The following is a 72,089-nucleotide window of genomic DNA, read 5'->3' on the forward strand; positions in this document are numbered from 1 at the left end:
TATAGGTAGACATTTAAAGGGACACTAAACCCCAAAATTTTCTTTCATGAATCAGGTAGAGAATACAATTTTAAATAACATTCCAATTTACTTCTATTATCTAATTTGTAACATTCTTTAGATATACTTTGTTTAAGAAATAGCAATGCACATGGGTGAGACAATCACACGAGACATCTATGTGCAGCCACCAATCAGCATCTACTGAGCATATCTAGATATGCTTTTCAGCAAATAATATAAAGAAAATGAAGCAAATTAGATAATAGAAGTAAATGAGAAAGTTGTTTAAAATCGTATGCTCTTTCTAAATCATGAAAGAAAAATTTTGGGTTTCATGTACCTTTAAGGGACAATAAACACTAAATAAATGATAGAATGATGCGTTCAAAGAAAAAAATAGTATGAGAATAACATGTAGATGTATTTTATAAAGTTTCATTAGCTGTTTATTGACAAAATAAGTGTAAAGTTTTAGTGTCTATAAAACAATGGGTGCTGCCATGTTGTAACTTAGGTTACCGTCTCTGCTGTGACCAATTAGGGACAGTTATAAATAGGTCACTAGAGCGTGCAGCCAATGGCTGTGTAGAATATAACAGTGTTCTGGACTTTCATTTCTAACAGGAAATGAAAAGCTCACAATTTCAGAATAGAATTACAAGAAAAAGGGGCAAAATAAATAATTAAAGTATATTACAGACTTGTTTTTATATATATGATCTATCATTTTATATTACCATCTCAAAGTGTTTGTCCCTTTAAACATAACAATATGAACATTGTGGAGCTGCTACAAGAAGTAATAATTGTAGTTTTAAGGACAGTTTATAAAGAAGAAAGAATCCAGTGAGGTGATATTGAACACTTTGGGATTTGTGAGATGGAAGTAGAGTTATAGGGAAAGATTATAAAAGTAATGAGATTTTATAGTCAGAAATGAATGCAACATGAAAGTAAAATTAAAAGGATATGAAACCAAATTTATTTATTTTGTGATTCAGATAGAGAATCTAATAATAAAAAAAAAAACTTTCCAATTTACTTCTATTATCAAATTTCCTTTCTTCCCATGATATTCTGTGTTGAAGAGATGACTAGATAGATGTCTGTAGCACTACATGACAGGGAATGGTGCTGCCCTCTAGTGCTCTTGTTAATGTATAACATTAGCACTACATGACAGGAAATAGTGCTGCCATCTAGTGCTCTTGTTAATGTATAACATTAGCACCACATGACAGGAAATAGTGCTGCCATCTAGTGCTCTTGTTAATGTATAACATTAGTACTACATGACAAGAAATAGTGCTGCCATCTAGTGCTCTTGCTAACGTATAACATTAGTACTACATGACAGGAAATAGTGCTGCCATCTAGTGCTCTTGCTAATGTATAACATTAGTACTACATGACAGGAATTAGTGCTGCCATCTAGTGCTCTTGTTAATGTATAACATTAGTACTACATGACAGGAAATAGTACTGCAATCTAGTGCTCCTGCTAATGTATAACATTAGTACTACATGACAGGGAATGGTGCTGCCCTTTAGTGCTCTTGTTAATGTATAACATTAGCACTACATGACAGGAAATAGTGCTGCCATCTAGTGCTCTTGCTAATGTATAACATTAGTACTACATGACAGGGAATGGTGCTGCCCTTTAGTGCTCTTGTTAATGTATAACATTAGCACTACATGACAGGAAATAGTGCTGCCATCTAGTGCTCTTGTTAATGTATAACATTAGTACTACATGACAGGAAATAGTGCTGTGATCTAGTGCTCTTGCTAATGTATAACATTAGCATTACATGACAGGAAATAGTGCTGCCCTCTAGTGCTCTTGCTAATGTATAACATTATTATTACATAACAGTAAATAGTGCTGCCATCTAGTGCTCTTGTTAATGTATAACATTAGTACTACATGACAGGAAAGTTTTGCCATCTAGTGCTCTTGTTACATGACAGGATATAGTGCTGCCATCTAGTGCTCTTGCTAAAGTATAACATTAGTACTACATGACAGGAAATAGTGCACTACATGACAGGAAATAGTGCTGCCATCTAGTGCTCTTGGTAATGTATAACATTAGTACTACATGACAGGAAATAGTGCTGCCATCTAGTGCTCTTGCTAATGTATAACATTAGCACTACATTACAGGAAATAGTGCTGCCCTCTAGTGCTCTTGCTAATGTATAACATTAGTACTACATGACAGGAAATAGTGCTGCCATCTAGTGCTCTTGCTAATGTATAACATTAGTACTACATGACAGGAAATAGTGCTGCTATTTAGTGCTCTTGATAATGTATAACATTAGCACTACATGACAGGAAATAGCGCTGCCATCTAGTGCTCTTGCTAATGTATAACATTAGTACTACATGACAGGAAATAGTGCTGCCCTCTAGTGCTCTTGCTAATGTATAACATTAGTACTACATGACAAGAAATAGTGCTGCCATCTAGTGCTCTTGCTAATGTATAACATTAGTACTACATGACAGGAAATAGTGCTGCCATCTAGTGCTCTCTCTTGCTAATGTATAACATTAGTACTATATGACAGGAAATAGTGCTGCCATATAGTGCTCTTGCTAATGTATAACATTAGCACTACATGACAGGAAATAGTTCTGCCATCTAGTGCTCTTGCTAATGTATAACATTAGTACTGCATGACAGGAAATAGTGCTGCTATCTAGTGCTCTTGCTAATGTATAACATTAGTACTACATGACAGGAAATAGTTCTGCCATCTAGTGCTCCTGCTAATGTATAACATTAGTACTACATGACAGGAAGTAGTGCTGCCCTCTAGTGCTCTTGCTAATGTATAACATTAGTACTACATGACAGTAAATAATGCTGCCATCTAGTGCTCTTGCTAATGTATAACATTAGTACTACATGACAGTACATAATGCTGCCATCTAGTGCTCTTGCTAATGTATAACATTAGTACTACATGACAGTAAATAATGCTGCCATCTAGTGCTCTTGCTAATGTATAACATTAGTACTACATGACAGGAAATAGTGCTGCCATCTAGTGATCTTGCTAATGTATAACATTAGTACTACATGACAAAAAATAGTGCTGCCATCTAGTGCTCTTGCTAATGTATAACATTAGTACTACATGACAGGAAATAGTGCTGCCATCTAGTGTTCTTGCTAATGGATAACATTAGTACTACATGACAGGAAATAGTGCTGCCCTCTAGTGCTCTTGCTAATGTATAACATTAGTACTACATGACAGGAAATAGTGCTGCCATCTAGTGCTCTTGCTAATGTATAACATTAGTACTACATGACAGGAAATAGTGCTGCCACCTAGTGCTCTTGCTAATGTATAACATTAGTACTACATGACAGGAAATAGTGCTGCCATCTAGTGCTCTTGCAAATGTATAACATTAGTACTACATGACAGGAAATAGTGCTGCCCTCTAGTGCTCTTGCTAATGTATAACATTAGTACTACATGACAGGAAATAGTGCTGCCCTCTAGTGATCTTGCTAATGTATAACATTAGTACTACATGACAGGAAATAGTGCTGCCATCTAGTGCTCTTTCTAATGTATAACATTAGCACTACATGACAGGAAATAGTGCTGCCCTATAGTGCTCTTGCTAATGTATAACATTAGTACTACATGACAGGAAATAGTGATGCCATCTAGTGCTCTTGCTAATGTATAACATAAGTACTACATGACAGGAAATAGTGCTGCCATCTAGTGCTCTTGCTAATGTATAACATTAGTACTACATGACAGGAAATAGTGCTGCCATCTAGTGCTCTTGCTAATGTATAACATTAGCACTACATGACACTAAATAATGCTGCCATCTAGTGCTCTTTCAAATGGATAACATTCTAGCAAAACTGCTGTTATATAGTGCTCCAGACACATGCACGCTCCTGACGTTACATCCCTGCTTTTCAACAAAAAGTACCAAGATAATGAAGAAAATTTGATAACAGAAGTAAATTAGAAAGTTGTTTAAAATTGTATTCTCTATCTGAATCATAAAAGAAAAAAATTGGGTTTCATGTCCCTTTAAACTTTCCTGATTCAGATAGAGCACACAATTTTAAACAAATGTCCAATTGACATTTATTATTACATTTGCCTCGTTCTATTGGTATCCTTTGTTGAAGAGTATACCTAGGTAGGCTTAGGAGCAATGCAGTACTGAGAGCTAGCTGAGCACATCTGGTGGGCCAATATCAAGAGACATATATGTGCAAAACCTACCTAGGTATGCTTTTCAACAATAGATAGCAAGAAAACAAAGCAAATTTGATAACAAAAGTAAACTGGAAAGTTGTTTAAAATGGCTCTGTCTGAATCTTGAAAGAAAATGTTTGTGTTTCATGTCCCTTTAAGTTAAAGGTACATGTTATTCAATGTAAATTCTCATTTATCCCTGATGCAACTGTGCAAAACAAAAACATTTATGGGCTATTGTTTATTTAAAACTAATTTTAACTCCGCAGAGTAACTGCTCTGTGAGCTGTTATCATTCAGCTCCTTTTTTTTTCTACTTCATCTGCATAAGAAAAAAAAATAACAGCCAATCAGCATCCTGAGTGCTAAATTCACACTTTGTTTTTCTGTAATCTCTCAGGGTTTAGCCATAATCTTGATGGATTTCACCATAAATGTATAGTAAATTTCACTGAAATGAATTGAGATCAGCTTCCTGATTGGATGCTTAACGTCCATCTATAATGGCATATGGCTTCTGAGAAAACTTTAAGGTAATATATATTCATTTTTAAACAGAGAAATTAATGTGATATTTTCTAGTCAGCTTTTTATAGATATGCTGCATTGCTTTCAAGTGATTTAGTACATATGTAGAATGCCCCTTTAAGAAAAATGATGGGGAATGCTACATAAAGTAGAGATTATATGTAGCAGTAGTTTTATAGAGTATATGGAGTAACAGAATATGAAGCTAAATAATAGGATGAGGGTTATAAAATACAAGTAGCAGTAATAGGGATACCACATGAAAAAAAAGCTTGATATATGGAGAAACAGAGAATCATGGGAAGGAAAATAAATATAATGTTTGTTTTGGGGAATTTGTATGGTATGGGATTAAACAGAAGAATTGAATTTAAAACGTATTTTCTAGTTAGTTTCAGAGGAGTGAAGTATTTTCAACAATTACAATACACAGGGTGCCCAGAAGGCTTCTTACAGTCTACGTAAAAGCTTACCAGCCAGGGGGTTACCAGCCAAGGTATGTGCCAAACAGTCATTAACAAGTAAGGAATTATCGGTAAGCACTTTACCATACATTTGATACTTTACAAATGTGGAGGTATTTATGAACTAGCACCATATTCAAGTATATATGTTCTCATCAGAATAGGTGTACTAGTAAATTACCAAATTGTAGCACTGGTTACATGTCTTTCCACATGCTGTTCATGCCAGTGGCTAATCATTTGTATGAATCCACTGTTGAATAAGCATGGCAGGAGCAGGTCATCCCACAGAGATGGCACCTGGAGGACTCTCCTCTCCTTGAGTCCTTTGGTGTATCACTAACCCAGAAATATGAGCAAATCCTTTCAAGTCCACATTACAGTTATATAGTTCCTCCTTTGTGTGAATACTTTTATGTACCAACAATGAAGAATTCTCTAAAAAGCTTTCCCCGCATTCTCCACCACTGTGGGTCCTCTGGTGTCGAGTCAGATAGGACTGACTAGAAAATAATTTACCACAGTCATGGCAGGGATATAATGTCCTACCATTGACTTGCTCTTCTTTCTCATCTTGAATGGACTCATTGTCTTCTCCTATAACCCATGTCTGTTCTTTGTGAGTTTTTTGATGTGTAGTCAAAAGTGAAATGCTGTCATAGCTTCTTCCACACTCACACTTATATGTTTCATCTCCTACTATTTCTCCATCACCGCCACATTCATTATCAAAGCTTTGCCCTATAACAAAGTTCTCCTTCATATGAATTTTCTGATGGTTGTACAGCTGAGTGCTACTGTTAAAACTTCTATCACAAATAGATATATATTCATCTTTCATTGGCTCTCTTCTTTCAGGAGATAACGCACAATTAGTTTGCCCATCTTTGGTTTGAATATTTTCATCCATAGGAAGATATGAGCTGGATGTACCATTTTTAACACTGTCCAACGTATAATAGTTTCCATTCGGGAAACTTGATTTAGTAAATTCATTTTGAAAGACTTCATCTGCAACTATATTCTCTTTTTTGAGTGTTCCCGATTGTCTATACAGTTCTGAGTTTACACCAAAACTTGTCTCATATCTATAAGGCTCATCATTTAGTTCCTGTCCCTCACTGTTTGAATCTTTAATTCCAAATTGATCTTTGACAACTAATTTGTTTTCCATTGTGTGAGTTCTCTGATGCCTATATAGATGGGAACGTCTATAATAACTTTTCCCACATGCACAAACATAAGGCTTATCACTTTGTTTCTGCACCTCTGTTTTCCAATCTTCTTGTCCAATAGTGACTAATACAACATTTCCTCTTAAGTATTTCTGTGCCTCTGTATTGGAGTTGTCAATAGCACATTTGTTCTCTCTCTGATGTCTATACAGATGAGAACACCTATAGTAACTTTTTCCACATACACATTTATACCGTTTCTCATCTTTTTTAAAAGTGTCTCCTTTAAATGTATCCTCTTCTAGAACCTTGTTTTCTTCTATCTGTTTCTTCATTGTTTCTTGCATCTCATTTTGTAATACTATATCTTCCATAGTGTGTTTTCCAGTCTCTATTTCTTGTATTTCAAATTGCTGTGTTACTATATTTTCTACTAGGGGTTTTTGTATATTTAACTTAGTTTCTTCTGTTTCATACTCCTGTTCCACTGCCCTGTTCTCTATATTTTCCATTGATTCACCTATTCCATATTTGTCTTCTACAGTGATGCTTTCCTTGTGTAAGCTCTGACACATATGCGTGTATGCCGGTGAGTTTGTAATGTAGCTATCCACATTAACGTGTGTATTATTCTTGCATTCTTTCTGTACTTCCGCTTTGGACCTTTCTTTTCTGTAACCCCTCCTTACTATTACATTGTCCCTGACGTGCATTCTCTGATGTCTATAAAGATGTGAACTTCTGTAATAGCTTTTTCCACATAGACATTTATAAGGTTTCTCATATACTTTCTGCATTGCTGTCTTCCAATCTTTTATGCTAAATGTTTCAACTTCTCCATTCTCCCTAATGTATTTATGGAATTCAGTCTTAACGTTACCAACACCAACTGCATCTTCTGCGACTATCAAATCCAAACACTTGTACATCCTCTGATGACTATACAGATGGGATGGTTGGAAATAGCTTCTCCCACACACACATATGTAAGGTTTCCTTGGTAGATTTACTACTTCAGTTTTCACGTCTTCCCTTCTAAAAGTATCTTCTGATAATACATAATTATCCTCTATTTGTTTCTGGTTCTCTGTTTGCTTTATTCCAAATTGTATTATATTTTTATTTTTTTGTTCATCTTCTTCTTCTTTTATAGTTTTGTCTTTGCCACATTTCTGTTGTTCCACCATATTCTCCACCATATGTTTCGCCACCTCTGGTCTGATTCCCTCATTTGTAAATGCCTGATGTTGTACCTCATCTTCCCCTAGGTGTTTAATATCCTCTTTCCTTGTTTTTGTGTAAAGTTTATTTTTGTCTACCATATATTTTTCCATCTCTGTTTTAGTTTCTTCAATTCCAAATTCCTCTTTTACTACTGCATTATCCGTTTGTGTTCTCTGAGGCCTGTACAAATGTGAGTTTCTGACATAACCTTTTCTATACATGTGTGCAAAAGGTTGTGCCCTTAGTTTCTGCAACGCAGTTTTTGATTGGTCCATGCCAAATCTATGTTCTCCTACTATGTTCCTTCTGACGTGCATTCTCTGATGTCTATAAAGATGAGATCTTCTATAATAGCTTTTCCCACATAGACATTTATACGGCTTTTCACTTACTATATGCATTGCCATAGACCAATCTTTTAGTCCAAATCTATTTTGTGTATCATTCTCCCCAACGCACAAGTGACCTTCTGGCTCAGACTTGTTTGTCTCAAGTTCATCTTCTTTTGCCACCACATTTATACATTTTTTCATTCTCTGATGTCTATATAGATGTGAGCACCTGTAGTAGCTTTTTCCACACAAACATTTAAATTTTTTATCATTTAGTTTTTGGGTCTCTTTTTCTAAATCTTTTACTACAGTCTCTGGTATCTTCTTCTCTACTTCTGTCTTGGTAGCTTCTGTGCGAAACTCATGTTCTTCTACAAACTGTTTCTCTTTATCTGATTTAGTTTCATCCAATTTAAATCCATCATCTGTTATGTTCCTTCCAATATCTTTCTTCATGGTTTCCTTTGTTATGTCTATTCCAAATTCATCTTCTGGTTCTGTAATGGTCCTCCTCATTTGCCCACTCTGTTGTGTATAGGGATTTGAGTTTCTTGAATAATTTTTCCTCCTTATAAATGTATTAAGTTTCCGGATTAAATTGAGTTCCTCGGTTCTAGATTGGTCTGTTCCACATCCATGTTCTACTTTTAAGTGTTTTTTTACATGCATTCTCTGATGTCTATAGAGATGAGAAATTCTGTAATAGCTTTTACCACACAAACATTTATAAGGTTTCTCACTTATTTTCTCTATTGCTGTTTTACAATCCTTTAATCGATATCTAGCTATTTCTCCATTTCCTCCTAAATGTCTCTGCAATTTGGTCTTAGATTTACCTACACCAACTCTACCTCTTGTTACTACAGATTCCACACATTTGTACATTCTCTGGTGTCTATAGAGATGGGAAGTTTGGTAATAACTTTTCCCACATACACATATATAAGGTTTCTCATTTAGTTTATACTCTTCTTTTTTCATATTTTTAATTTTCCATGGGTCCTGTGCTATTGTCACACTCTCTCCTGTCTTTCCTTCACTTTTCTGTATATCTTCTAATATTGTCGTACTGTCTCCTGTCTGTGCATGTGCTTCCTTTTGTCTTCTCTTCTTTTCACTTCTCTGTATATCTTCTAATATTGTCGTACTGTCTCCTCTCTGTGCATGTGCTTCCTTTTGTCTTCTCTTCTTTTCACTTCTCTGTATATCTTCTGATATTGTCCCACTGATTCCTGTTTGCGCGTATGCATATCTTTGTCTTTCATCTACCTCTAATTCCTGCTCCTCCTTCTCCATTACTTGTTTTTCCAGACCTGTTTTAATGTCTTCTACTGGAAATTCCTGTTTTACTACAACACTGCCCATGTGTATTCTGTGAGGTCTATAAAAATTTGAGTTTCTTGCATAACCTTTCTTGTAAACCCATGATGAAGTATTCTTGCTTATTTTCTGGATCTCGGGTTTAGATGGATTCATTCCATATCCTACTTTTACTACTACATTCTTTCTTATGTGCATCCTCTGATGTCGATAAAGATGAGAACTTCTGTAGTAGCTTTTTCCACACAGACATTTATAAGGCTTATCAGTAATGTTCTCTGTCACTGGCTTTGAATCATTTATTCTAAATGTAACTATTTCATCATTCTCTGTTACTTGGTTTTTATTTTTAGCCTGCGACTTGTCTACTTTTCTTGTTTCCACATTCTCACATTTTTTCATTCTCTGATGTCTATACAGATGCGAGCACCTAAAATAGCTTTTTCCACATACACATTTATAACGTTTCTCATTGATTTTATGGTCTTGCTTTCTTAATTTGTTTTTTCTATGTGTTTTTTCTGTTAGAACCATATCCTTAGATATCTGTTTCTCCACTTCTATTCCAATTTCTTTTATTTCAAATTCCTGTTCTTTTACAGCATATTTCTGAATGTCATTCTTAGATTCTTTTGGTTCAAATTCCTGTTTTATGTTAGCTTTCTCTATGTGTTTTTTCAACTTTTCATTGGATTGCAATTCATCTTTTCGTAACACAGCGCTGCCCTGTGTGGTCACGGTGTGATGCGTGGGCGGATGTACGTTTCTGATGTACCTTTTTGTTTTTACCAATGTATTAGGGTTCCTGCATTCTTTCTGTACTTCTGTTTTAGATTGTTCTCTTCTTAATCCTTGTTCTACTATTATGTTCTTCCTTATGTGCATTCTCTGATGTCTGTAAAGATGGGATCTTCTGTAATAGCTTTTCCCACACAGACATTTATAAGGCTTTTCACTTAGTATCTGTGTTCCCTTCTTCCAATGATTCTGTCCAAAATTAACTGTTTTTCTATTCACTTTTAGGTCCTGGTGCATATCTGTCATAAAACTACCTGTGTTTACTACCAGGTTCTCACATCTGTGTATTTGATGATGTTTATACAGATTGGAACGTTGGTAATAGCTTCTCCCACACACACACGGATATGGCTTCTCTACTGATTCATTCTTCTCTGTTTGTAAGTTTTCTCTTCCAAGTGTATTGTCTGCTACAGATGAACTTCCCTCTATCCATTTATCTACTTCTGTTCTACTTTCTTCTGTCCCAAATTCATGTTCTGTTTCCATATCGTCTATCTTTTCTTTCTTAATTTCTATGCTAAGTTCTTTCATTCTCAAAGTCTGTTCTTCTTCTAAAGTCTCCCCTTTGGTTTTCTGAATCTCTGTTACAAGTGGTTCCATTCCTAAATTCTCTTCTACTTGTATATTCTCCCCTCTGGGTTTCTGGGACTCTATTCTAAGACATCCCATTCCCAAATCCTGTGTAGCTTCTATATTCTCCCCCATGGTTTTCCGGATCTCTGTTCTAAGTACTTCTATTCCCAAATCCTGCTCATCTTCTATATTCTCCCCCATGGTTTTCCAGATCTCTGTTCTAAGTGCTTCTATTCCCAAATCTTGCTCATCGTCTATATTCTCCCCTATGGTATCCTGGATCTCTGTTTTAAGTGCTTCTAATCTCAAGTTTTGTTCTTCCTCTGGATTGCCCCTTGCAGCTTTCTGGATCTCTGTTCTTATTGCTTCTACTCCCAAATTATGTTCTGTTAATATAGTCTCCATCTTACATTTGTTTACTTCTCTTTTAATACCTTCTGCTAATACACCATCACCTACTGATTTTTGTATTGTCTGCTTTGTTTCTTCTATTTTAAATTCTTCTTTGGCTAGTGTGTTTCGTTCCTTGGGTACTTTCTGACACAAATGATCTTTCCTATATTCCCGTGGATCAAACGTCTTACATAGTTTCTGTAGCTCAGTTTTAGGTACAGCTCTTCCAAAAACATTCTTTGCTATCTTTACACATTTGTACATCCTCTGATGTCTATATAAATGTGAAGTTTGGTAATAACTTTTCCCACAAACACATTTATGAGGCTTTTTACTCAATGTTTCCATTGGTGCCTTGAATTCTTCTTGTTCGAAATTATGTTCTGATGCGCCAACATTATTCTTTATGTTTTCTTGAGTCTCAGCTGTAGATATCGCTGTTCCAGGTCCATCATCTGTTACTATCACAGTCTTACATCTGTTAATTCTCTGATGTCTATATAGATGGGATCTCCTATAATAACTTTTTCCACAAACACATGCATGTGGCTTCTCATGTTCTTTATGCACATCTATTTGTAAGCCTTCTCTTCCAAATGTTTCATCTGCTTCTACTATATTCTCTGCTAACTTTTTTGGAACTTCTGTTTTACTGTCTTGTATCCTTAATTGCTCTTCCTCTACTACATTTTCCTCTATGAGTTTGAGTTTCTGTACATCTTTATTAGAATCTAACATTTCAAATTCTTCTTCTAAACCCTTATTTTTCATTGTGTATTCTATTTCAGATGCAAGCTTTACCACTTCATCCTTCCCCGTGGTTGCTACATGATTCCTAGACAGATATGAGCTATTGCAATACCTCTTCCCACATATGGATATGCAAGATTTCAATGTCAGACTCTTATTCTCCATCTGAGATATAGGACCATTGCTGTTACCACCATTCTTCTCAATACTTAATGTATCAACATTACAATCATATCCTATATTTTCCATAACAGAGCTTGGAACATTGCAGTTATCACCTATCTTCTTCATCATAGCAATGTAACCATGGCAGCTCCCACCTGCCTTCTCCATCACAGAGTTTGGAGGGTCAGCATTATCCCAAACTGTATCCATCACTGAGATGGGGTCACCTTCATTACCCATTTTAGAACAATGGTCTTTAAAATGCGTTCTTTGTCCAGAAACTGAATGGATTCCACTACTATGTCTCTCATGTTGATACAAAATATTGTTCCCTGGCTCTGCTTTGCAGTTGTGAGATCTTTGATGTCTATACAGGTTTGAGCTGTTGCTGTAACTTCTTCCACACACACATATATATGCATTAATCCCTTCATGTAGATTCTCCATCCCAGTTTTCCTCCCAAAACCATCTCCATTATCTTGATATATAGATGACTTTTCCATCAACCTAGACTTTCCCTCCTCACCATCTTCACTTAAGTCATTTTCAGAGTTTTTTCCCACACATTCATTCTCTACTGTGTGAAATGTTTGATTCAGCATTTCTGTCTTGGGTTTTTTACAATGTTTTTGGGTATAATTATCTCCTTCAACCACAATCTCTTCCTTGTGAGTCATTTGATGTCTATATAGTTCTGAGCTGCTGTTACAGGTTTTCCCACAAACACACACAAAACAATTCAATCTTAAATTCTCCATTACTGTACATTGTTCACTTCTTAATCTCTCTATATTCTCCTTTACATGAGTACGTTGATGCCGATACAAATGTGAGCTGTTAGTGTAACTTTTCCCACATAAACATACATAGGGCTTAGGCTTTTGAACTTGTTGATTGGTTTCACCATCCCTGGAGTCTTTCTCACCACAATTTTCCATTTTTTTACTGTTAAATGTATCAAAGTCACTTTTAAACGGGTTTCCAAATGGAAATGAATGCTTTATCATCTTCTGTAGGTCAGTCACACCACACTGTTTAAAGTTATTGTCAACGTTTTCCTGTATAGACGGCTGATCATTCCCAAATATTCCTTTATTCATTATGTAATTTGAAGCATCTATTTTACCACTGTAATAAGTCCTTTTAGGATTGGAACTGGTTTCTCCACACTCTTCTACATTTGAAACATCCTTATAGTCTAAGAATTCCATACCCTTCTGAGTTTTGCATACTTCATTATGACTGGAATAAAGTCCATTATATTTATCAGGTGTTTTCAAGGAATTAAGGTTTTCTTGTGTTTTATGTTCAAAGTTGTCTGTGTAGGAACCTATTGTGGATTCCCTGCTTTCTTTAGGGTATGAAGACATTTGTCCAACATGGTCATCAAAATCTCCTGCAAACCAGTCAGATGAGCCTTCACCAAGGTGGAATTCGTCTTCTCTCACTGAGTCAAAAACTGCAGAAAATACATAATTTAGTTAGTGCTGTGTGGTTAATCAAACTCCCCCTAAAATAGAAATTGTACTTATTTTGTGTTCCATCTAAAAATACTTTTTAAATGCATTAGAAATAGAGTTTTATATTCCTGTGTTGAATAAACTTATTTTTTTCTTTACAGACTTTTGAAAACTTGTCGCTCTTCACTAACAGATCTTTGAGATTTGTCTCACCCAATGACAATTAATGCTGTAGAATGCAACTTGCATTTCTTAATATTTCAATTTCAAATTACACAACGTTTGCAGACACGGATATAAAACTGTTGAGCACCATTTAAAATAAACATGTATTTGAAAAAATGCTTCTATAAAAGCTATTGCTGTTTCAAATGTGTATTTAAAGGGACACTGAACCCAAATTTATTCTTTCATGATTCAGATAGAGCATACAATTTTAAGCAACTTTCTAATTTACTCCTATTATCAAATTCTCTTCATTCTCTTGGTATCTTTATTTTAAATGCAAGAATGTAAGTTTAGATGCCGGCCCATTTTTGGTGAACACACTGTGTTGTTCTTGCTGATTGGTGGATAAATTCACCCACCAATAAACAAGTGCTTTCCATGGTTCTGAACTAAAAAAATAGCTTAGATGTCTTCTTTTTCAAATAAAGATAGCAAGAGAACAAAGAAAAATTGATAATAGGAGTAAATTAGAAAGTTGCTTAAAATTGCATGCTCTATCTGAATCACAAAAGAAAAAAATTTGGGTTCAGTGTCCCTTTAAGTATGCACAGAGCACCAGCATTTTAAACATAGCACTTGTTTAGAGAGCCTAAGGTGCCTGTACCATCTGGTAATGACTCAATTTGTTAATTGCTGACACGATACAAGCCCCCACTGGTGCTCTGAGCAGCTGCAGCATTTAAAAACGCTGGTGCACTGAGAATATCTAGCTATGCTTCACGTGCACGTGCAGAGAAAAATGTTTACACTAAAACAGTGATAACTTTTAATAAAAGCATTTTTGCCAATACATTTATATTGTAAATATGTTCCTTTTCAAATATGTAATTCATCTATGTGCATTTAAATTTTGAAGGAATGTCACTTTAATGATTTAATTCATGATTTAGGTAGAGAATACAATTTTAAACAACTTTCCAGTTTACTTCTGTTATCAAATGTGTTTCATTCTCTTGGTATCATTTGTTGAAGGAGCAGCAATACACTACTGGTTTCTAACTAAACACATGTGTGAGGCAATGATAATCGGTCTATATATATATGCAGCCACCAATCAGCAACTAGAACCTAGGTTCTTTGCTGCTCCAAAGCATACCTACATAAATTATTCAGCAAAAGGATAACAAGAGAAGGAAGCAAATTAAATAATATAAGTAAATTAGAAAGTTGTTTAAAATTGTATGTCTTGTCTAAATCATGAATGTCTAATTATGACTTTACTGTCCCTTTAAAGGGACATAAAAAAAGATAGAGACAAAATAATATAATACGTACTTTAATTACTTTACCTGCAAGTTTATACTGCAGTGCCTCACCAATAACACTTTCTTTTTAGATTCTGAATTGTAAAGTTCTAACTCCCTCCACACAATTTCTTTTATGGCTGTATCTATATCTATTGTTGCTTTGGTAGAATACAAAAGTGCATAGGGATTATCTGCTGGAGCATGCCTAGAAGCTGTGAACTCAGTTTAAATACAATTCCTGTGTCTAAACACTGATAAGTGGGGGTGGAGTTGGCTGCTCCAGGCAGCTTAGCTATGTAATAAATTTTGCTTATTTTTGAAAATTATTTTAAAAACATAAATTATGCTTACCAGATAATTTAATTTCCTTTTGTACAAAGAGAGTCCACGGCTTCATTCCTTACTGTTAGGAAATACTGAACCTGGCCACTAGGAGGAGGCAAAGACAACCCAGCCAAAGGCTTAAATACATCTCCTACTTCCCCTATCCCCCAGTCATTCTGCCGAGGGAATAAGGAACAGTAGGAGAAATATCATGGTATAAAAGGTACCAAAAGAAAAATTATAATTTAGGGGGACGCCCATTGGAGAACACTGACGGGGGCCGTGGACTCTCCTTGTACAGAAGGAAATTAAATTATCTGGTAAGCATAATTTATGTTTTCGTTCTTAATACAAGGAGAGTCCACTGTTTTATTCCTTACTGTTGGGAAACTTATACCCAAGCTCTAGAGGACACTGAATGATAACGGGAGGGACAAAAAGAGAGGCGGACCCTAATATGAGGGCACCATAGCCTGCAAAACCTTTGTCCCGAAGGCTGCTTCAGCTGAAGCAAAAACATCAAACTTGAAAAAAACCCCATCAAACTTGAAAAAGTGTGTAAGGAGGACCAGGTAGCCGCCTTACAAATCTGATCCATAGAGGCCTCGTTCTTAAAGGCCCAAGAGGAAGCCACTGCTCTAGTAGAATGAGCCGTAATTCTCTATGAGGTCTATGTCCCGCTGTTTTCATAAGCTAAGCGGATAAGACTCCTCAACCAAAAAGATAAAGAAGTCGAAGACACCTTCTGGCCCTTACGCTTCTCAGAATATGCCACAAACAAGGAAGAAGTTTGTCTAAAATCCTTAGTAGCTTGAAGATAAAACTTCAAGGCACGAACCACGTCCAAATTATGAAGTAAACGATCCTTCGAAGAAGAAGGATTAGGACACAAAGGAGGAATCAGAATCTATTGATTGATGTTGTGGTCTGACACGACTTTAGGGAGAAACCCTAACTTAGTAGGTAGGACAGCCTTATCCGAATGGAACACCAGATAAGGAGGCTCACATTGCAAGGGGGTAATTTCAGAAACTCTGTGTGCCAAAGCAATAGCCAGTAGAAAAAGAACTTTCCAGGACAACAACTTAATGTCAAACGGAGCCCATTGCAAAACTTTAAGGACAAGATTCAGACTCCAAGGGGGAGTCGAAGATCTGAACACAGGCCTGATCCTAATCAGATCCTTAACAAAAAAGACTGAACATCTGGAAGCTCAGAGAGCCTCTTGTGCAGTAAAACAGACAAGGCCAAAATCTGTCCCCGCAGGGAACTGGACGAAAGACCCTTCTCCAGACCATTCTGGAGAAACAACAGAATCCTGGAAACCTTAACTTAAGGAGAAAACCAATGGCACTACTCAATTTAAATAAACGTTCCCATATTAGTGAATCTAAATTAGTTTGTTGGTCACAAAAGAGGGGATGGTGCTTGTACTAGAAAATGTATTTAAAACAAATCAGTAAGAGACTGAAAAAGAATACAAATATAGCACTCATAACGTTTTATTTCGGTAGATATCGTAACAAAGGCAGAAGGGAAAATTAAAACGTAACTTTTAGATTAGCTAAAAAGCAAGGGGAAAATAATACACTATTAAAAAATGCAAATGCCTGTCTGGAAACAAAAATACTGTGGTTGGATGTGACAGAGTGTGAAATCCAAGGTTCAAGTAATACCTAGATGTCAGATGGCTTGGGATTTCATGCTGTGGATCATCCTATGGTATGATAGGTATTGAGGTATGATAAGAGGATGTACAAACCCTTGTCAGGGGTGCACCTAAATGTAGGCACACACCTTCTAATTGAAATACCTGAGATACCAGAGACCTATACCAGTTAGTTACCGCTATTCAAAATAGAGTAGCCAGATATTAAAGGTAGCAGATTTTTTGCAAATTTTCTCTGTTAGTGGTATAATTTTAAGATAGAGGAGCTGGGGGATCCAGTGTTTTGTATACCTTTTGATTACCACTACTAATAAAAAATAATATTAAACGTATCACAGTGGCTCTCCTATTTAAGGAGGTCTCTGCAAATTGCTTCTCTGGGAATACCAGAGATCTATACCATTTAGTTACCGCTGTCAATTTTAATCTCTGTGTATTCTTTCTCTGGAAATGCCAGAGACCTATACCAATTAGTTACCGTTGTGAGTGATTGGTATAAATATAAGAGCATTCAAAATAGAGAAGCCAGGTTTTTAAAGATAATACATTTTGCAAATGTCCTCTCTGGGAATACCAGAGACCTATACCAGTTAAATACCGTTATAGATAGTATACAAATGAAAGCTCATGTTAAGGAACCTGGTCTCAGAATGTGTCACCAAGTGAGAATATGGTGATCCTCAGAAAGTAGAATCAAATACCTATTAATATCATGTATTAAATATGCACTCAATATATACAATATAGGTACACACCCTCTGGTTGAAATACCTGAGATGCCAGAGACCTATACCAGTTAGTTACCGCTGTGAGTGGTTGGTATAAATATAAGAGCATTCAAATAGAGCTCCATCCACCTTAGGGATGGAACCCCACAATTCCAGCTGAGAGTCCAGGACTGGGAATAATTTTTTAAAGGCAGACAAAGGGGAAAAGGAAGATCCAATTCTATCCCATTTGTTCTTAATAATGTTCGCCATTTTTACAGGTACAGGAAAAGTTAGCAGCGCTACCCTGTCCTCTGTCTAATTTAGGAATCAACGGTTCATTAGGCAATTTGGCCTCTGGAACCTCCAACGTCAACAGAGCCTCCTTTAGAAGAAAACTTAAAGGTTCAATTTTAAATCTAAAGGCTGGCTCCTCTGCAGCCGGCGGCTTAGAGGTAGCAGACTCCTATCCAGAAATTTCACCCTCAGAAGACGCAGAGTGTGACCCATCCTGGGATACTTGAAAGGCAGACAAATCAAGTAAATCACTGGATGTCCCCTGGACTGGAGAGCTATGTAAAGCACTAAGTGCCTCAGACACCGCCATCTTTAACTGCGCGGAAAGGTCTGATGGTAAAAGGCTCTCTCCAGACTACCTTCAGTAGTACTAAAGGGGTTAACCTTCTTAGACGTAATAACCTTGTTGATAAATATGGAACATAGTTGAGAGGGCGGGCACACCAAGGCCTACTCACAATATAGACAGGTATTACTATTAGGAATAGAGGGAGTACCCTCAAGTATATCAGGATCCTCCATAACTTGCACTCACAACAGTAGGATACAAATAAATGCACTTTTTATTTCTCACAAAAACGTCACCTTTATACCCCCAATGACTGGGGCACTCACCACCTCCTAAACCCAGGCAACCAGAGAAGAAGCGACCTCTCCGACAGCTTACTCGGTCAGGAAAGAGATAACGAAAGTGTGACCACACACGGTCACGTGGTGCGCAATGCAGGACTGTCCCTGCGAGAAAAAGTGCGCCAAGCTACAAGCTGCGCAGCGTTCAAAGTGAAAGTAAACACCTGTATGTTCCGTTACCGCATAACAACAGTCTAGAAGCCCAAAAATAAATCTCACACATAAAGCAGCATACAATCAAAGCAACACATTTGATTAATCCCCACTGTTCAATAACCTCCCTCAGGAAATATTAACCCATGATTCTATAAAGATAAAAGGAGTCACACTGTGACCCTGTCTTCAGCAATTTCAGCATTTGTAAAAATTGAAACGATCTTTCCAGAATCCGTGCTGTGGAACAGAAACACAGCCTCTCAAGTGTGACAGTCTTGTAGCATCGCTCCTGACATGGACTTGAGTGAAGAAAGCAGACAGCGAAACTCGTCAACACTGGTTGCTTAAGGAGATGTTAGCAGGCAGTCTGGATGGGTTCGCAGAAAGACTGAGAGGCTGACAAGACTACTTAAAACTCCAGTTCCATAACGAAAGGCATATATCCCTCCTGAGGAACAACTCTGAAATCTTCGGACACTTCTCTGCCATCCTCCTGTGACGAAAGGCAAAGATTGACTGGGGGATAGGGGAAGTGGGAGAGGTATTTAAGCCTTTGGCTGAGGTGTCTTTGCCTCCTCCTGGTAGCCAGGTTCAGTATTTCCCAACAGTAAGGAATGAAGCCGTGGACTCTCCTTGTATTAAGAAGGAAATACTTGCCAGCAATGTTTTAAAAAAAAAAATTATGCAAACTATTTTAAATTAATTAGCCCTTTTAGGATATGCACACATCTCAACCTGTTTTATGGCACTTTAAGTTCTCTTTTTCCAGCAGTTTTCCTACAAGCGCTAACGTATTAAATCTATACTATTGCCTTGGCAGAGTAAGGAGTTGGGTGATCTGATTGGTCCAGGGTGAATTTAGGAATGTTCCAGAGGTGGAGTTGAGTCATTTGATTGGTCGAGTGGGGCAAAATCAGGGATAATCCAGGAGCGGGATTGAGATAGGCTTGAGGGTAAAGAGTTTTATGTTTTCACTGGTAAACTCACATGGGTGATCTAGGCTTGTTAGACAGGGAAAATCAGACTGCAGGATAAAGGAGAGCTCTCAAACAGATCAACTATCTCCTGCAAGCTATAGCCCCACAGGTGAAATACTCTACCCAAAACTTAAAGGCAAATTAAAACACTAAAAACATTTCACACACCTTCATCTAGTTATGGACGCTGCCTATTTGAACTTGCAAATATAAAACTGGAACTATGGTGTGATGTAATAGAGAAATAATGGGCTTACCAATTAATAGCAAGACCGGTGCTACCCTTAATTAATAATACTGACACTATAACCCCATACAAGAACTAGGGAAAAGAAAAGGGTATAAAGCACTCTTTCTCAAATTATATAAATAAAACTTAGCCTTTATTAAGTCTGAGTAAAAATAGCATCCCTGCTAATCTGTAAAATAACCACTCCTATATCATTCGTGGAAATATCCCCCTGTTTCCTGGCCGATAAACTGCAGACATCGGCTTCGGGTGCCAGGGATATTCCACATTGTACAAAAATAATATTAACAACAAACGCGTTTCAGCCTATAACCTGGCCTTTCTCAATGCTGAATTATTTTGCAAAAATGACAAACCGAGTACCTGGGTGTGCCGCTTTAAAATCCCTAAGTCTGGGATAACCAACCAATCAAGACGCATTGCGTCATATTCTCACACCCCTTTGCACAGTTTCCGAATTCCTGATTGCACAAGTTGTGGGTGTATGCCATAGATGATGCCTCATAGGTTCATATTGTTGCTTAGCAACCTTGTAGCAGAATACCCCTTGTTTACTTGCGGTCATATGTTATACCGCTCCTTGCAATCTCTAACCTTATCATCTGTGATATGAGGGTGGGTGTATATGATCTGTTATCATTCCCATGGGTCTTATGTGAGAGGAATTCTTGTATACATAACACACTGTGATTGTACTACTTGCAGCGTATACATTAAGTAAAGCGTATATAAATAGTGCTGCCTATTTGAAACATAGGTTTCACTGCAGGCATCTGAAGGAGAGTTGCTGCACATGTGCTGGAGTGTAGTAAAAACTAAATTTCAAAATGGTGCCACTAATGATTAGAGGCAGGCAGGGAATAACTTCAAGAGTATGCTTATAAAATGTATTTAATGTGCCTTTAAAGGTTTAAGGGAAATGCACTTGGTTTCAGAGGAGATTCAGAAAGGCAGAAGAGATAATATGGCATCATCATGAAAAACAAAAATACCACAATCCTGCAGCTCTCCTCCAGTGAGAAACCCAGGGTGCCAGGGCGAATTTGTAAGGTGCCACCGACGCCCAGATTTATCAAGGAAAAAAGAGGTGTGACAAATAATTTCAGTATTTATAGAATATGGAAATATAAACATATAGGCCTAGATTTGGAGTTTGGCGGTAGATGGGCTGTTAACGCTACGCAGGCTTTTTTCTGGCCGCACCATAAAATTAACTCTGGTATCGAGAGTTCAAAAAAATGCTGCGTTAGGCTCCAAAAAAGGAGCGTAGAGCATTTTTACCGCAAATGCAACTCTCGATACCAGAGTTGCTTACGGACGCGGCCAGCCTCAAAAACGTGCTCGTGCACGATTCTCCCATAGGAAACAATGGGGCTGTTTGAGCTGAAAAAAAAACCTAACACCTGCAAAAAAGCAGCGTTCAGCTCCTAACGCAGCCCCATTGTTTCCTATGGGGAAACACTTCCTACGTCTGCACCTAACACTCTAACATGTACCCCGAGTCTAAACACCCCTAACCTTACACTTATTAACCCCTAATCTGCCGCCCCCGCTATCGCTGACCCCTGCATATTATTATTAACCCCTAATCTGCCGCTCCGTACACCGCCGCAACCTACGTTATACCTATGTACCCCTAATCTGCTGCCCCTAACACTGCCGACCCCTATATTATATTTATTAACCCCTAACCTGCCCCCCACAACGTTGCCGCCAGCTACTTACAATAATTAACCCCTAATCTGCCGACCGCAAAGCGCCGCCACCTACGCTATCCTTATGTACCCCTAATCTACTGCCCCTAACACCGCCGACCCCTATATTATATTTATAAACCCCTAATCTGCCCCCCTCAACGTCGCCGACACCTGCCTACACTTATTAACCCCTAATCTGCCGAGCGGACCTGAGCGCTACTATAATAAAGTTATTAACCCCTAATCCGCCTCACTAACCCTATCATAAATAGTATTAACCCCTAATCTGCCCTCCCTAACATCGCCGACACCTAACTTCAAACATTAACCCCTAATCTGACGACCGGAGCTCACCGCTACTATAATAAATGGATTAACCCCTAAAGCTAAGTCTAACCCTAACACTAACACCCCCCTAACTTAAATATAATTTACATCTAACGAAATTAATTAACTCTTATTAAATAAATTATTCCTATTTAAAGCTAAATACTTACCTGTAAAAAAAATCCTAATATAGCTACAATATAAATTATAATTACATTGTAGCTATTTTAGGATTAATATTTATTTTACAGGCAACTTGGTAATTATTTTAACTAGGTACAATAGCTATTAAATAGTTAAGAACTATTTAATAGTTACCTAGTTAAAATAATAACAAAATTACCTGTAAAATAAGTCCTAACCTAAGTTATAATTAAACCTAACACTACCCTATCAATAAATTAATTAAATAAAATACCTACAATTACCTACAATAAAACCTAACACTACACTATCAATAAATAAATTAAATACAATTTCTACAAATAACTACAATTACATAAACTAACTAAAGTACAATAAATAAAAAAGAACTAAGTTACAAAAAATAAAAAAATATTTACAAACATAAGAAAAATATTACAACAATTTTAAACTAATTACACCTACTCTAAGCCCCCTAATAAAATAACAAAGACCCCCAAAATAAAAAAATGCCCTACCCTATTCTAAATTAATAAATTTAAAAGCTCTTTTACCTTACCAGCCCTGAACAGGGCCCTTTGCGGGGCATGCCCCAAGAAAATCAGCTCTTTTGCCTGTAAAAAAAAACATACAATACCCCCCCCAACATTACAACCCACCACCCACATACCCCTAATCTAACCCAAACCCCCCTTAAATAAACCTAACACTAAGCCCCTGAAGATCTTCCTACCTTGTCTTCACCTCACCGGGTATCACCGATCGGTCCTGGCTCCGATATCTTCATCCAACCCAAGCGGGGGCTAGACATCCACTGAAGAAGTCCAGAAGAGGGTCCAAAGTCTTCCACCTATCCGGCAAGAAGAGGACATCCGGACCGGCAAACATCTTCATCCAAGCGGCATCTTCGATCTTCTTCCATCTGGTGCGGAGCGGGTCCATGTTGAAGCAGCCGACGCGGATCCATCCTCTTCTTCCGGCGTCTCCCGACGAATGACGGTTCCTTTAAGGGACGTCATCCAAGATGGCGTTCCTCGAATTCCGATTGGCTGATAGGATTCTATCAGCCAATCGGAATTAAGGTAGGAATATTCTGATTGGCCAATCAGAATCAAGTTCAATCCGATTGGCTGATCCAATCAGCCAATCAGATTGAGCTCGCATTCTATTGGCTGTTCCGATCAGCCAATCATTGGATTGGATCAGCCAATCGGATTGAACTTGATTCTGATTGGCTGATTCCATCAGCCAATCAGAATATTCCTATCTTAATTCCGATTGGCTGATAGAATCCTATCAGCCAATCGGAATTCGAGGAACGCCATCTTGGATGACATCCCTTAAAGGAACCGTCATTCGTCGGGAGACGCTGGAAGAAGAGGATGGATCCGCGTCGGCTGCTTCAACATGGACCCGCTCCGCACCAGATGGAAGAAGATCGAAGATGCCGCTTGGATGAAGATGTTTGCCGGTCCGGATGTCCTCTTCTTGCCGGATAGGAGGAAGACTTTGGACTCTCTTCTGGACTTCTTCAGTGGATGTCTAGCCCCCGCTTGGGTTGGATGAAGATATCGGAGCCAGGACCGATCGGTGATACCCGGTGAGGTGAAGACAAGGTAGGAAGATCTTCAGGGGCTTAGTGTTAGGTTTATTTAAGGGGGGTTTGGGTTAGATTAGGGGTATGTGGGTGGTGGGTTGTAATGTTGGGGGGGTATTGTATGTTTTTTTTGACAGTCAAAAGAGCTGATTTTCTTGGGGCATGCCCCGCAAAGGGCCCTGTTCAGGGCTGGTAAGGTAAAAGAGCTTTTAAATTTATTAATTTAGAATAGGGTAGGGCATTTTTTTATTTTGGGGGTCTTTGTTATTTTATTAGGGGGCTTATAGTAGGTGTAATTAGTTTAAAATTGTTGTAATATTTTTCTTATGTTTGTAAATATTTTTTTATTTTTTGTAACTTAGTTCTTTTTTATTTTTTGTACTTTAGTTAGTTTATGTAATTGTAGTTATTTGTAGAAATTGTATTTAATTTATTTATTGATAGTGTAGTGTTAGGTTTTATTGTAGGTAATTGTAGGTATTTTATTTAATTAATTTATTGATAGGGTAGTGTTAGGTTTAATTATAACTTAGGTTAGGATTTATTTTACAGGTAATTTTGTTATTATTTTAACTAGGTAACTATTAAATAGTTCTTAACTATTTAATAGCTATTGTACCTAGTTAAAATAATTACCAAGTTGCCTGTAAAATAAATATTAATCCTAAAATAGCTACAATGTAATTATAATTTATATTGTAGCTATATTAGGATTTTTTTTTACAGGTAAGTATTTAGCTTTAAATAGGAATAATTTATTTAATAAGAGTTAATTAATTTCGTTAGATTAAAATTATATTTAACTTAGGGGGGTGTTAGTGTTAGGGTTAGACTTAGCTTTAGGGGTTAATACATTTATTATAGTAGCGGTGAGCTCCGGTCGTCAGATTAGGGGTTAATGTTTGAAGTTAGGTGTCGGCGATGTTAGGGAGGGCAGATTAGGGGTTAATACTATTTATGATAGGGTTAGTGAGGCGGATTAGGGGTTAATAACTTTATTATAGTAGCGCTCAGGTCCGCTCGGCAGATTAGGGGTTAATTATTGTAGGTAGCTGGCGGCGACGTTGTGGGGGGCAGGTTAGGGGTTAATAAATATAATATAGGGGTCGGCGGTGTTAGGGGCAGCAGATTAGGGGTACATAAGGATAACGTAGGTGGCGGCGCTTTGCGGTCGGCAGATTAGGGGTTAATTATTGTAGGTAGCTGGCGGCGACGTTGTGGGGGGCAGGTTAGGGGTTAATAAATATAATATAGGGGTCGGCGGTGTTAGGGGCAGCAGATTAGGGGTACATAAGGATAACGTAGGTGGCGGCGCTTTGCGGTCAGCAGATTAGGGGTTAATTATTGTAGGTAGCTGGCGGCGACGTTGTGGGGGGCAGGTTAGGGGTTAATAAATATAATATAGGGGTCGGCGGTGTTAGGGGCAGCAGATTAGGGGTACATAAGGATAACGTAGGTGGCGGCGCTTTGCGGTCGGCAGATTAGGGGTTAATTATTGTAGGTAGCTGGCGGCGACGTTGTGGGGGGCAGGTTAGGGGTTAATAAATATAATACAGGGGTCAGCGGTGTTAGGGGCAGCAGATTAGGGGTACATAAGTATAACGTAGGTGGCGGTCGGCAGATTAGGGGTTAAAAAAAATTAATCGAGTTGCGGCAATGTGGGGGGACCTCGGTTTAGGGGTACATAGGTAGTTTATGGGTGTTAGTGTACTTTAGGGTACAGTAGTTAAGAGCTTTGTAAACCAGCGTTAGCCCAGAAAGCTCTTAACTCCTGCTTTTTTTCGGAGGCTGGAGTTTTGTCGTTAGAGCTCTAACGCTCACTTCAGAAACGACTCTAAATACCGGTGTTAGGAAGATCCCATTGAAAAGATAGGATACGCAATTGACGTAAGGGGATCTGCGGTATGGAAAAGTTGCGGCTGAAAAGTGAGCGTTAGACCCTTTAATCACTGACTCCAAATACCGACGGTAGCCTAAAACCAGCGTTAGGAGCCTCTAACGCTGGTTTTCACGGCTAACGCCAAACTCCAAATCTAGGCCATAGTATCCATATCATAATTATTAAAATGACCAGTTACGGGGGGGGGCGGAGCCAACTGCCGAAGCTACAGGACATGTTATTCTAGAGCTCCCAAAACTTGATCTTCAAAAAGCTATTTTATGGCGACCTAAGAGTTTACATATCTATATTCTGAGTAAATGGCACATCCTAGGATGTAAGTACAAAAAAGGGGTGTGTATGCTGTGAACAAGCTAAACCAGAAATGCCTTTCTCCTAATTGCACTTCTCACAATTAGTGCAATAATATCTAAAAAGAAAAGAAAAGGGGGTTGGAGAAGGCGCCAACAGGCTATCTGGTGTTAAACCTAAATTATAAATTTCTCCAAAATTGAAGTGCAATAAGCATATAATACTAGCTGAATTCTATAGGGGTATGCTTAAAATGACGAACAAATAATCCAACCCTGTTGTGACAATAAGGCAATTCACTGATTACAATTTGAAAAATAACATTTAATGAAAACAAAAAAATTACTATAAAACATTTAATACAATCCTCTGATTTAGTAGAACAGTTAATAAGCTTCACTTCAACATAAAAACCATATGGCAATATTAATCCACATTAAAAAATAGCACTCATTCTAAGTTAATCTAATAATAGCAGGCTTTCTAAGTGTACCTAATATTAACAGTATAATACTAAAATGATACAAATTTCAAACCAATAAGCAGAGCTAGATATAGGGCTAATCGTTTCTACTAGCTAGTTTGGAACCGGATATTGTAAACCTGAAACGCTGTCTGTAAATGTTATTGGTGACTAAATTTTGACAGGCACAGTCTCTCAAGTAACAGTTAATAGGACTCCAGATAGATCGTTTTCTGTTTATGAAGAAGGTAAAATACACAGTAGTTCTTAAAGTGCAATATAACCATAAGACTTCAAATCTTCACCCTCACTTCTAAGGGTCTTTGTAAAAGGAAAGTCAGTAGTAAGCACTTACCCGGTGCTCCGGTGCTATGGGCGGAGCTTTTTTCTTCCGCTCACCTGTAACGCACCTTGTATATCTTTTCGTCGGTGACAATCTTACAATTATTCAGTAGGTAGATTGTAACTTCAAAGTGTGCACACTTTCGATCCTCCTTAGATTGATGCTCCTACCGTCTTCGCTCAGTAGTTAAATCCACTTGATTCTGGCATTACGGTCCTGGGAGCTTCTTGATTACAAGTCTTTTTCAAAACAAGCCGGATACTGGTATGGTCTACGTGCTTCAGCTCACCAGGGAGCCTTTGTCAAGATACCTTCCTCCAGCTGTGATCCCTTTTTAAAGGATTCCTCCATTAACCCTATATGTGCCTTCCAAATAATCAGTGGTTCCTTCTTTCATTATTTAATGTGCCCTGTATTTTTGTGCATTACAAGTCACCAATTTCAGTGCAGGTTATACCGGTTGTGAAGTTACTAAAATGCCCTCATGAAAACAATATTTAAAAAGCCAAAAAATATCATTATAAAAATTATGACTTTATTCTAGTTTCTACATTTGTTAATCTATTTTAAAATTATAACAGTTAATTGCCTCACAATCGCCAACGAATGGTCAACACCCCTAAAAACGTATCTGTCCCTAATATTAAGATTCCAGTCTTTTTTTAAAAAATTATTATTTGTTTGTTTAGATAAAAAATGATTCCTCAAAAACAAAAAATTATTATTTTCCTGCTTGGGTTCGAACTCGCAGACCTTATAACTGCAGTCTGACCACCTAACCATTAGGCTGTGTTAGAAGTTATCTCAATAAGATTTCAATGATAATATTTGGCCTTTAACTAGCTTATATATAATCCGATAAGTAATCATAGATTATCTATTTGTCATATATCTTAATGGTTGATTGGCTTAAATTAGATTTGTAAAACAAATCATTCCTAACTTGGGCTCGAACTCATAGCCCTTACGGTCAGAGTCTAACTTCTTATCCATTGTGCTATGATGGAAGTTCAAATGGATCGAATTCTCTCCTTCTATATAACCTTGAGTTGTTAACTATTTGGATGCAACAGAGGTTTATAAAGAAAATAAATAAATCTATTTTTAAAATAACAGGGTGGATTCGAACCTCGGACCTATTGTGTGTAAAGCCTAAGCACTAGCCACTCGACTATTGACTCATTGGAGAATTCTTGCTTCTATTTGGGTATTTTAAAGGATACATTTTTTATATTAATGGGCTTTGTTCTTAGACATTTGTTTGCAAATAGTGGACAATTTTTATATATTATTGTTCCTAAAAGGGACATAGAAGTGTTATTTAGTGGATGATATTCATAGTCACTCTGTTAATTCACCCCAAGGAAACATATATATTTAATCAACTTTCTTAACCAGTATGACATCTAAAATATTTAAATACAGTATAATCTCGTTCGTTTTGATGGACATAATAAATCCTTCTACTTATATAAGGGCATTCAAGTCCATTTCACTATTCAGCCCTTTGGGGTGGAGTGTACCAAAATTATATATAAATTCTGCTTCTTGTCTGAGCAACTTTTTATTAGTATTCCCTCTTCTTCCATCCTGCACTATTTTCTTAATGCCCCAGAATTTTAGTGTTTCTGTGTTGCCTTTATGAACCTCTTTGAAATGTTTATACAGAGTTGTGTCTTCTCTTTCATGCTCTATTGCTAACAGATGTTCACGTATACGGTCTTTCAATTTCCGTCCTGTTTGACCAAAATACCTTAGATTACAGTCGCATTGTAGCATATAGATAATATTTGTATCGGTGCATCTTATAATATCTGTTATATTAGTAATTCTCCCGTCTTTCTCGGACTTAATCTGTTTTAATTTCATACTATGTTTACAGGACTTACATTGGTGGCAGGGGAAAAACCCCTCTATCTTATTGCCCTCAAGTGTTCTATATCCTCTATTGCACATTTCATTCCCCCTTTTGTACTCGCTCGGAGCCAATATCGTTTTTAAATTCCTAGCTTTTCTGTAAATAAAATTGGGGTTTCTTCCTAAGTTTGGGCCTATTATGGGGTCTTTTAATAAAAGATGCCAGTGTTTCTTAACCAATTTTTGAAACTGTTTGTGATGGGCTGAATAGGTCGTGATTATGGGTATATCCATTGTCTCTTTTAGCTTCCCCTTATAAGGTTTTTCTTTTTTTCTTAGTAGTTCCTCCCTGTCCATCTTTTTAACTTCATCCACTGTCTCTAAGATCTTTAAAGTGTCATATCCCATCTCTTCAAATCTTCTCATTAGTACTTTTGATTGTTTCTCAAAGTCCACTAGATCTGTGCAGTTCCTCCTAACACGCATCAGTTGACCCTTTGGTATGTTCTTTTTCCATTGGCTATGGTGACAACTCTCAGAATCAATATAATTGTTAGAATCAACCTTTTTAAAAAAAGGTCTTTGTTTTAATTGCATTATTGATTATCTCAATTTCTATGTCTAAATAATTAATTTTTTCTTTACTAGATTCATATGTGAATTGTAAACCAAAGTTATTAAGGTCATCAATGAAAATATCTAATAATTCTATGTCCCCCTTCCAGACGAAAAACAGATCGTCAATATAACGTCTATAGAGCACAAGGTTCGCACCCCATGGGGATCTTGCTATTAGTTCTCTTTCAAAGACCCCCATGAATAAGTTAGCATAACTAGGTGCGAACCTTGTGCCCATAGCCGTACCCTTTATTTGCAAAAAATAACTGTTCTCAAACTTGAAATAATTGTTATTCAAGATAAATTTTATACATTTCAATAAAAAATCTCTTTGCGTGCTGGTCATCTCTGAGTCCTGTCTCACAAAATATTCTATAGCTTGTATTTTATGAGACAGGACTCAGAGATGACCAGCACGCAAAGAGATTTTTTATTGAAATGTATAACATTTATCTTGAATAACAATTATTTCAAGTTTGAGAACAGTTATTTTTTGCAAATAAAGGGTACGGCTATGGGCACAAGGTTCGCACCTAGTTATGCTAACTTATTCATGGGGGTCTTTGAAAGAGAACTAATAGCAAGATCCCCATGGGGTGCGAACCATGTGCTCTATAGACGTTATATTGACGATCTGTTTTTCGTCTGGAAGGGGGACATAGAATTATTAGATATTTTCATTGATAACCTTAATTCCAATAACTTTGGTTTACAATTCACATATGAATCTAGTAAAGAAAAAATTAATTATTTAGACATAGAAATTGAGATAATCAATAATGCAATTAAAACAAAGACCTTTTTTAAAAAGGTCGATTCTAACAATTATATTGATTCTGAGAGTTGTCACCATAGCCAATGGAAAAAGAACATACCAAAGGGTCAACTGATGCGTGTTAGGAGGAACTGCACAGATCTAGTGGACTTTAAGAAACAATCAAAAGTACTAATGAGAAGATTTGAAGAGAAGGGATATGACACTTTAAAGATCTTAGAGACAGTGGATGAAGTTAAAAAGATGGACAGGGAGGAACTACTAAGAAAAAAAGAAAAACCTTATAAGGGGAAGCTAAAAGAGACAATGGATATACCCATAATCACGACCTATTCAGCCCATCACAAACAGTTTCAAAAATTGGTTAAGAAACACTGGCATCTTTTATTAAAAGACCCCATAATAGGCCCAAACTTAGGAAGAAACCCCAATTTTATTTACAGAAAAGCTAGGAATTTAAAAACGATATTGGCTCCGAGCGAGTACAAAAGGGGGAATGAAATGTGCAATAGAGGATATAGAACACTTGAGGGCAATAAGATAGAGGGGTTTTTCCCCTGCCACCAATGTAAGTCCTGTAAACATAGTACGAAATTAAAACAGATTAAGTCCGAGAAAGACGGGAGAATTACTAATATAACAGATATTATAAGATGCACCGATACAAATATTATCTATATGCTACAATGCGACTGTAATCAAAGGTATTTTGGTCAAACAGGACGGAAATTGAAAGACCGTATACGTGAACATCTGTTAGCAATAGAGCATGAAAGAGAAGACACAACTCTGTATAAACATTTCAAAGAGGTTCATAAAGGCAACACAGAAACACTAAAATTCTGGGGCATTAAGAAAATAGTGCAGGATGGAAGAAGAGGGAATACTAATAAAAAGTTGCTCAGACAAGAAGCAGAATTTATATATAATTTTGGTACACTCCACCCCAAAGGGCTGAATAGTGAAATGGACTTGAATGCCCTTATATAAGTAGAAGGATTTATTATGTCCATCAAAACGAACGAGATTATACTGTATTTAAATATTTTAGATGTCATACTGGTTAAGAAAGTTGATTAAATATATATGTTTCCTTGGGGTGAATTAACAGAGTGACTATGAATATCATCCACTAAATAACACTTCTATGTCCCTTTTAGGAACAATAATATATAAAAATTGTCCACTATTTGCAAACAAATGTCTAAGAACAAAGCCCATTAATATAAAAAATGTATCCTTTAAAATACCCAAATAGAAGCAAGAATTCTCCAATGAGTCAATAGTCGAGTGGCTAGTGCTTAGGCTTTACACACAATAGGTCCGAGTTATAAACCTCTGTTGCATCCAAATAGTTAACAACTCAAGGTTATATAGAAGGAGAGAATTCGATCCATTTGAACTTCCATCATAGCACAATGGATAAGAAGTTAGACTCTGACCGTAAGGGCTATGAGTTCGAGCCCAAGTTAGGAATGATTTGTTTTACAAATCTAATTTAAGCCAATCAACCATTAAGATATATGACAAATAGATAATCTATGACTACTTATCGGATTATATATAAGATAGTTAAAGGCCAAATATTATCATTGAAATCTTATCGAGATAACTTCTAACACAGCCTAATGGTTAGGTGGTCAGATTGCAGTTATAAGGTCTGCGAGTTCGAACCCAAGCAGGAAAATAATAATTTTTTGTTTTTGAGGAATCATTTTTTATCTAAACAAACAAATAATAATTTTTTAAAAAAAGACTGGAATCTTAATATTAGGGACAGATACGTTTTTAGGGGTGTTGACCATTCGTTGGCGATTGTGAGGCAATTAACTGTTATAATTTTAAAATAGATTAACAAATGTAGAAACTAGAATAAAGTCATAATTTTTATAATGATATTTTTTGGCTTTTTAAATATTGTTTTCATGAGGGCATTTTAGTAACTTCCCAACCGGTATAACCTGCACTGAAATTGGTGACTTGTAATGCACAAAAATACAGGGCACATTAAATAATGAAAGAAGGAACCACTGATTATTTGGAAGGCACATATAGGGTTAATGGAGGAATCCTTTAAAAAGGGATCACAGCTGGAGGAAGGTATCTTGACAAAGGCTCCCTGGTGAGCTGAAACGCGTAGACCATACCAGTATCCAGCTTGTTTTGAAAAAGACTTGTAATCAAGAAGCTCCCAGGACCGTAATGCCAGAATCAAGTGGATTTAACTACTGAGCGAAGACGGTAGGAGCATCAATCTAAGGAGGATCGAAAGTGTGCACACTTTGAAGTTACAATCTACCTACTGAATAATTGTAAGATTGTCACCGACGAAAAGATATACAAGGTGCGTTACAGGTGAGCGGAAGAAAAAAGCTCCGCCCATAGCACCGGGTAAGTGCTTACTACTGACTTTCCTTTTACAAAGACCCTTAGAAGTGAGGGTGAAGATTTGAAGTCTTATGGTTATATTGCACTTTAAGAACTACTGTGTATTTTACCTTCTTCATAAACAGAAAACGATCTATCTGGAGTCCTATTAACTGTTACTTGAGAGACTGTGCCTGTCAAAATTTAGTCACCAATAACATTTACAGACAGCGTTTCAGGTTTACAATATCCGGTTCCAAACTAGCTAGTAGAAACGATTAGCCCTATATCTAGCTCTGCTTATTGGTTTGAAATTTGTATCATTTTAGTATTATACTGTTAATATTAGGTACACTTAGAAAGCCTGCTATTATTAGATTAACTTAGAATGAGTGCTATTTTTTAATGTGGATAAATATTGCCATATGGTTTTTATGTTGAAGTGAAGCGTATTAACTGTTCTACTAAATCAGAGGATTGTATTAAATGTTTTATAATAATTTGTTTGTTTTCATTAAATGTTATTTTTCAAATTGTAATCAGTGAATTGCCTTATTGTCACAACAGGGTTGGATTATTTGTTCAAGTCATTTTAAGCATACCCCTATAGAATTCAGCTAGTATTATATGCTTATTGCACTTCAATTTTGGAGAAATTTATAATTTAGGTTTAACACCAGATAGCCTGTTGGCGCCTTCTCCAACATCCTAGGATGTAGTCTATGAAGTTTGCAATTAAGGCGACCTGTCATTGACGAAATACCAGCGCAGAGGCCTACTAGCAGGCTGAGCTCGCGGCTAAGCTTCCACCGCCATATCTAAAACTACGTACGCAGCATCTTGGCGGATTGAGATATTCTTCTGACACATTATTTTATAACGATTTAATGGAGCAACAAATCCTTTCGGCTCTACACACATTAATGCTCTCTTTAGACTATTACCAGCAAGCTCCTATTGTCGAATTAAGAGCCGGGGCGGCCCTATTTCAACAGGCTGCTTGGATGGAAGAAGCCGTGGGGGAGACTGACCAGCAGGAAACGATCCTCACACAATGCAATATAGATGTACACCAGGATGTGGTGGATCAGTTTGCAGTAGGCAAAGCGGAACCTGGCTCGTGGATAATAGAACAGATAGAAGCAGTCCCACAAGACGGTATCTTGCAGATCTTGCCAGTCCTCGCAGAGTCGGAGCTACAGACCGCAACATGTTGTGCGGTGCCGCAGATAGAACGGCTCAGATCGACTGGAACATGAAGTCTGTACCACATAGTACATGCTCGCACTAGTGCCTCAGGGGGCCCGTCTGCAGAAGCTGGAGCCGGGTCTGATGAGAAGGATGAACCGGGAGATAAGCAGCAGCTGGAACAAATGAAGACTGCACACGGAGGGCCCAAAGCACGATCTAACTCCAGCACTAAGCGTCTCAATTCTTCTACGCTGAGATCAGGCTCTCTCTCTAACCCCAAGCCCATGAAACCTGAGCAGTCTCCAGGAGATCTCACAGTCTCCAACAGCCAGATACACAGGAGCTACTATTACAGTTATCTTAATCTGGCCATTGGAGATAAACAGGTGACCTGGCGCCGCGATAACAAGAGAGGCTTCAGCAGATCCTTGGGTGCCATGCAGCTGCGAGTTAGTAGCCGTGGTATGCTGCTTCAAGATCCCTGTTCTGGGCATAATGATTTACCCCACATACTGTGGAGCATAATTGATCTCATGTTCCTTCCACTCAGATTTGGTATAGGCTAAAAAACATTTATTCACCATTACAGGCAGCCTTCAACGATGTCGGACTCTTGGACTAGTTTTTCATATGAACATAGATGCCTCACAATTGTCTATTACAGAACTTTCTTAGTTTATAAGCTGGTTATGATTATGTTTACTTATACAACTACATTTTGGTTTATTTTGCTCATTCTGTAACTAGTTTTAGATGATAGTAATCCCATATTTGTGGTTGTTATACTTTATTTATGTTTGTTTGAAACATGGGCAATATCAGTATGTACTTAATAGCCTAGATCATATTTACATAACAAGGGGATGTTGCAGCTGGAATACAGAGTAAGCAATGGGGTTTGGTATACCTATATGTTGCATGGGTGGACTCGCATGGGTTATGAATGACTCTTTTCTCCAGATTACTCAGTGTGTTTCAGCAACAACAAAAATATCTGGAGTAGGGTAAATGAGCATTGTGGAGATGTCTGCTCCAGTTCGAGACTTTGTCTAATACAATTTAGAACCCATAAATGATGGCTTGAAGTCCTGAAACAAAGGGTCTAATTCCTACTAAAATATTATGTCTTGAACTTTTCCTTCTTGAAGTTTTAACTACTATGATAAATGGTTAAGGCTCTTACACAGAAGCTAGTTAGGAATGTTATAGCTATATGGTGTTGTTTAACCCGTGCTTTTTAGTCTACTGCAACAGTTAAAAAAGCACTTCTCGTTGTTAAAGAAGGGGTTTATATTTTTATTTTTTCTACTTTTTCTATTAACTCTGTGAAATATTTCCCCTACACTCCTAGTCTCTGCTTATTTACCCTCCATGTTGCAATACCCACAGGATATATACTGCAGTTCAGATTATGAGTTGACATTTACCATTCCACAAACTCTATTTTGGGAAGTTAACAGAGTGAAATATTCCAGTCCTATTTTAATGTACTAGGGTTAAAGGGAGATTCTATTTTATTATTTTTGGCTCTTTTTGTAATACTTATAGTAATTCATTAGCATCTTAACGGCTTAATTTTTTAATTTTTTTAATTATTTTTTTTTAACACTCTAGCTTGAAATTGTCACTTATACCCTTACTCAGGTACCTGTACTCTGTATTAACCTTTTATTTATCATAGGCCTGACTATTATAAAGACTACAGGCAATTCCTCATCGGCTAACATTATGTGTATATATGTGTGTATGTGTGTATGTATGTATGTGTATATGTGTATGTATGTGTGTATGTTTATATATATATCCTATATTATAAAAGACAAGTGTTTGTCTGAAGCCGTCATGCGCAGTACAGACAAACACTTGGCCTTAGATTCTATTCTCGCGCACCTCTGCATAGCTGACAGATTGGGAGCGCGAGGTACACAGCATACAAGCAGCTGTGAGATAGGGAGCGCGAGCTACTCAACAGCTGTGAGGTCTGCTGCGTGAGAAGCGGCAACGCGCTCCCCAGACCTCACAGCTGTTTGTGGCCGACGGGAGCGTCGCGAGGGGCGTGGCCGGGCGTCACGAGGGGCGTGGCCGGGCGGATGTTGCCGCGATGGGGCGTGGCCGGGCGGGGTCCCGCGAAGACAGAGCCAGAGAGGGAGCAGGAGGGGGGGGGGGCAGAGAGCCAAAGAGAAGGGGGGGGCAGAGAGCCAAAGAGAAGGGGGGGGGGCAGAGAGCCAAAGAGAAGGGGGGGGCAGAGACCCAAAGAGAAGGGGGGGGCAGAGAGCCAAAGAGAAGGGGGGGGCAGAGAGCCAAAGAGAAGGGGGGAGGCAGAGAGCCAAAGAGAAGGGGGGGGGCAGAGAGCCAAAGAGAAGGGGGGGGGGCAGAGAGCCAAAGAGAAGGGGGGGGCAGAGAGCCAAAGAGAAGGGGGGGGCAGAGAGCCAAAGAGAAAGGGGGGGGCAGAGAGCCAAAGAGAAAGGGGGGGGCAGAGAGCCAAAGAGAAGGGGGGGCAGAGAGCCAAAGAGAAGGGGGGGGGGCAGAGAGCCAAAGAGAAGGGGGGGGGGCAGAGAGCCAAAGAGAAGGGGGGGGGCAGAGAGCCAAAGAGAAGGGGGGGGGGCAGAGAGCCAAAGAGAAGGGGGGGGCAGAGAGCCAAAGAGAAGGGGGGGGCAGAGAGCCAAAGAGAAGGGGGGGGGGGCAGAGAGCCAAAGAGAGGGGGGGGCAGAGAGCCAAAGAGAAGGGGGGGGGGCAGAGAGCCAAAGAGAAGGGAGGGGGCAGAGAGCCAAAGAGAAGGGGGGGGCAGAGAGCCAAAGAGAAGGGGGGGCAGAGAGCCAAAGAGAAGGGGGGGGCAGAGAGCCAAAGAGAAGGGGGGGCAGAGAGCCAAAGAGAAGGGGGGGGCAGAGAGCCAAAGAGAAGGGAGGGGGCAGAGAGCCAAAGAGAAGGGGGGGGCAGAGAGCCAAAGAGAAGGGGGGGGCAGAGAGCCAAAGAGAAGGGGGGGGGGGCAGAGAGCCAAAGAGAAGGGGGGGGCAGAGAGCCAAAGAGAAGGGGGGGGCAGAGAGCCAAAGAGAAGGGGGGGCAGAGAGCCAAAGAGAAGGGGGGGGCAGAGAGCCAAGAGAAGGGGGGGGCAGAGAGCCAAAGAGAAGGGGGGGGGCAGAGAGCCAAAGAGAAGGGGGGGGCAGAGAGCCAAAGAGAAGGGGGGGGGCAGAGAGCCAAAGAGAAGGCGGGGGGGGCAGAGAGCCAAAGAGAAGGCGGGGGGGGGCAGAGAGCCAAAGAGAAGGTGGGGGGGGCAGAGAGCCAAAGAGAAGGGGGGGCAGAGAGCCAAAGAGAAGGGGGGGCAGAGAGCCAAAGAGAAGGGGGGGGGGCAGAGAGCCAAAGAGAAGGGGGGGCAGAGAGCCAAAGAGAAGGGGGGGGGCAGAGAGCCAAAGAGAAGGGGGGGGCAGAGAGCCAAAGAGAAGGGGGGGGGCAGAGAGCCAAAGAGAAGGGGGGGCAGAGAGCCAAAGAGGAGGGGGGGCGACAGAGAGCCAAAGAGAAGGGGGGGGCAGAGAGCCAAAGAGAAGGGGGGGGGGCAGAGAGCCAAAGAGAAGGGGGGGCAGAGAGCCAAAGAGAAGGGGGGGGAGAGAGAGCCAAAGAGAAGGGGGGGAGAGAGAGCCAAAGAGAAGGGGGGGAAGAGAGCCAAAGAGAAGGGGGGGAGAGCCAAAGAGGGGGGAGAGAGAGAGCCAAAGAGGAAAAAGAGCCAAAAAGGAGAGAGAGCCAAAGAGGGGGGAGAGAGAGCCAAAGAGGGGGGAGAGAGAGCCAAAGAGGGGGGGGGGGAGAGAGCTAAAGGGGGGGAGAGCCAAAGAGGGGGGAGAGAGAGAGCCAAAGAGGAAAGAAAGCCAAAGAGGAGAGCAAAAGAGGGGAGAGAGACAAAGAGGGGGGAGAGAGAGCCAAAGAGGGGGGGGGGCAGAGCCAAAGAGGGGGGGGGGGAGCCAAAGAGGGGGGGAGAGAGCCAAAGAGGGGGGGAGAGCGCCGAAGAGGGGGGAGAGAACAAAAGAGGGGGGAGAGAGCCAAAGAGGGGAGGGGAGAGCAAAAGAGGGGGGGAGCCAAAGGGGAGGGGGGAGCCAAAGGGGAGGGGAGAGCCAAAGAGGGGGGAGAGAGAGAGCCAAAGAGGAGAGAGAGCCAAAGAGGGGGGAGAGAGAGCCAAAGGGGGGGAGCCAAAGAGGGGAGAGAGAGAGCCAAAGAGGAGAGAGAGCAAAAGAGGAGAGAGAGCAAAAGAGGGGAGAGAGCCAAAGAGGGGGGGGGGGAGAGCCAAAGAGGGGGGTAGCCAAAGAGGGGGGGGAGAGCCAGAGGGGGGAGAGAGAGCAAAAGAAAGGATGGAGAGAGCCAAAGAGGGGAGAGAGAGAGCAAAAGAGGGGAGAGAGAGAGCAAAAGAGGGGAGAGAGAGAACAAAGGAGAGGGGGGAGAGAAAGCAAAAGAGAGGGGGGAAAGAAAGCAAAAGAGAGGGGGGAAGAGAGAGCAAAAGAAAGGGGGGAGAGAGCAAGGGGTGGGACCGCTGTTCTGAAAAAAATGGCCCGTGTACACGGGCTTTAGTACTAGTATATATATATTTGCCCCTACTAGTCGCTGGAGAAGCGTTATTTAGCTGAGGAGAATCAGTATTGGTTACACTATATAGTGGTGCGAGAAGTGATGGGGGCTGTATCATCAGTCCCTGCAGCGCTCCCTTTTACACATAGCAATTTCCCCTGCAAGCTGAGAGACGAGTGCTACTAAGTTCCTTATAGCATAGGTCCTAAACTAGCGCTGGTCCTGATGCATAGGTTACATGTTAAGGGCGCTATATCTCATAGTTTCACAAAGTTAAGTATTGTGTACATATACGCTACTCTACTGTGTTCTGACCCACCTGATGTAAAAATTTTATACCAGGCTGTAAATCATAACACATATTTTGCCTCACATAGCATTAACCTCTATAATCATATATTGTCTGTTTTCTTTTTACATGACTTTGATATTTTTAATAACCTGTTATGTGTCATGACTTTGCATTGGATTTGATGGGATATGCTATTCTTAGTTACTGTTGTATTACAGGTTTATCTTTTATGTGCGATCTAACACTCAGTTTGATATGTCCGAGTCATTTTCCACATTATGTGTTTTAGAGGCCTAACTCACAGATATATATTATAGTCTGATATCAATCTAATACCAAGTTGTATATATGTGATATTTATCCTATTATCTCAATGTATCAATGAATCCCCAATACAGCTTTTTCCATTTCACTATCTAACCCTAGCATATAGCGCTAACAAATTTTGCTAAAATATATAGACTAGCCATATACTTTAATACGCTTACTCTCCTATGTCCCTGGGTGTTTTCCTGCCTGCAATTGGCTAACATGCCCTGTGTCATTGCTGTCCTAAATAGGTATATTATACTGTGGACCCTATGCATAATTATGGTACTGCTAATGCTCATTCCTTCTTTAACCATATACAAAAACAGCTTAGGTTCAGGAGTATTATTTCAGCGTAGCTAATTGTGCAACTAAACTAGCATGTGGAGTAACTGTCTGGGTTTCTGCGGCCGAGAAAGACTAGACAGTCTTAACTACTATATATTGCACATCTGCATTCTATGCTACTCTTTGGCCCAGTAGAGGCCACAGAACTGACTACCAAGTGCTATCCCATTTCCATGAAACTAATGGACTTATTAGAGAACTGTTAACTAGTCAGCCAGCTACGCCATTTTTCTCACCTATAACCTGAAAACCTATGACCAGAAACTAGTATATTAATGGTCTTGCCTGTAACATGCCACTATCCAGGTATCCCACATGGCTCCGCCCCCCCCCCCCCCCATCAGGGTTCACCCTTATTGCAAGTGAACAAATCAGCGGTATTTATCCGCAATTGCTGATATATTGTTATAAGTTTTTCTTACATCTGTATGTTATATTTAGTTTACCATACTATAGGATGTATATGTTACAAGAATGTCCAATATATTTTTATTCACAGCTATGGTTATTACTATCATTCCTCTTTCCTATATCATTAGCCTTGACAGGCTCAAGAGCATTACTTCAAGCAGATGAGGAACATATCTAAAGAAAAAGAGGTTTCATTATTATGTATATATTCTCTCTTTTGTTTTTATTTTTTATGTAGACTTATCTATCTCTAGAAATGACATGATATTCTTTATACATTGTGTGTTGCAGAGATCATCCATGGTGTCATATGTCTGCAGAATTAATATATATGTTGTCATGTAATGAATGATGTATTGCTAATAACCTCAATAAAAAACTTTGATTTAAAAAAAAAAAAAAAATGACCAGTTACCCTAATCCAGGGGTGGGTAGTTATCGGCCCTCCAGGTGTTATCGACTACATCTCCCACGATGCTTTGCCAGCATTATGGCTGAAAGAGCATTATAGGAGATGTAGTCCATAACATCTAGAGGGCCGATAATTGCCCACCCCTGCTGCTCTCCCAGGCCCTTTTTACAGGGGGACACCTCCCGGCTAGTTTTACTGACCACCTGGCTAAATTTTAAGCCAATATTAAGACGTATTGAGCTAATATTCAAATTATTCAGCATTTGTTGCACACATTATCATTAAATCAATTTATGTTACATTATGCAATTAATTTGTGTTTTGGATAGCTTAAAAGGACAATCAAGTCAAAATAAACTTTAATGATTCAGAAAGAGCAGCAATTTTAAGACCCTTTTCAATTTGCTTTCTGGGGAACAATATCCTGCTGAGCATGTGCAAAAGCTAACAGGGTATACGTTTACTAGTCTGTGATTGGCTAATGTCTGTCACATGATACAGGGGGCCGGAAAATGGAAGAAAAAATAAATTTGTCAGAAAAAAATCTAATGCTTATTTGAAATTCAGAGTAGGTGTTAAATCATTGTCTTTTAATCATGCAGTTGTTAATTATGTAATTCTACAGCATTCGGTGGTCCTTTAAGTTACATTTATAAATAACAGAAAATGTTATAATATTGCAAAGTATTCATCTACCCCCATGCGGCTTAATTACACCAGCTAGTAACATTATCTGGTAAAGTGAAGGTAAACTTTGATGAATGAAAGCCCGGTTTTTAAAAATACTATTTTCCCTTGGGGGAAAGCTGTGATTGGAGGAAGCCGGATTAGTCATTACTGACGTGTGAAGAGAGGATCTCCGGGCTGGGGAAGCTGCTCCGGCTGTGAAGAGGAGAGAAGTAAGTTTTTAAACAAAACGGCTGCTTTCTAAACTTTGATGAATCAAAGCGCCCCTGTTTTTAATAGTATTTTAAAAAATGGGCTTTCATTCATCAAAGTTAACCTTCAATTTAAGAATACTGCTATGCTTATTGGGCTCTATAAAGAGGACACTTGTAAAGTCTGTGTTTCGTACTCACCTTTAGAAGAGTAAGGAGGGAAATCCATTTGATGTGACTTTAGAAAACCTGTCGAATGGAAGAAATTCAGTTAAATTCTAAAGTTAATATGATGATAAACACGTTGCACTGTATAATATGGACACATATGGTCTGGTAATATACGTGCGGCACCATAAGGATGACCCCAAGGTAGAACGTGCTGTGATCCGAGATGTCATCTCAAAAAATGCAGCATGTCGGCAGAAAGAATGGGACACATGCAGGGACTGTAAGTAACATTAGACAGTTCTCTTCAAACAGCGCTGTGCTCTTGCTGCACTGTGTGGATTTTTCTTTAACTCAGTGCATCCAGAGCAAAGTGCTGTATGAAAAGAACAGTCAAATACAGCGTAGCGCTGCAAAGCAGCAGTGCATTTATTGTTGATTGGATCTCAGAGATTTTTTTCAACCCCGCCCCCAGCCTTTCCCAGTCTGCAAAGCTGTGACTTCTGTATGTGAGATGTTCTTGTGAGTAATGCACCTTTTTTTATTACATTTCTACCTTGTGATGTTAGACCAAGAGAAACATTTTCCTTCAGATTACTTTTTTTTTCTCTGCTGCTAATTTTCAATGCGATTTTTAACTGCAGCACTAGATTATAAACTTGAAAAAATTGCTTTACTCTCCAGTTAAAGGAGCACTCAATGCAGTAGAATTACATAATTAACAAGTGCAAAATAAAAAGACAATGCAATAACACCTACTCTGAATTTCAAATAAGCAGTATAATGATGATAAGTATCTATGCACTGATAATGAGCACACTGCACTGTATAATGATGATGAATATCTATACACTGCACTGCACTGTATAATGATGATGAGCATCTATACACTGATAATGAACACACTGCACTGTATAATGATAATGAGTATCTATACACTGATAATGAACACACTGCACTGTATAATGATGATGAGTCTCTATACATGGATAATGATCATACTGCACTGTATAATGATGATGAGTCTCTATACATGGATAATGATCATACTGCACTGTATAATGATGATGAGTATCTATACACGGATAATAATCACACTGCACTGTATAATGATGATGAATATCTATACACTGCACTGTATAATGATGATGAGTATCTATACACTGATAATGATCACACTGCACTGTATAATGATGATGAGTATCTATACACTGATAATGATCACACTGCACTGTATAATGATAATAAGTATCTATACACTGATAATGAACACACTGCATTGTATAATGATAATGAGTATCTATACACTGATAATGAAAACACTGCATTGTATAATGAGAATGAGAATCTATACACTGATAATGATCACACTGCACTGTATAATGATGTGAGTATCTATATACTGATAATGAACACACTGCATTGTATAATGATGAGTATCTATACATTGATAATGATCATACTGCACTGTATAATGATAATGAGTATCTATACACTGATAATGATCACACTGCATTGTATAATGTTGATGAGTATCTATACACTGATAATGATCACACTGCACTGTATATTGATGATGAGTATCTATACAGTGATAATGATTACACTGCACTGTATAAAGATGATGAGTATCTATACACTGATAATGATCACACTGCACTGTAAAATGCTGATGAGTAACTATACACTGATAATGATCATACTGAACTGTATAATGATGATGAGTATCTATACACTGATAATGATCACACTGTACTATATAATGATGATGAGTATCTATACACTGATAATGAACACACTGTATAAAGCTGATGAGTATCTATACACTGATAATGATCACACTGAACTGTATAATGCTGATGAGTATCTATACACTAATAATGATCACAATGCACTGTATAATGATAATGAGTACACTGCACTGTATAATGATGATGAGTATCTACACACTGATAATGATCACGCTGCACTGTATAATGATGATGAGTATCTATACACTGATAATGACATGCTGCACTGTATAATGATGTGAGTATCTATATACTGATAATGAACACACTGCATTGTATAATGATAATGAGTATCTATACACTGATAATTATCACACTGCACTGTATAATGATGTGAGTATCTATATACTGATAATGATCACACTGCATTGTATAATGATAATGAGTATCTACACACTGATAATGATCACACTGCACTGTATAATGATAATGAGTATCTATACACTGATAATGATCACACTGCACTGTATAATGATGATGAGTATCTATACACTGATAATGATCACACTGCACTGTATAATGATGTGAGTATCTATATACTGATAATGAACACACTGCATTGTATACTGATAATGAGTATCTATACACTGATAATGATCACACTGCATTGTATAATGATAATGAGTATCTATACACTGATAATGATCACACTGCACTGTATAATGATGATGAGAATCTATACACTGATAATGATTACACTGCACTGTATAAAGATGATGAGTATCTATACACTGATAATGATCACACTGCACTGTATAATGCTGATGAGTATCTATACACTGATAATGATCATACTGTACTGTATAATGATGATGAGTATCTATACACTGATAATGATCACACTGCACTGTATAATGATGATGAGTATCTATACACTGATAATGATCACACTGCACTGTATAATGATGATGAGTATCTATACACTGATAATGAACACACTGTATAAAGCTGATGAGTATCTATACACTGATAATGATCACACTGCACTGTATAATGCTGATGAGTATCTAATCACTAATAAAGATCACACTGCACTGTATAATTATGATGAGTATCTATACACTGATAATGATTACACTGCATTGTATAACGATTATGAGTATCTATACACTGATAATGAGCACACTGCACTGTATAATGATGATGAGTATCTATACACTGATAATGATCACACTGCATTGTATAATGATGATGAGTATCTATACACTGATAATGAACACACTGCATTGTATAATGATAATGAGTATCTATACACTGATAATAATCACGCTGCACTGTATAATGATGATGAGTATCTATACACTGATAATGACATGCTGCACTGTATAATGATGTCAGTATCTATAAACTGATAATGAACACACTGCACTGTATAATGATGTGAGTATTTATATACTGATAATGATCACACTGCACTGTATAATGATAATGAGTATCTATACACTGATAATGAACACACTGCACTGTATAATGATGTGAGTATCTATATACTGATAATGAACACACTGCATTGTATAATGATAATGAGTATCTATACACTGATAATGATCACACTGCACTGTATAATGATAATGAGTATCTATACACTGATAATAATCACACTGCACTGTATAATGATGTGAGTATCTATATACTGATAATGAACACACTGCATTGTATAATGATAATGAGTATCTATTGATAATGATCACACTGCATTGTATAATGATAATGAGTATCTATACACTGATAATGATCACACTGCACTGTATAATGATGTGAGTATCTAAATACTGATAATGAAAACACTACATTGTATAATGATAATCAGTATCTATACACTGATAATGATCACACTGCATTGTATAATGATAATGAGTATCTATACACTGATAATGATCACACTGCACTGTATAATGATGATGAGTATCTATACACTGATAATGATTACACTGCACTGTATAAAGATGATGAGTATCTATACACTGATAATGATCACACTGCACTGTATAATGCTGATGAGTATCTATACACTGATAATGATCATACTGTACTGTATAATGATGATGAGTATCTATACACTGATAATGATCACACTGCACTGTATAATGATGATGAGTATCTATACACTGATAATGATCACACTGCACTGTATAATGATGATGAGTATCTATACACTGATAATGAACACACTGTATAAAGCTGATGAGTATCTATCCACTGATAATGATCACACTGCACTGTATAATTATGATGAGTATCTATACACTGATAATGATTACACTGCATTGCATAACGATGATGAGTATCTATACACTGAAAATGAGCACACTGCACTGTATAATGATGATGAGTATCTATACACTGATAATGATCACACTGCATTGTATAATGATGATGAGTATCTATACACTGATAATGAACACACTGCACTGTATAATGATAATGAATATCTATACAATGATAATGAACAAACTGCACTGTATAATGATGATGAGTATCTATACACTGATATGTATAATGATGATGAGTATCTATACACTGATAATGATCACACTACACTGTATAATGATGATGAGTATCTATACACTGATAATGAGCACGCTGCACTGTATAATTATGATGAGTATCTATACACTGATAATGATCACACTGCACTGTATAATGATGATGAGTATCTATACGCTGAAAATGATCACACTGCGCTGTTTAATGATGTGAGTATATATACACTGATAATGAACACACTGCACTGCATAATGATGATAAGTACATATACACTCATAATGAATATGCTGCACTGTATAATGATGATGATTACCTATACACTGATAATGAACACACTGCACTGCATAATGATGATGAGTATCTATACACTGATAATGAACACACTGCACTGTATAATGATGATGAGTATCTATACACCGATAATAATCATCATTATACAGTGCAGTATGTTCATCTATACACTGATAATGATCACACTGCACTGTATAATGATGATGAGTATCTATACACTGATAATGAATATGCTGCACTGTATAATGTTGTGAGTATCTATAAACTGATAATGAACATGCTGCACTGTATAATGATGATGAGTATCTATACACTGTAATGATCACACTGCACTTTATAATGATGATGAGTATCTATACACTGTAATGATCACACTGCATTGTATAATGATGATGAGTATCTATACACTGATAATGAGCACACTGCACTGTATAATGATGATGAGTATATATACTGATAATGAACACACTGCACTGTATAATGATAATGAGTATCTATACAATGATAATGAACACACTGAACTGTATAATGATAATGAGTATCTATACACTGATAATGATCACACGGCACTGTATAATGATGACGAGTATCTATACACTGATATGTATAATGATGATGATTATCTTTACACTGATAATGAATATGCTGCGCTGTATAATGATAATGAGTATATATACACTGATAATGAACACACTGCACTGTATAATGATGATGAGTATCTATACACTGATAATGATCACACTGTACTGTATAATGATGATGAGTAACTATACATTGATAATGAATATGCTGAACTGTATAATGATGATGAGTATCTATACACTTATAATGATCACACTGCACTGTTTAACCCCTTAAGGACCACAACACTTTTCCATTTTCTGACCGTTTGGGACCAGGGCTATTTTTACATTTCTGCAGTGTTTGCGTTAAGCTGTAATTTTCCTCTTACACATTTACTGTACCCATACATAGTATATACCGTTTTTCTCGCCATTACATGGACTTTCTAAAATATACCATTATTTTCATCATATCTTATAATTTACTATAAAAAAATTATAAAATATGATGAAAAAATGGAAAAAACACTTTTTCTAACTTTGACCCCCAAACTTTGTTACACATCTACAACCACCAAAAAACAACCATACTAAATAGTTTCTAACTTTTGTCCTGAGTTTATAAATACCCAATGTTTACATGTTCTTTGCTTTTTTTGAAAGTTATAGGGCAATAAATACAAGTAGCACCTTGCTATTTCCAAACTATTTTTTTTTTCAAAATTAGCGATAGTTACATTAGAACACTGATATCTGTCAGGAACCCCGAATATCCATTGACATGTATATATATATATTTTTTTAGACCAACAACGTACAGAGTCAACCCAAAGTATTGAACTAGGCCCATTTTGGTATATTTCATTCCACCATTTCATCACCAAATGCGATCAAATAAAAAAAATCGTTCACTTTTTCACAAACTTTAGGTTTCTCACTGAAATTATTTACAAACATCTTGTGCAATTATGGCACAAATGGTTGAAAATGCTTCTCTGGGATCCCCTTTGTTCAGAAATAGTAGACATATATGACTTTTTTGGTAATTAGAAGGCCGCTAAATGCCGCTGCACAACACACTTGTATTATGCCCAGCAGTGAAGGGGTTAATTAGGTAGCTTGTTGGGAGCTTGCAGGGTTAATTTTAGCTTTAGTGTAGAGATCAGCCTCCCACCTGACACATCACACCCCCTGATCCCTCCCAAAGAGTTCTCTTCCCTCCCCCACCCCACAATTGTCCCCGCCATCTTAAGTACTGGCAGAAAGTCTGCCAGTACTAACATAAAAGTTTTTTGTTTTTTTCTAAATTGAAAAAAAAAAACAACAAAAAACATATTCTGCTGTGTAAGATCCCCCCTTAGCCCCCAACCTCCCTGATCCTCCTTCAACAGTTCTCTAACCCTCCCCCTCTACCTTATTGTGCGCCATCTTGTAGATGTCTGCCAGTACCCAGTTTGCCATAAAATATGGTATTTTTTTATTTTTAATTTTTTTTCTGTAGTGTAGCTGCCCCACCTCAATAACCAAACCCCCACCCCCTTCCAGATCACTTAGATAAAAATCCCTCCCTCCTCTCTCTCACCTTTTCGTAAGCAAATTATGCCATAGTGTAGTGTTCCCACCTGCTCCCACCCCCGTGCTCGCGCCGTGTGTGCTCCCGGCTCCCCCGCACGTGATCCCGACCTTATTGACGCACATCCCCCATTGATGGCCACCCACCTGCCTCCCTGCAAAGGCTCCCACCCACCAACGATCGGGACCATCGATGGCCGATGCAGAGAGGGCCACAGAGTGACTCTCTCTGCATCGGATGGGTAAAAAATTTTTTATTACAGGATGCCTCAATATTGAGGCATCACTGCAATAACATGAAAGTGGCTGGAAGAGATCAGGATCGCTTCCAACTCTTGAAAACACTAACGACGTACAGGGTACGTCCTTGGTCGTAAACGACCGTTTTTTGTAGGACGTACTCTGTACGTTGTTGGTCATTAAAGGAACAATAATAATGAGTATCTATACACTAATAATGATCACACTGCATTGTATAATAATGATAAATATCTATACACTGATAATGATCACACTGCGTTGTATAATAAAGATAAATATCTATACACTGATAATGATCACACTGCACTGTATAATGATGTGAGTATCTATACACTGATAATGAACATGCTGCACTGTATAATGATAACATAATTTATGCTTACCTGATAAATTCCTTTCTTCTGTAGTGTGATCAGTCCACGGGTCATCATTACTTCTGGGATATTACTCCTCCCCAACAGGAAGTGCAAGAGGATTCACCCAGCAGAGCTGCATATAGCTCCTCCCCTCTACGTCACTCCCAGTCATTCGACCAAGGACCAACGAGAAAGGAAAAGCCAAGGGTGAAGTGGTGACTGGAGTATAAATTAAAAAATATTTACCTGCCTTAAAAACAGGGCGGGCCGTGGACTGATCACACTACAGAAGAAAGGAATTTATCAGGTAAGCATAAATTATGTTTTCTTCTGTTAACTGTGATCAGTCCACGGGTCATCATTACTTCTGGGATACCAATACCAAAGCAAAAGTACACGGATGACGGGAGGGATAGGCAGGCTCTTTATACAGAAGGAACCACTGCCTGAAGAACCTTTCTCCCAAAAATAGCCTCCGATGAAGCAAAAGTGTCAAATTTGTAAAATTTGGAAAAAGTATGAAGCGAAGACCAAGTTGCAGCCTTGCAAATCTGTTCAACAGAGGCCTCATTCTTGAAGGCCCAAGTGGAAGCCACAGCTCTAGTAGAATGAGCTGTAATTCTTTCAGGAGGCTGCTGTCCAGCAGTCTCATAAGCTAAACGAATTATGCTACGAAGCCAAAAAGAAAGAGAGGTAGCGGAAGCTTTTTGACCTCTCCTCTGCCCAGAGTAAATGACAAACAGAGAAGACGTTTGTCGAAATTCCTTAGTTGCCTGTAAGTAAAATTTTAGAGCACGGACTACATCCAGGTTGTGCAGTAGACGTTCCTTCTTTGAAGAAGGATTTGGGCATAAAGAAGGAACAACAATCTCTTGATTGATATTCCTGTTAGTAACTACCTTAGGTAAGAACCCAGGTTTAGTACGCAGGACTACCTTATCCGAATGAAAAATCAAATAAGGAGAATCACAATGTAAGGCTGATAATTCAGAGACTCTTCGAGCCGAGGAAATAGCCATTAAAAATAGAACTTTCCAAGATAACAACTTTATATCAATGGAATGAAGGGGTTCAAACGGAACGCCCTGTAAAACTTTAAGAACAAGGTTTAAACTCCATGGTGGAGCAACAGTTTTAAACACAGGCTTAATCCTGGTCAAAGCCTGACAAAAAGCCTGGACGTCAGGAACTTCTGACAGACGTTTGTGTAACAGAATGGACAGAGCTGAGATCTGTCCCTTTAATGAACTAGCAGATAAACCCTTTTCTAAACCTTCTTGTAGAAAAGACAATATCCTAGGAATCCTAACCTTACTCCAAGAGTAACCTTTGGATTCACACCAATATAGGTATTTACGCCATATCTTATGGTAAATCTTTCTGGTAACAGGTTTCCTAGCCTGTATTAAGGTATCAATAACTGACTCAGAAAACCCACGTCTTGATAAAATCAAGCGTTCAATTTCCAAGCAGTCAGCTTCAGAGAAGTTAGATTTTGATGTTTGAAGGGACCCTGTATCAGAAGGTCCTGTTTCAGAGGTAGAGACCAAGGTGGACAGGATGACATGTCCACCAGGTCTGCATACCAAGTCCTGCGTGGCCACGCAGGTGCTATTAGAATCACTGATGCTCTCTCTTGTTTGATTCTGGCAATCAATCGAGGAAGCAACGGGAAGGGTGGAAACACGTAAGCCATCCTGAAGTCCCAAGGTGCTGTCAGAGCATCTATCAGGACTGCTCCTGGATCCCTGGATCTGGACCCGTAACGAGGAAGCTTGGCGTTCTGTCGAGACGCCATGAGATCTATCTCTGGTTTGCCCCAACGTCGCAGTATTTGGGCAAAGACCTCCGGATGAAGTTCCCACTCCCCCGGATGAAAAGTCTGACGACTTAAGAAATCCGCCTCCCAGTTCTCCACTCCCGGGATGTGGATTGCTGACAGGTGGCAAGAGTGAGACTCTGCCCAGAGAATTATCTTTGATACTTCCATCATAGCTAGGGAGCTTCTTGTCCCTCCCTGATGGTTGATGTAAGCTACAGTCGTGATGTTGTCCGACTGAAACCTGATGAACCCCCGAGTTGTCAACTGGGGCCAAGCCAGGAGGGCATTGAGAACTGCTCTCAATTCCAGAATGTTTATTGGCAGGAGACTCTCCTCCTGACTCCATTGTCCCTGAGCCTTCAGAGAATTCCAGACGGCACCCCAACCTAGAAGGCTGGCGTCTGTTGTTACAATTGTCCAGTCTGGTCTGCTGAATGGCATCCCCCTGGACAGATGTGGCCGAGAAAGCCACCATAGAAGAGAATTTCTGGTCTCTTGATCCAGATTCAGAGAAGGGGATAAATCTGAGTAATCCCCATTCCACTGACTTAGCATGCACAGTTGCAGTGGTCTGAGGTGTAAGCGTGCAAAGGGTACTATGTCCATTGCCGCTACCATTAAGCCGATTACCTCCATGCATTGAGCCACTGACGGGTGTTGAATGGAATGAAGGGTGCGGCAAGCACTTTGAAGTCTTGTTAGCCTGTCCTCTGTCAGGTAAATCTTCATTTCTACAGAATCTATAAGAGTCCCCAGGAAGGGAACTCTTGTGAGTGGAACGAGTGAACTTTTCTTTTCGTTCACCTTCCATCCATGTGACCTTAGAAATGCCAGCACTAACTCTGTATGAGACTTGGCAGTTTGAAAGCTTGAAGCTTGTATCAGAATGTCGTCTAGGTATGGAGCTACCGAGATTCCCCGCGGTCTTAGTACCGCCAGAAGAGCACCCAGAACCTTTGTGAAGATTCTTGGAGCTGTAGCCAATCCGAATGGAAGAGCCACAAACTGGTAATGCCTGTCTAGGAAGGCAAACCTTAGGTACCGATAATGATCTTTGTGAATCGGTATGTGAAGGTAAGCATCTTTTAAATCTACAGTGGTCATGTACTGACCCTCTTGGATCATAGGTAAAATTGTCCGAATAGTCTCCATCTTGAACGATGGAACTCTTAGGAATTTGTTTAGGATCTTTAAGTCCAGGATTGGTCTGAAAGTTCCCTCTTTTTTGGGAACCACAAACAGATTTGAGTAAAACCCCTGTCCCTGTTCCGATCGTGGAACTGGATGGATTACTCCCATTAACAAGAGCTCTTGTACGCAGCGTAGAAACGCCTCTTTCTTTGTCTGGATTGTTGACAATCTTGACAGATGAAATCTCTCTCTTGGAGGAGAGTATTTGAAGTCCAGAAGGTATCCCTGAGATATTATCTCTAGCGCCCAGGGATCCTGAACATCTCTTGCCCAAGCCTGGGCGAAGAGAGAAAGTCTGCCCCCCACTAGATCCGATCCCGGATCGGGGGCCCTCAATTCATGCTGTTTTAGGGGCAGCAGCAGGTTTCCTAGTCTGCTTGCCCTTGTTCCAGGACTGGTTAGGTTTCCAGCCTTGTCTGTAGCGAGCAACAACTCCTTCCTGTTTTGGTGCAGAGGAAGTTGATGCTGCTCCAGCTTTGAAATTACGAAAGGAACGAAAATTAGACTGTCTAGTCTTGGCTTTGGCTTTGTCCTGAGGCAGGGCATGGCCTTTACCTCCTGTAATGTCAGCGATAATCTCTTTCAACCCGGGCCCGAATAAGGTCTGCCCTTTGAAAGGTATATTAAGCAATTTAGACTTAGAAGTAACATCAGCTGACCAGGATTTTAGCCACAGCGCCCTGCGTGCCTGAATGGCGAATCCTGAATTCTTCGCCGTAAGTTTAGTAAGATGTACTACGGCCTCCGAAATGAATGAATTAGCTAGTTTAAGGACTCTAAGCCTGTCCGTAATGTCGTCCAGAGTAGCTGAACCAATGTTCTCTTCCAGAGACTCAATCCAGAATGCCGCTGCAGCCGTGATCGGCGCAATGCATGCAAGGGGTTGCAATATAAAACCTTGTTGAACAAACATTTTCTTAAGGTAACCCTCTAACTTTTTATCCATTGGATCTGAAAAAGCACAGCTATCCTCCACCGGGATAGTGGTACGCTTAGCTAAGGTAGAAACTGCTCCCTCCACCTTAGGGACCGTTTGCCATAAGTCCCTTGTGGTGGCGTCTATTGGAAACATTTTTCTAAATATCGGAGGGGGTGAGAACGGCACCCCGGGTCTATCCCACTCCTTAGTAACAATTTCAGTAAGTCTCTTAGGTATAGGAAAAACCTCAGTACTCGTCGGTACCGCAAAATATTTATCCAACCTACACATTTTCTCTGGTATTGCAACTGTGTTACAATCATTCAGAGCCGCTAACACCTCCCCTAGTAATACACGGAGGTTTTCCAGTTTAAATTTAAAATTTGAAATATCTGAATCCAGTCTGTTTGGATCAGAACCGTCACCCACAGAATGAAGTTCTCCGTCCTCATGTTCTGCCACCTGTGACGCAGTGTCTGACATGGCCCTAATATTATCAGCGCACTCTGTTCTCACCCCAGAGTGATCACGCTTACCTCTTAGTTCTGGTAATTTAGCCAAAACCTCAGTCATAACAGTAGCCATATCCTGTAATGTGATTTGTAATGGCCGCCCAGATGTACTCGGCGCTACAATATCACGCACCTCCCTCTGAGCGGGAGATGTAGGTACTGACACGTGAGGCGAGTTAGTCGGCATAACTCTCCCCTCGTTGTTTGGTGAAATTTGTTCAATTTGTACAGATTGACTTTTATTTAAAGTAGCATCAATACAGTTAGTACATAAATTTCTATTGGGCTCCACTTTGGCATTGCAACAAATGACACAGGTATCATCCTCTGAATCAGACATGTTTAACACACTAGCAAATAAACTTGCAACTTGGAAATACAATTCAATTAGAATAATATTAAAACGTACTGTGCCTTTAAGAAGCACAGTAGATCTATGACAGTTGAAAATTAATAAATTGAAACAGTTATAGCCTCAATCCTTGTAAACAACACAACTTTAGCAAAGGTTTAATCCCATTAGCAAAGATAACAAATTCTGAAAGCAGGAAACAAATTACAGTCAAACTACAATTCTCACAGCTCTGCTGAGAGAAATTACCTCCCTCAAAATAAGTTTTGAAGACCCCTGAGCTCTGTAGAGATGAACCGGATCATGCAGGGAATACAATGAGTTGCTGACTGAAATATTTGATGCGTAGTAAAAGCGCCAAAAAACGGCCCCTCCCCCTCACACACAGCAGTGAGGGAGAACAGAAACTGTCAGAAAACAGATTAAGCAACTGCCAAGTGGAAAAATAGTGCCCAAACATTTATTCACTCAGTACCTCAGTAAATGAAAACGATTTTACATTCCAGCAAAAACGTTAAACATAATCTCTAGTTATTAAACAGCTTTATGTATTTCTTACAGTGTAATTCTAGTGAAGTACCATTCCCCAGAATACTGAAGTGTAAAGTATACATACATGACATTATATCGGTATGGCAGGATTTTCTCATCAATTCCATTATCAGAAAATAAAAACTGCTACATACCTCTATGCAGATTCATCTGCCCGCTGTCCCCTGATCTGAAGTTTACCTCTCCTCAGATGGCCGAGAAACAGCAATATGATCTTAACTACTCCGGCTAAAATCATAACAAAAACTCTGGTAGATTCTTCTTCAAACTCTGCCAGAGAGATAATAACACACTCCGGTGCTATTTTAAAATAACAAACTCTTGATTGAAGATAAAAACTAAGTATAATCACCATAGTCCTCTCACACATCCTATCTAGTCGTTGGGTGCAAGAGAATGACTGGGAGTGACGTAGAGGGGAGGAGCTATATGCAGCTCTGCTGGGTGAATCCTCTTGCACTTCCTGTTGGGGAGGAGTAATATCCCAGAAGTAATGATGACCCGTGGACTGATCACACTTAACAGAAGAAATAAGTATCTATACACTGATAATGAACATGCTGCACTGTATAATGATAATAAGTATCTGTACACTAATAATGAACAGACTGCACTGTATAATGATGATGAGTATATATAAACTGTAAAATGATGATGAGTATCTATACACTGATAATAAACATGCTGCACTGTATAATGATGATTATCTATACAATGATAATGATCACACTGCACTGTATAATGCTGATGAGTATCTATACACTGATAATAAACATGCTGCACTGTATAATAATGATGAGTATCTATACACTTATAATGAATATGCTGCACTGTATACTGATGCTGAGTATTGCCAATATATGGCCGGATTATAATACAATTTATTTAATACTTATTCTTTAGAACAAACCCCCAATAAAATGCATATACGAAACAATTAAAATTAATATAAATTCCTAAATTCTTTATATTAGTTAAAGTTATAAACACATTGAATTATATTTATAGAAAACCAGATTATGAATCAAATGATCCACACTTATGCTGTTATAATATTGTATACAAAGATCATAAAAATATACCTGTACAAATTACCTTATTCACAATAATCTCCCAAATCAGAATTGCATTAAAATACAAATAATCAGATACCAAGGTATACGGCTAGATTTAGAGTTCTGCGGCCAAAGGGGTGCGTTAGCTATGCGTGTATTCCCCCCCCCCCCCCGCACCTTTTAAATAGCGCTGGTATTTAGAGTTCAGAGAAGGGCTGCGTTAGGCTCCAAAAAGGGAGCGTAAAGCATAATTTACCGCCACTGCAACTCTCAATATCAACGGTGCTTACGGACGCGGCCAGCTTAAAAAACGTGCTCGTGCGCGATTCCCCCATAGGAAACAATGGGGCAGTTTGGGCTGAAAAAACCCTAACACCTGCAAAAAAGCAGCGTTCAGCTCCTAACGCAGCCCCATTGTTTCCTATGGGAAAACGCTTCCTATGTCTGCACCTAACACCCTAACATGTACCCCGAGTCTAAACACCCCTAACCTTACACTTATTAACCCCTAATCTGCCGTCCCCGCTATCGCTGACCCCTGCATTTTATTATTAACCCCTAATCTGCCGCTCCGTACACCAGCGCAACCTACGTTATCCCTATATACCCCTAATCTGCTGCCCCTAACCCCCGCCGACCCCTATATTATATTTATTAACCCCTAATCTGCTGCCCCCAACGTCGCCGCCACCTACCTAAAATTATTAACCCCTAATCTGCCGACCGGACCTCATCGCTACTCTAATAAATGTATTAACCCCTAAAGCTAAGTCTAACACTAACACCCCCCTAAGTTAAATATAATTTTATTCTAACGAAATAAAATAATTCTTATTAAATAAATTAATCCTACAATTTAATAGAGTGGCAGCGATGTGGGGCGGCATCGGTTTAGGGGTACATAGGTAGTTTATGGGTGTTAGTGTACTTTAGAGCACAGTAGTTAAGAGCTTTATGAACCGGCGTTAGCCCAGAAAGCTCTTAACTCCTGGCTTTTCTCTGCGGCTGGAGTCTTGTCGTTAGATTTCTAACGCTCACTTCAGCCAAGACTCTAAATACCAGCGTTAGAAAGATCCCATTGAAAATATAGGATACGCAATTGGCGTAGGGGGATCTGCGGTACGGAAAAGTCGCGGCTGGAAAGTGAGCGTTAGACCCTTTCATGACTGACTCTAAATACCAGCGGGCGGTAAAAACCAGCATTAGGACCCCCTAACGCTGGTTTGGACGGCTAACGCAGAACTCTAAATCTAGGTGATAGTTTGTTAATCTTCCAGACGAATATAATTAAGCTAATTTGCCCACAAATGATTCTATATAACTATAATTAAAACACCAGAATTTTTATATATATATATATATATATATATATATATATATATTTATTAATGCAAACAGCCAGCTTATATGCTAATTTATCTGAGATGAAATAAATTCTTATTTCTCTACAATAAGGTAAATCCTAAAATATATCTATATAGCTGCAAATATGAAATACTTAGCAGTTTCTTATACTTTACCCAAATAAACAAATCAATATTTCAGCTTCCAGAACTTCTTGTTTCACCTCATATAAATAAAGGTATTGCAATATGGATAATAAAAGGTAGCCCAGTTTTGCTTATAGTGACTGTGTTTCAAAGCAGCAAAGTTATCAGTCAAAAATTTAGCAAACAGCTAGCCAGCCCTCCTCTATCCTCTTGGTTATATCACATGATAATCCCCACATTGTTTTATTCTAATCATCCGTGAACCTTTTTGGCTACGCCCCACGGTGCTGGTCTTTGGATTGGCCCTAACAGAGCTGAGCATTGATTGGCCCTTTGAGCTGAAACATTTGATTGGCCTACTGGGAACATATGTTTTAAACAGTCAATTTGTTTGGCTGTCAAACCAGTTTTAATCCCCTAGGGGGCAGCAAACAACCAGAAATGCAGTTGCATTATCAATGCTGCTACAGTTTAATATAGATTCATATATATTTTTACAATTATAATATTTTCTAGAATTAATAAGTCACATGTTCCATGTGTAGTGGACCACGTCATACCACTCATCCTGAGCATTTCAAGACTAAATATGATATATTTCTCATAATACAAAGTAATTCTTATACATTTAAAATATATGGGTATTTAAAAGGATTTTAATACTTATCATCTTACTATCACATACATACCTTGAGATCAGCAATCAGATGTGGTCTAATATTTATTACTATCCCATATAAATATTTCATATATATATATATATATATATATATATATATATATATATATATATATATATATATATATATCTTTTGCTGAGTGTATAAAAACATATGGTGTTATTTATATTTTTCATTTAGCAGACATTCACATTTAATATTATACGAACAGACAATTTCATATCCATTTATTCGTACCTATCATTTAATAGTCTGAGGTACATATTTAATGTTTGAAAACTATATATATATATGATTTGTCCAAACTTCGGATCCTTAAGACTTCTATGTTTTCAAAAATACATAGGTTAAGCCATGTTGAAATCTGGATTCTTAGGTTTTCAGCTTCCCATATTACCCTTCTTAAGCATAGACAATCTCCCAGATTCATGTGCTCATATTTAATATGTTGACTGAATATATATATATATATACAGCCTTTTCAATTGAGAATGTGAATAAGGTCTCAGCAGGGACAATTTAACACTTGGATGAGAACAGCTACATATTTTGAGTATGGTTGTACATTCCATTATCCTTACAGACGGAGCAACTTGTTTTTTTAGATAAGGAAAAATTCTTTACCCAGGACTCCTTTGAAATGGATAATTGGGACATTCTGGCTTGTGATCTGATAGGAACTTTAACTTCACACATTAGGCAGGAAATCTTTGAAAGCAATTCCTTTGTTCTCAGATGTTCTCAGATGTTCTGTTAATCAGGAAAAAGGGGGGTTGGTCTGTTATGGCTTTAGCCCATACAATTCATGTCAAATTTGATATTGTGGTATATCTGTAGTTTATTTAATGTTACTCATAGATACCCTGACATTATATAAACTCTGATAATAAGCACACTGTAATGTATAATGATGAGTATCTATACACTGATAATGACCACACTGCACTGTATAATGATATTGAGTATCTATACACTGATAATGAATATGCTGCACTGTATAATGATGATGAGTATCTATACACTGATAATGAGCACACTGCACTGTATAATGATGATGAGTATTTATACACTGATAATAAGCACACTGCACTGTATAATGATGATGAGTATCTATAAACTGATAATGAATATGCTGCACGGTATAATGATGTGAGTATCTATATACTGGTAATGAACACACTGCACTGTATAATGATGATGAGCATCTATACACTGATAATTAACAAACTGCACTGTATAATGATGATGAGTATATATACACTGATAATGAGCACACTACAATGATGAGTAGTTATAAACTGATAATAAACATGCTGCACTGTATAATGATAATGAGTATCTATACACTGATAATGAATATGCTGCACTGATAATGATGATGAGTATATATACACTAATAAATGAATATGCTGCACTGTATAATGATAATGAGTATCTATACACTGATAATGAATATGCTGCACTGATAATGATGATGAGTATATATACTCTAATAAATGAATATGCTGCACTGTATAATGATGATGAGTATCTATACACTGACAATGAGTACACTGCACTGTATAATAAAGATTAGTATCTATACACTGATAATGATTAAACTGCACTGTATAAAGATGATGAGTATCTATACACTGATAATGAACACACTGCACTGTATAATGATAATGAGTATCTATACACTGATAATGAACAAACTGCACTTTATAATGATTATGAGTATAATACACTGATAATGAGCACACTGCACTGTATAATGATGATGAGTATCTATACCCTGATAATAAACACACTGCACTGTATAATGATGATGAGTATCTATACACTGATAATGATCACACTGTACTGTATAATGATAATGAGTATATATACACTGATAATGAACAAACTGCACTGTATAATGATGATGAGTATTTAAAAACTGATAATGAACACACTGCACTGTATAATAATGATGAGTATCTATACACTGATAATAAACACACTGCATTGTATAATTATGATGAGTATCTATACACACTGATAAAAAAACACACTGCACTGTATAATGATGAGAAGTATCTATAAGCTGATAATGAATATGATGCACTGTATAATGATGATGAGTATCTAAATACTGATAATGAACACACTGCACTGTATAATAATGATGATTATCTATACACTGTTAATAAACATGCTGCACTGTATAATGATGATGGGTTTCTATACACTGATAATGATCATGCTGCACTGTAGAGTGATGCTGCTGAGTATCTATAAACTGATAATGAACACACTGCACTGTATAATGATGATGAGTATTTATGCACTGATAATGAGTACACTGCACTGTATAATGGTAATGAGTATTTATACACCGATAATGATCACACTGCACTGTATAATGATACTGACAATCTATACACTGATAATAAACACACTGCACTGTATAATGATGATGAGTATCTATATACTGATAATGATCACTAATCACTTATAATGATGATAGTATCTATACACTGATAATGATGATGAGTATCTATATACTCATAATAAACATGCTGCACTGTATAATGATGATTAGTATCTGTACACTCATAATAAACATGCTGCACTGTATAATTATAATAAGTATCTATACACTCATAATAAACATGTTGCACTGTATAATGATGATGAGTATCTATACACTGATAATGAACATACTGCACTGTGTAATGATGCTGAGTATCTATATACTCATAATAAACATGCTGCACTGTATAATGATGATGAGTATCTGTACACTCATAATAAACATGCTGCACTGTATAATGATGATAATATCTATACACTAATGATCACACTGCACTGTATAATGATGTGAGTATACACTGATAATGATCACACTGCACTGTATAATGATGATGAGTATCTATACACTGATAATGAACATGCTGCACTGTATAATTATAATAAGTATCTATACACTCATAATAAACATGTTGCACTGTATAATGATGATGATGAGTATCTATACACTGATAATGAACATACTGCACTGTGTAATGATGCTGAGTATCTATATACTCATAATAAACATGCTGCACTGTATAATGATGATGAGTATCTGTACACTCATAATAAACATGCTGCACTGTATAATGATGATAATATCTATACACTAATGATCACACTGCACTGTATAATGATGTGAGTATACACTGATAATGATCACACTGCACTGTATAATGATGATGAGTATCTATACACTGATAATGATCACACAGCACTGTATAATGATGATGAGTATCTATACACTGATAATGATCACACTGCACTGTATAATGATGTGAGTATCTATACACTGATAATGATCACACTGCACTGTATAATGATGATGAGTATCTATACACTGATAATATATGTGCTGATTTGTATAATAATACAGTGCATCTATACACTGATAATGAACACGTTGCACTGTATAATGATGAGTATCTATACGCTGATAATGAATACGCTGCACTGTATAATGATGATGAGTATCTTTACACTGATAATAATCATACTGCACTGTATAATGATGAGTATCTATACACGATAATGAACACGAGGCACTGTATAATGATGATGAGTATCTGTACACTGATAATGATCACACTGTACTGTATAATGATGATGAGTATCTATACACTGATAATAAACAAGCTGCATGGTATAATGATGATGAGTATCTATACACTGATAATGATCACACTGTACTGTATAATAATGATGAGTATCTCTACACTGATAATGATCACATTGTACTGTATAATGATGATGAGTATCTGTTAACTAATAATGAACACACTGCACTATATAATGATGATGAGTATCTATACACTGATAATGATCATACTGCACTGTATAATGATGATGAGTATCTATACACTGATAATGAACACTCTGCGCTGTATAATGATGGTGAGTATCTATACACTGATAATGAACATACTGCTCTGTATAATGATGATGAGTACATATAGGGGGATATGTATCAAAGCGTCAACTATATTGCATTAGCGGGTGTTAATACGCTCGCCTAACATCGCCAAACATTGTGGCCGCGGATCTGAATACAATCTCTATATTTATAAATAGAGCCGTCAAAAACACACGCACCAAGTACGGGGCAGTAAGCATCGGACTGTTGTTAACTAACAGTCAACGATGATGCTGCTATTCGTGTTTTTCCCAACTTTATTTATACCATTTCACTAAACGCCGCCACTATACTAAAATGTTTAACCCCTATCCCGCCACCGCGGCAACCTAACTAAAGTTATTAACCCCTATCCCGCCGCTCCCCGACACCACCGCAACCTTAATAAACTTATTAACCAATAAACATCTGGCCTCCCACATCACCACCACTAACTAAACCTATTAACCCCTAAACCGTCAGGCCTCCACATCGCCAAAAACTAAATTAAGCTATTTACACCTAAACCTAACAACCCCTTAACTTTAAATTAAAATGACAACATCCTGATCTTAATATAAATTAAAACTTACCTGTAGAATTAAAAGAAACTAATTTTAAACTATTAATTAACCTACCCTAACTATTATACTAAAATGAAATTAAACTATCAATTAAATAAAATAAATTACATATTAAAAAAAAACCTAGCCCTACTAAAATTATTTAAATATACAATTAAAGGGACACTAAACGATTGAAAAAACTTATTTTAAATCCCTCTATCAATCTTTGATATTAATATTTGTAATTGGCTTTGCTTGTCATATTATTACCATTCTCTCTATATTCTGCTTCAAAAATAAATTGAATTCCAAACCCACCGTTATAAGCTTTGGTTTGAAGAACGAATAATTCATGATAACCTGAGTTATCAAGATGGCCGACTTTGTCCGTACTGCGCATGCGCGATCTATCTTACATGTCATCCTCTACAACAAGCCGTATCCTGTGTGAAGGAATAGCTATTCAATCGCTAGGATTTTGTATAGCGCATGCGTTGTGCCAGTAGTTCATTTGCTTTACTGAGGAATCAAAGCGGCTATCTGCGCATGCACGAAACAATGGGTGACGGAACAATGCGATAATTATATGCACGAAAATGCATTGTGATTGGAGACATAATTTTGTATTGAAGGCAGCATAAAAGGGGGTTTGGCTTTGATTACGTTTTTGCTAAAATAATATATATAGTTTTATAACGATTATAACGCTCGTTTTAAGGTCAAAGTGGGTAAGTTTTGATATTTGAATTGTGTAGATTCGTTTATGTTGATTTATTTATATGCAAAAATTGAAACTTTTGGAATCCTTTAAACCTTATTAAAAGTACTAAATTACAACCCCCCCCCCACTAAATTACTAAAAATAACAAACCAAATTATCAAAAATACAAAACAATTAAACCAAATCTAATAGCCCTATCAAAATAAAAAAGCCCCCCCAAAATGAAAAAAAAACCCCTAGCCTACAATAAACTACCAATGGCCCTTAAAAGGGCCTTTTGTAGGGCATTGCCCCAAAGATATCAGCTCTTTTACCTGTAAATAAATATACAAACACCCCCCAACAGTAAAACCCACCACCTAACCAACCCCCCCCCCAAAAAAAAACCTAACTCTAAAAAAAACCTAACCTACCCATTGCCCTGAAAAGGGCATTTGTATGGGCATTGCCCTTAAAAGGGCATTTAACTCTTTTACATTGTGCAGACCCTAATCTAAAAATAAAACCCACCCAAAAAACCCTTAAAAAAACCTAACACTAACCCCCGACAATCCACTTACAGTTCTTGAAGTCTCGCTTGAAGGATCCATCCAGCCATCAAAGTCATCATCCATGCAGCAAGAAGTCTTGATCCAGACGGCCTCTTCGATCTTCATCCAGCCGGCGCGAAGCGGGTCCATCCTGAAGATATCAGGCGCGGAGCATCCACTTCATACGGTCGTCACCGTACACTGGAACTTCAAGGCAAGTGACGCCATCAAAGATGGGGTCCCTTGCATTCCTATTGGCTGAAAGATTTAAATCAGCCAATAGGAATTAGAGCTGCTAAAATCCTATTGGCTGTTCAAATCAGCCAATAAGATTTGAGCAGCTCTCATTTTATTGACTGTTCCAATCAGCGAATAAGATTTAAGCTCTCATTCTATTGGCTAATTGGAACAGCCAATAGAATGAGAGCTGCTCAAATCCTATTGGCTAATTTGAACAGCCAATAGGATTTTAGCAGCTCTAATTCCTATTGGCTGATTGAAATCTTTCAGCCAATAGGAATGCAATGGACGCCATCTTCGATGTTCCGGTGTATGGCGGGACCGTATGAAGAGGATGCTCCGTGCCGGATATCTTCAGGATGGACCCGCTCCGCGACGGATGGATGAAGATAGAAGATGCCGTCTGGATGAAGACTTCTTGCCGCCTGGATGAGGACTTCGCCGGCTGGATGAAGATCAAAGAGGCCGCCTGGATGAAGACTTCTTGCCGCATGGATGATGACTTCGCCGGCTGGATGGATCCTTCAAGCGGGACTTCAAGAACTGTAAGTGGATCGTCAGGGTTAGTGTTAGTTTTTTTTAAGGGTTTGTTGGGTGGATTTTATTTTTAGATTAGGATCTAGGCAATGTAAAAGAGCTAAATTCCCTTTTAAGGGCAATGCCCATACAAATGCCCTTTTCAGGGCAATGGGTAGCTTAGGTTTTTTTTTAGAGTTAGGGTTTTTATTTGGGGGGTTGGTTGGGTGGTGGGTTTTACTGTTGGGGGGGTGTTTGTATTTTTTTACAGGTAGAAGAGCTGATATCTTTGGGGCAATGCCCCACAAAAGGCCCTTTTAAGGGCCATCGGTAGTTTATTGTAGGCTAGGGTTTTTTTTTTTATTTTGGGGGGTCTTTTTTATTTTGATAGGGCTATTAGATTAGGTGTAAAAAAAAATATTTTTAATAATTTGGTTTGTTATTTTTTTAGTAATTTAGTGTTTTTTAATTTTGGTAACGGTTTTTTTTTGTACTTTAGGACTTTGTAATAATGTTTAATAGTAGATTTAAATAATTTTAGTAGGGTTAGGTTTTTTAATATGTAATTTATTTTATTTAATTGCTAGTTTAATGTAATTTTAGTATAATAGTTAGGGTAGGTTAATTAATAGTTTAAAATTAGTTTCTTTTAATTCTACAGGTAAGTTTTAATTTATTTGAAGATAGGGATGTTGTAATTTTAATTTAAAGTTAAGGGGTTGTTAGGTTTAGGGGTTAATAACTTATTTTAGTTTTTTGCGATGTGGGGGACTGACGGTTTAGGGGTTAATAGGTTTAGTTAGTGGTGGTGATGTGGGAGGACAGAGGTTTAAGGGTTAATACATTTATTTTGATTGTGGCGGGGTCGGGGAGCGGCGGAATAGGGGTTAATAACATTTTGTAGGTGGCGGCAATGTCTGGGGCGGCGAATTAGGGATGTTTAGACTCTGGGTTTATGTTAGGGTGTTAGGTGTAAACATAACTTTTTTTCTACCATAGAAATGAATGGGGTATGCTTCATTCTCTTGCAGCATCGAACTTAAGCTTTCAGTGCTTTCATACTCCCATTGATTTCTATGGCATCTGCGGCTTCAAGGGTGGCAGATTGAAAACCAGGTACGATGCGTCCGAATAGCCGCGAGTGTATCTGTTAAAAGTTTGATGAATGGGAAAAAGTGTCAAATAGAGCCGATGATGTATTCGGAACATCTGTAGTGATGTAAGCATCGATCTGCGTTGGATTGAGACCGGCGGATCGTATGTTACGTCACAAATTTCAACATTTGCCAGTCTTGAGGCTTTGATAACTAGGTCAATCACGCAACAATTATGATACAGAATTCCAGCATATTTGCAGTTGACACTTTGATAAATGGGCCCCATAAACTGTATAATGATGATGAGTATATATACACTGATAATGAGCACAGTGCACTGTATAATGCTGAGTATCTATACACTGATAATGACCACACTGCACTGTAAAATGCTGATGAGTATCTATACACTGATAATGTACACGCTGCACTGTATAATGATGATGAGTATATATACACTGATAATGAGCACAGTGCACTGTATAATGTTGATGAGTATCTATACACTGATAATAATCACACTGCACTGTATAATGATGATGAGTATCTATACACTGATAATGAGCACAGTGCACTGTATAATGCTGATGAGTATCTATACACTGATAATGATCACACTGCACTGTAAAATGCTGATGAGTATCTATACACTGATAATGATCACACTGCACTGTATAATGATAAGGAGTATATATACACTGATAATGTACACGCTGCACTGTATAATGATGATGAGTATCTATACACTGATAATGAACACACTGCACTGTATAATGATGATGAGTATATATACACTGATAATGATCACACTGCACTCTATAATGATGATGAGTATCTATACATTGATAATGAGCACAGTGCACTGTATAATGATGATGAGTATCTATACACTGATAATGAACACACTGCACTGTATAATGATGATGAGTATATATAAACTGATTATGATCACACTGCACTGTATAATGATGATGAGTATATATACACTGATCATGATCACACTGCACTGTATAATGATGATGAGCATCTATACACTGATAATGATCACACTGCACTGTATAATGATGGTGAGTATCTATACACTGATAATGATTACACTGCACTGTATAATGATGATGAGTATCTATACACTGATAATGATCACACTGCACTGTATAATGATGGTGAGTATCTATACACTGATAATGATTACACTGCACTGTATAATGATGATGAGTATCTATACACTGATAATGATTACACTGCACTGTATAATGATGATGAGTATCTATACACTGATAATGAACATGCTGCACTGTATAATTATGTAGAGTATCTATACACTGATAATGATTACACTGCACTGTATAATGATGATGAGTATCTATACACTGATAATGATTACACTGCACTGTATAATGATGATGAGTATCTATACACTGATAATGATTACACTGCACTGTATAATGATGATGAGTATCTATACACTGATAATGAACATGCTGCACTGTATAATTATGTAGAGTATCTATACAATGATAATGATCACAATGCACTGTATAATGATGATGAGTATCTATACACTGATAATGAACACACTGTACTGTAATGATGATGAATATATATACACTGATAATGATAATGATCACACTGCACTGTATAATGATGATGAGTATATATACACTGATAATGAACACACTGCACTGTATAATGATGATGAGTATATATAAACTGATTATGATCACACTGCACTGTATAATGATGATGAGTATATATACACTGATCATGATCACACTGCACTGTATAATGATGATGAGCATCTATACACTGATAATGATCACACTGCACTGTATAATGATGATGAGTATCTATACACTGATAATGAGCACAGTGCACTGTATAATGATGATGAGTATCTATACACTGATAATGAACACACTGCACAATGATGATGAGTATATATAAACTGATTATGATCACACTGCACTGTATAATGATGATGAGTATCTATACACTGATAATAATCACACTGCACTGTATAATGATGATGAGTATCTATACACTGATAATTAGCACAGTGCACTGTATAATGATGATGAGTATCTATACACTGATAATGAACACACTGCACTGTATAATGATGATGAGTATATATAAACTGATAATGATCACACTTCACTGTATAATGATGATGAGTATTTATACACTGATAATGAACACACTGCACTGTATAATGATGATAAGTATCTATACACTGATAATGAACATGCTACACTGTATAATGATGATGAGTATCTATAACCTGATAATGATCACACTGCACTGTATAATGATAATGAGCATCTATACACTGATAATGATCACACTGCACTGTATAATGATAATGAGCATCTATACACTGATAATGAACACACTGCAATGTATAATAATGATGAGTAGCTGTACACTGATAATAAACACACCGTACTGTATAATGATGATGAGTATTTATACACAGATAATGAACAAAATGCACTGTATAATGATGATAAGTATCTATACACTGATAATGAACATGCTACACTGTATAATGATGATGAGTATCTATACACTGATAATGATCACACTGCACTGTATAATGATGGTGAGTATCTATACACTGATAATGATTACACTGCACTGTATAATGATGATGAGTATCTATACACTGATAATGATCACACTGCACTGTATAATGATGGTGAGTATCTATACACTGATAATGATCACACTGCACTGTATAATGATGATAAGTATCTATACACTGATAATGATCACACTGCACTGTATAATGATGATGAGTATCTATATGCTGATGATGAACACACTGCACTGTATAATGATGATAAGTATCCATACACTGATAATGATCACACTGCACTGTATAATGATGATGAGTATCTATATGCTGATGATGAACACACTGCACTGTATAATGATGATGAGTATCTATACACTGATAATGATTACACTGCACTGTATAATGATGATGAGTATCTATACACTGATAATGATTACACTGCACTGTATAATGATGATGAGTATCTATACACTGATAATGAACATGCTGCACTGTATAATTATGTAGAGTATCTATACACTGATAATGATCACACTGTACTGTATAATGATGATGAGTATCTATACACTGATAATGATCACACTGCACTGTATAATGATGATGAGTATCTATACAATGATAATGATCACAATGCACTGTATAATGATGATGAGTATCTATACACTGATAATGAACACACTGTACTGTATAATGATGATGAGTATCTATACACTGATAATGATCACACTGCACTGTATAATGATGATGAGTATCTATACAATGATAATGATCACAATGCACTGTATAATGATGATGAGTATCTATACACTGATAATGAACACACTGTACTGTAATGATGATGAATATCTATACACTGATAATGATAATGATCACACTGCACTGTATAATGATGATGAGTATCTATACACTGATAATGAACACACTGCACTGTAATGATGATGAATATCTATACACTGATAATGATCACACTGCACTGTATAATTAAGATGAGTATCTATACACTGATAATGAACACACTGCACTGTAATGATGATGAATATCTATACACTGATAATGATTACACTGCACTGTATAATGATGAGTATCTATACACTGATAATGAACACACTGCACTGTATAATGAATATCTATACACTGATAATGATCACACTGCACTGTATAATGATGGTATCTATACACTGATAATGATTACACTGCACTGTATAATGATGATGAGTATCTATACACTGATAATGAGCACACTGCACTGTATAATGATGGTGAGTATCTGTACACTGATAATGAGCACACTGCACTGTATAATGATGGTGAGTATCTATACACTGATAATGATCACACTGCACTGTATAATGATGATGAGTATCTATATGCTGATAATGAACATGCTGCACTGTATAATGATGATGAGTATCTATACACTGATAATGATCACACTGCACTGTATAATGATGATGAGTATCTATACACTGATAATGATCACACTGCACTGTATAATGATGTGAGTATCTATACACTGATAATGATCACACTGCACTGTATAATGATGATGAGTATCTATACACTGATAATGATCACACTGCACTGTATAATGATGTGAGTATCTATACACTGATAATAAACACACTGCACTGTATAATGATAATAAGTATCTATACACTGATAATAAACATACTGTACTGTATAATGATCACACTGCACTGTATAATGATGAGGAGTATCTATACACTGTATAATGATCACACTGCACTGTATAATGATGATGAGTATCTATACACTGATAATGATCACACTGCACTTTATAATGATGATGAGTATCTATACCCTGATAATGATTACACTGCACTATATATTAATGCCAAGTATATATAAACTCATAATGATTACACTGCACTACATTTAATGCTGTATATATATATATATATATATATATATATATATATATATATATATATATACATATATACATACATACATACATACACACACAGAGATAATGAATATGGTGTTTTATATAATAATGGTGAGTATATATACACAGATAATGAATATGCTGCACTATATAATAATGCTAAGTTTATAGACACAGATAATGAATATGCTGCACTATATAATAATGCTAAGTTCATATACACAGATAATGAATATGCTGAACTATATAATAATGCTGAGTTCATATACACAGATAATGAATCTATATATATATCTGATATACACAGATAATATGCTGCACTATATAATAATGATGATTATAAACATATATAGAGATAATGAATATGATGTTTTATATAACAAGACGAGCATTAATACACTAATAATGAGCGCACTGTACTAATAACTAATGAGCGCACTGTACTAATAACAGGAGCAATAAACATAGTATATACGGTATAATAATGATTACCATTGTCTGTGCACTCACCTATATAACAATGCTGCAGAGATTAAATGAGGTGATTGGTTGGTGATTATGTTTAGAAACCCTCCTTTCTCAGTAGAGCATACTGGGTATTGTAGTTCCAATATGTATTATGTTACGTGTTAAAGGATAATACAAAAACTACCTCTCCCGTCACGCCCTCTGAATTAAGCAATCGCATCCGAATTTTGGTAGCGGCTGGTTCCCATCCTTTTAATAAGATATGCGGACGTCACATGCGTCACGTGACTCAGTGATCACATTGTACTGCGAGTTGAGGAGGCAGGGTGGAAGTCTCAAATCAATATGGAAGTGTTTTTTTCTGCGGCTGGGGGTTGTTGTTTTTTAAAGGAACTTAATGAATTGTTATGGGAAGTTTTGTTTGATATGAAAGAAACAGATGCGTTGCAATAATAAGTGTGAAGAATAATTGTTTTAGCTGAGATCCTGATTAGAGACTTGTTTGTAACAGACACCCATAGCTCTGATTACTGGGAACTTATTTGTGCCTGAGAGTGTTACTAGAAGATCAGGGTGTCTGAGGAGGTTATAGAGGGAGCCCACTATTTATTATACGTTTTTATTATAGGGGACGTGATTACTGATGAACAATAGACCCAGAAATCACTGAATATAGCTGACATTGATAACTATACCCACTATGGTCACTCTCTTCCTCTCTGTCACTCTCTTGTCATTCTATGTCACTGTCACTCTGCCCCTCCCTCTCTCTCTGACACTCACACTCTGTGATTCTCACACACTCTCTCCTGTCATTATATTGTCACACTGCCACTTTGTTCCTCACTGCCACTTTGTTCCTCACACTCTCCTGTCATTCTATGTCACCCTGTCACTCTGTTCCTCTTTCACCTTTGACTCTCACACTCTCATTCTATGTCACTCTGTTCCTCTCTCTCTCTGTCACTCTCTCTCCTGTCATTCTATGTCACCCTGTCACTCTGTTCCCCCCTCTCTCTGTCACTCTCATACTTTCTCCTCTCATTCTATGTCACTTTGTTCCCCTCTATCACTCTCACACTCTCCTGCCATTCTATGTCACTCTGTTCCTCCCTCTTTCACTTGCTCCTGTCATTCTATGTCACCCTGTTCCTCCCTCTCTGTCAGTCTCATACTCTCCTGTCACTATGCTCCTCCCCTTCTATCTTTATCACTCTCTGGTCATTCTATGTCACCCTGTTCCTCCCTCACTGTCAGTCTCATACTCTCCTGTCACTATGCTCCTCCCCTTCTCTCTTTATCACTCTCCGGTCATTCTATGTCACCCTGTTCCTCCCTCACTGTCAGTCTCATACTCTCCTGTCACTATGCTCCTCCCCTTCTCTCTTTATCACTCTCACTCTCCTGTCATTCTATGTCACCCTGTCACTCTGTTCCCCTCTCTCTCTGTCACTCTCACACTCTCCGGTCATTCTATGTCACCCTGTCACTCTGTTCCCCTCTCTCTCTGTCACTCTCACACTCTCCGGTCATTCTATGTCACCCTGTCACTCTGTTCCCCCCTCTCTCTGTCACTCTCACACTCTCCTCTCATTCTATGTCACTCTGTTCCTCCCTCTTTCACTTGCTCCTGTCATTCTATGTCACCCTGTTCCTCCCTCTCTGTCAGTCTCATACTCTCCTGTCACTATGCTCCTCCCCTTCTATCTTTATCACTCTCTGGTCATTCTATGTCACCCTGTTCCTCCCTCACTGTCAGTCTCATACTCTCCTGTCACTATGCTCCTCCCCTTCTCTCTTTATCACTCTCCGGTCATTCTATGTCACCCTGTTCCTCCCTCACTGTCAGTCTCATACTCTCCTGTCACTATGCTCCTCCCCTTCTCTCTTTATCACTCTCACTCTCCTGTCATTCTATGTCACCCTGTCACTCTGTTCCCCTCTCTCTCTGTCACTCTCACACTCTCCGGTCATTCTATGTCACCCTGTCACTCTCTTCCCCTCTCTCTCTGTCACTCTCACACTCTCCGGTCATTCTATGTCACCCTGTCACTCTGTTCCCCCCTCTCTCTGTCACTCTCACACTCTCCTCTCATTCTATGTCACTCTGTTCCTCCCTCTTTCACTTGCTCCTGTCATTCTATGTCACCCTGTTCCTCCCTCTCTGTCAGTCTCATACTCTCCTGTCACTATGCTCCTCCCCTTCTATCTTTATCACTCTCTGGTCATTCTATGTCACCCTGTTCCTCCCTCACTGTCAGTCTCATACTCTCCTGTCACTATGCTCCTCCCCTTCTCTCTTTATCACTCTCCGGTCATTCTATGTCACCCTGTTCCTCCCTCACTGTCAGTCTCATACTCTCCTGTCACTATGCTCCTCCCCTTCTCTCTTTATCACTCTCACTCTCCTGTCATTCTATGTCACCCTGTCACTCTGTTCCCCTCTCTCTCTGTCACTCTCACACTCTCCGGTCATTCTATGTCACCCTGTCACTCTCTTCCCCTCTCTCTCTGTCACTCTCACACTCTCCGGTCATTCTATGTCACCCTGTCACTCTGTTCCCCCCTCTCTCTGTCACTCTCACACTCTCCTGTCATTCTATGTCACTCTGTTCCCCTCTCTCTCTGTCACTCTCACACTCTCCTCTCATTCTATGTCACCCTGTCACTCTGTTCCCCCCTCTCTCTGTCACTCTCACACTCTCCTCTCATTCTATGTCACTCTGTTCCTCTCTCTCTCTTTCACTCTCACACACTCCTCTCATTCTATGTCACTCTG

General features: G+C 38.1%; 1 protein-coding gene across 1 annotated transcript; it reads right to left on the reverse strand.

The window, feature by feature from the left end:
* Positions 1 to 3,472: 3,472 nt before the first annotated feature.
* Positions 3,473 to 57,502, reverse strand: LOC128667146 (uncharacterized). The gene is made up of 3 exons (XM_053722072.1): positions 57,382 to 57,502; positions 40,898 to 40,945; positions 3,473 to 13,442 (listed from the first exon to the last, which is right to left on the reverse strand). The coding sequence occupies exons 2-3, from the start codon at positions 40,923 to 40,925 to the stop codon at positions 5,530 to 5,532; spliced, it is 7,941 nt and encodes a 2,646-aa protein (XP_053578047.1). The 5' UTR covers positions 40,926 to 40,945; positions 57,382 to 57,502; the 3' UTR covers positions 3,473 to 5,529.
* Positions 57,503 to 72,089: the final 14,587 nt, after the last annotated feature.

The sequence above is a fragment of the Bombina bombina genome, chromosome 7, assembly GCF_027579735.1.
Source record: "Bombina bombina isolate aBomBom1 chromosome 7, aBomBom1.pri, whole genome shotgun sequence".
Lineage (NCBI taxonomy): Eukaryota > Metazoa > Chordata > Amphibia > Anura > Bombinatoridae > Bombina > Bombina bombina.

What these genes read in the sequence shown, in the direction of transcription:
- LOC128667146 (XM_053722072.1), bottom strand. Translation starts at nt 40,925, where the DNA reads ATGGATTTCCCTCCTTACTCTTCTAAAG. An exon ending in CCCTCCTTACTCTTCTAAAG is followed by an intron (nt 13,443 to 40,897) that starts GTGAGTACGAAA and finishes TATTTTCTGCAG; the next exon opens with TTTTTGACTCAGTGAGAGAA.